The 63,491-nt window shown below is 42.5% G+C and overlaps 1 protein-coding gene, 1 non-coding gene and 1 pseudogene across 7 annotated transcripts; 2 read left to right on the forward strand and 1 right to left on the reverse strand.

Annotated features, from left to right (window-relative positions):
• Positions 1–1,267: 1,267 nt before the first annotated feature.
• On the forward strand, positions 1,268–1,340 carry TRNAK-CUU (transfer RNA lysine (anticodon CUU)). The gene has a single exon. It is a non-coding gene; the product is annotated as a tRNA-Lys (tRNA).
• Positions 1,341–12,533: 11,193 nt separating this feature from the next.
• Positions 12,534–40,406, forward strand: MORF4L1 (mortality factor 4 like 1). 6 transcript variants are annotated; one of them, XM_050799987.1, is made up of 13 exons: positions 12,546–12,661; positions 18,726–18,772; positions 21,007–21,074; positions 26,897–27,013; positions 28,376–28,462; positions 29,488–29,568; positions 33,600–33,625; positions 34,107–34,195; positions 34,841–34,942; positions 36,182–36,270; positions 36,698–36,870; positions 37,477–37,561; positions 39,628–40,406. In XM_050799987.1, exons 1-13 carry the CDS (start codon positions 12,622–12,624, stop codon positions 39,710–39,712), a joined length of 1,089 nt encoding a protein of 362 aa, XP_050655944.1. In that variant the 5' UTR covers positions 12,546–12,621; the 3' UTR covers positions 39,713–40,406. The 6 variants fall into 6 exon arrangements, with proteins under 6 accessions (XP_050655940.1, XP_050655944.1, XP_050655942.1 ...); XM_050799983.1 differs by lacking the exon at positions 26,897–27,013 and having other exon boundaries at positions 12,534–12,661; XM_050799982.1 differs by lacking the exons at positions 12,546–12,661; positions 26,897–27,013 and adding an exon at positions 13,196–13,298.
• A 1,107-nt stretch (positions 40,407–41,513) lies between these two features.
• LOC126960221 (uncharacterized) lies at positions 41,514–41,611 on the reverse strand (annotated as a pseudogene).
• Positions 41,612–63,491: the final 21,880 nt, after the last annotated feature.

Consider the following 63,491-nt stretch of genomic DNA (forward strand, 5'->3'; position numbering starts at 1 on the left):
CATGAGTGATCACTTGAACCTGGAGGTGGAGGTTGCAGTGAGCCGAGATTGCTCCACTGCACTCCAGCCTGGGCAACAGAGCAAAGACTCTATGTCAATAATAATAAGAAGAAGTGAATTTGCCAAAGTATGCTTTTCTAATCCTGCTTTTTTTTTTTTTTTTTTTTTTTTTTTTTTTGAGACAGAGTCTTGCTCTGTCACCGGACTGGAGTGCAGTGGCACGATCTCAGCTCACTACAACCTCCGCCTCCCGGGTTCAAGTGATTCTCCTGTTTCAGCCTCCCAAGTAGCTGGGATTACAGGTGCGTGCCACCATGCCCGGTTGTATTTTTAGAAGAGATGTGGTTTCACCATGTTGGCCAGGATGGTCTCGATCTGCCCGCCTTGGTCTCCCAAAGTGCTGGGATTACAGGCGTGAGCCACCGCGCTCGGCCTGTGTTTTTTTCTTACGAAGTAGGTTCCCTCATTAACTGGGACTGTTTGGCTACTGTGAAATCGTTTCTACTGGAAAACAGAATGAATCTTTATTTTTTTTGTTTTAGTAGGGAGAGGCTTGGAATAATGGTCCCTTCCCACACTGAGGTTCCATTAGTCTATGGAATAAATGTTTTCACTTTTTAGTTTTGAGCGTGAGCAAACTCTCTACGGTATTTTCAATTACTCGCTGAGACGGCTTTAGTTTTCCAATCTCTTGTGTGAACACCATGGTATGTCTTAGTTGAACCACTGTCATGCCAAAGAAAAGGATTCCGAAAATCTCTAAGTCACACGATCTCAAGAGGCCAGCCAGCTCTGCAGCTGGGTTTTCAGTTCCAATCGTTTCCAGAGAGTGTGCAGGAAGTTTCTCCCGAGCCTTCTTTTGCAGTGGGCCACGAGGGTGCTGAGAACATCTCCGGTCCCCGCGCTGCAGGGGGTGGGCGCTCTGCCGGCGGGAATCTTTCGGATGAACTGGAAGCACCCCCACACTCACTCCTATTCTCCAGGCTGGAGTCGGCATCGCCTTCCTTGGCCCGCCTTACCTTTAAGGAAACGGAAAGGTGCTGACCACTAGAGGGCTGTTTATACATTTTTATCAAACAACAGAAGTTCGTGCGCACAGAATCAGACATGAAACACAAGTTTTAAAAGTCGTGAAAAACTTTGCAAAAAATACATATATATGTATATAAAATGGAAAGATCGTTTAATACGAAATGCAATTTCTTGGAGCAAATCAAAACAATCATATTCCTTTGAAAAGATCTAGAAAGAATGCTTTCCTGCGACTGCCCGGCTAGCTCAGTCGGTAGAGCATGGGACTCTTAATCCCAGGGTCGTGGGTTCGAGCCCCACGTTGGGCGGTGTTCATTTTGCTTTCATTTGGCCAACTTCAGGTCCCATCAATGTCAGTAATTTCACCAGTTTCAGTTCTCATCAACGGTAATAACAGACTTCAGCCTGGATGGTCTTATTTTCAAATAATTCAATACATACAAAACTACTAAAACTAAACTAACTTAAAAAAGGAAAAATGGGCCGGGCGCGGTGACTCACGCCTGTAATCCCAACACTTTGGGAGGCCGAGGAGGGTGGATCACGAGGTCAGGAGTTCGAGACCAACCTGGCCAATATGGTGAGACCACCCCCCACACCGTCCCCCCGACCCCGCACCGTCCCCTCACCCCGCAACGTCTCTACTAAAAATACAAAAATCAGTTGGGCGTGGTGGCAAGTGCCTGCAGTCTCAGCTGCTCAGGAGGCTGTGGCAGGAGAATCGCTTGAACCCAGGAGGTGGAGGTTGCAGTGAGCCGAGATCGGGCCGTTGCACTCCAGCCTGTGCGACAGGGCAAGACTCCGTCTCCAAAAAAAAAAAAAAAAAAAAAAAAAAAGAAAAGTGAAACCAGAAAATTTCATCTTGTAAATTACACAGTTAAAGGCTATCTGCCGTAGAAAAGTATTTGTTGCTGAGTGGCCTGCTTGAAGGGCAGCCGAACGCCAAAGGTTAGGGCATAAGAAGACATTAAAATTCACGAAATTGTAGAGTTCATAATATTGCCGAAGTAATCTCTGTTAAAACGCTTGAAATATTTTTTACTTAATATTATGTGATATTGAAGATTAGTTTGGAGAACAATTCTGCATATTTTTAAACCACTGTTAAGATTGTTTTAGTGATGAACAAATATGGTGGTTATTGTGAGCAGAGCCTTAGAACTTTTTTATCCTTTTTTTTTTTCTGAGTGCTTCTATGTAGATACCCTTTTTCCCTTCTTTCTTTCTTTTTTTCTTTTCTTTTTTCTTTTTTTGAGACGAAGTCTGGCCTTGTGACCCACGCTGGAGTGGAGTGAGTCGATCTCGGCTCACTGCAACCTCCACCTCCCGGGTTCAAGTGATTCTCCTGCCTCAGCCTCTTGAGCAGCGGGGACTACAGGCACAGGCCACTACACCAGGCTAATTTTTGTATTTTAGTAGAGACGGGGTTTCACCATGTTTGCTAGGCTGGTCTTGAACTCCTAACTTTGTGATCCACCGGTCTTGGCCTCTCAAAGTGCTAGGATTACAGGCGTGAGCCACCGCGCCCGGCCAGAAGCTCACTTTCTTTGAGCAAAACTATTGTATGTTGACAGTTCCAAGTTTTTTCCTCTACCTAAATATTTTTAGTCATTCCTAGCAATTCTCAAATGTTCTCCACAATTACTATATGTTATCTCATCAATTCAAAATAGTTTCAGACCTTGGAAGAAAGATATTTAAAAATTTCAGCATCTGGCAGGGCGCCGTGGCTCACGCCTGTAATCCCAGCACTTTGGGAGGCCGAGGCCGTCGGATCACGAGGTCAGGAGATCGAGACTATCCTGGCTAACACGGTGAAACCCCGTCTCTACTAAAAACACCAAAAAAAATTAGCCGGGTGTGGTGGCGGGCGCCTGTAGTACCAGCTACTCTGGAGGCTGAGGCAGGAGAATGGCGTGAACCTGGGAGGCGGAGCTTGCAGTGAGCCGAAATTGCGCCACTGCACTCCAGCCTGGGAGACAGGGAGACTCTGCCTCAAAAAAAAAAAAATTTTTTTTCAGCAAATTTCAGCATCAGAAATGAAGATACCCAAACACCCCCATTATTACAGATGCATAATTAATCTCTAGGTGATGGGAGGTGAGGTGAATTTTTTTATTTTTGTTTTTTAACCTTTTTTCTGAGACAGTCTCGCTCTGTTGCCAGGCTGTAGTGCAGTGGCCTGATCCCACTCACTGCAACCTCTGCCTCCCGGGTTCAAGCGATCCCCCTGCCTCAGCCTCCTAAGTAGCTGGGACTACAGCTCGCACCACCACACCCGGTTAGCTTTTCGTATTTTAGTAGAGAGGGAGTTTCATCATGTTGGCCAGGATGGCCTCGAACTTCTGACCTCGTGATCCACCTGCTTCGGCCTTCCAAAGTGCTGAATTACAGGCATAAGCCACTGTGCCAGGCCCGGATTTTTTCCAGAGAAGTAAACCAGGTGGGAAAAAAACCAAATTGGTAAATTGATGAAAGGTCAATGAAAATGTTACATATTAATTTAAAATAGAAGAGTGGGGTTACTTGTGTCCCCCCCCAAAATTTATATTTAAAGCGCTAACCCTCAGAGCCTCAGAATAATATCTTATTTGGAAGAAGCTCTGTTGTAGATGTAATTAGTTAAGATGAGGTCCTACCAGAGTAAGGTGGCCTCCTAATCCATTATAACTGGTATTTTTATTAAAAAAAAAAAAAGGGGGGGGGAGGAAATTTGGAAAAAGACACACAAACCCAGACACCAACATCTGGAAACCTGGGAGAAAGCCATGTGCAGACAAAGGCAGAAACTGAGGTAATGCTTCTGCAAGCTAAGGAACACCAAATGCTCCTGCAAGCTAAGCAACGCCAAAGATTGCCAGCAAACCACCAGAAGCTAGGGGACAGGAATGGCACAGATTCCTCCTCACAGTCCTCAGAAGGAACCAAACCTACCAACACATTTATATGGGATTTCTAGCCTCTAGAACTGTGAAATAATACATTTATGTTTGGCAGTCCTGGGAAACGAATACAATCAGTATTCCAGTTGGGAGGTAACTTTGATTTTAAATTTTATTTTTTTTATTATACCTTATATTAAGTAATTGTCATCATCTTCATTCTCGAAAAGTCTTTATGAGAAGCAATAGGTTTTTTTTGATGCAGTCCTAAATTAAGGTCAAGGGAGGAAGTGAGGATCACTGAGCCTTCAGAAGTAGCATTTTAACAAGCTTAATCTTAATGGATATTTTTTCTTATTGTTAGCTGATGATTCATTATGTTGAGTAGTGACTTATTGCTATTTGTACTAAAAAATGCAAAGATATACCACGTCAAATACATTTGATTCTCCCATGGAACTCATATTTGAAGATTTTACGTTCAATTAATCTATAAATGAACACTTTAAGACAGTCTGCTAATTCAATGCAGTCCAGTTTCTTCAACAAGTAAATGGCAAAAAAAGAGAGACAGAGATATCTTAATGAAATGAAATGTGTGGATTTTGTTTCCATCTTGATTTGAACCAGTCATAAAGAAACATCTGAGCCGGGCGTGGTGGCTCAAGCCTGTAATCCCAGCACTTTGGGAGGCCGAGGCGGGTGGATCACGAGGTCAGGAGATCGAGACCATCCCTGGCTAACATGGTGAAACCCCCCATCTCTACTAAAAATACAAAAAAACTAGCCGGGCGTGGTGGCAGGCGCCTGTAGTCCCAGCTACTCGGAGGCTGAGGCGGGAGAATGGCGTGAACCCGGGAGGCGGAGCTTGCAGTGAGCCGAGATGGCGCCACTGCACCCCAGCCTGGGCGACACAGCGAGACTCCGTCTCAAAAAAAAAAAAAGAAACATCTATGAGACAATCAGGGAATCTGAACACAGACTGGGTACTTGAAGATAAGGAGTTGTTTGCAATTAAATGCAATAATGTCATTTAGAGATACATACTATTGTTTATGAATAAAATAGACACGATCTCTGGAATCTGGGTATATGCATTTTTGGGGGGAGAGGAATGAAGAGATATCAATGAAACAAGATTGGCCACATGTTAATAATTGTAGAAGCCGAGTGACCCACACAACAGAGTTCATTACACTATCACCTCTGCTACTGTATATGTTTACATGTTTCCATAAATTTAAATACCATTAGATTATGCAAAAACAAAACTGTCTTAACCTCTGTAGCCCACTTAGCATCACTAACAGTGGGACAACCAGATATCATGTGCCTACTGATGTAATTTTATGAGAACCGCACAGCGTCACCTTTAAAATATTCTTGTCGAAACACTCAACTTAGATCTAATCAAGCCTTTAGACCTAACTTGACATTTATAGGAAATGTAAGTAACAAGTAACTGTGAGTAAATAATCGGGTGAATTCAGAATGTCAGACATTCAGCAAAGGCTTGGGCTCTTCAGAAAGCAAATACTAATACTAAACAAAGACTAATACCACTACTAATAAAGGGTATGTGTAGGGGGGCAGACTGTATTTGAGCCAAAGGATTCCCCTCCAGCCCCACTGACCGTCTGGTGAAGCCAGTGAATTCTCTTCTCAGAACGTCTTAAATGCATTTTAAAAAAAAAAACAGGCCGGGCGCGGTGGCTCAAGCCTGTAATCCCAGCACTTTGGGAGGCCGAGACGGGTGGATCACAAGGTCAGGAGATCGAGACCATCCTGGCTAACACGGTGAAACCCCATCTCTACTAAAAAATACAAAAAACTAGCCGGGCGAGGTGGCGGGCGCCTGTAGTCCCAGCTACTCAGGAGGCTGAGGCAGGAGAATGGCGTAAACCCGGGAGGTGGAGCTTGCAGTGAGCTGAGATCCGGCCACTGCACCCCAGCCTGGGCGACAGAGCAAGACTCCGTCTCAAAAAAAAAAAAAAACAACAACAACAAAAAAAACCCCCACAAGATTATTAACAAAACTACATTGAAATACAGTTACCAAAATATTTAAAAGAACAATATGGTAATACACATGTTCCATTATTAATGCATTAAATAACAAGATCTAGCAGCAGGTCCAATAACTACAATAGTTTTATTTTATTTATTTATTTATTTTGAGATGGAGTCTCGCTTTGTCGCCCAGGCTGGAGTGCAGTGGCAGTGGCGCAATCTCAGCTCACTGCAACCTCCACCTCCCGGGTTCACAGCATTCTCCTGCCTCAGCCTCCAGAGTAGCTGGGACTACAGGCGCCCACCACCACACCCGGCTAATTTTTTGTATTTTTCGTAGAGACGGGGTTTCGCTGTGTTAGCCAAGATGGTCTCCATCTCCTGACCTCATGATCCGCCCTCCTCAACGTCCCAAAGTGCTGGGATTACAGGCGTGACCCACTGCACCCTGCCTAGGAAATGCTAAATTTTAATTAGAATTTGGTGAAAATTAAAATGTAATTTTTGCCTCATCCAACTTCATGGACCCTTTCAATTGTATCCACGGACTCCTAGTTTAAGACCTTCTGCTCTAGGTTTAAAAAGACAAGCTATTTGGCTAGGCGTGGTGGCTCAAGCCTGTAATTCCAGCACTTTGGGAGGCTGGGGAAGGTGGATCACTTGAGGTCAGGAGTTCAAGACCAGCGTGGCCAACATGGTGAAATCCTGTCTCTACTAAAAACACAAAAATTAGCTGGGCATGGTGGTGTGTGTCTGTAATCCCAGCTACTCTGAGGCAGGAGAATGGCTTGAACCCAGGAGGCAGAGTTTACAGTGAGCCGAGATTTGAGACTCTGTCTCAAACAAAACAAAACAAACAAAAAAAAAAACAAGAGATTGCTCAGTTCTGGGGCATAATTTAAAAAAAAGAGAGAGAGAGAGTTTAGCTGAGAGCAGTGGCTCACGCCTGTAATCCCAGCACTTTGGGAGGCTGAGGAAGGCAGATCACCTGAGGTCGGGAGTTCGAGACCAGCCTGACCAACAGGGAGAAACCTCATCTCTACAAAAAATACAAAAATTAGCCGGCCATGGTGGTGCATGCCTGTAATCTCAGCTACTCAGGAGGCTGAGGCAGGAGAATAGCTTGAACCTGGGAGGTAGAGGTTGCAGTGAGTTGAGATCGTGCCATTGCACTCCAGCATGTGCAACAAGAGCAAAGCTCCGTCTAAAAAAAAAAAAGAGAGAGAGAGATGTAACAATCAAATGCAATACATTGTCATTTAATGGGTCTTGTTTTGAAAAAAGCATGACACAAACAAGTGATGAAATTTGGAGTACTGCATAATTTTAGAAAACAATTGTTATTCCCCATTGACATAGGTTTCTAACAGCAACAAGTTGAAAGCAGACTGCATGTTATTGTGCTGGATGTGATATGGTATTGTGGCATGTAGAAAATGCTTATTTTGGAAGTACATACTAAAGAAACCAGGTGTGAACGGTCATTATGTGTTTACACACACACATACACACACCACATAAATATATGTTAATATAAGGTATATATGGGGAAATGTTCACAGCTGTTTAATGGAGGTGACATAAAATGTCTTTTTCTTCTTGTTTTTTTGTTTTTTTTCTTTTAATTTTTCTGAGATGGAGTCTTGCTCTGTCACCCAGGCTGGAGTGCAGTGGCACAATCTCGGCTCACTGCAACCTCCGCCTCCAGGGTTCAAACGATTCTCCTGCCTCAGTCTCCTGAGTAGCTGGGACTACAGGCATGTGCCACTGCGCCCGGCTAATTTTTATATTTTTAGTAGAGACGGGGTTTCACCATGTTGGCCAGGATGGTCTCAAACTCTTGACCTTGTGATTCACCCACCTTGGCCTCCCAAAGTGCTGGGATTACAGGCATGAGCCACCACAACCTGGCTAAAATGTATTATTCTTTTTGCTTTTCTGTATGTTTGAACTTTTCACAATAAAATCTTTAAAAAGTGACTTTAAAAATTTTTTTATTGAAGTATAATGTAGATTTCATAAAGTGCATTACTAGTAAGTGTACAGGTTGATGGATTTTTACATGTGTATAACATGTAACACCATCTAACCACACCAGATTAAGATACAGAACATTTCTGTCACTGTTCTGTAGTTTCCTAGTGCCCCTAATTTCTAACACTATTGATAAAGTATGTACTCTTTCATGTCTGGTTTCTTTTGTACAACATGAGTTCCTGTTATATTAAAGCCAGTTTTCATGCAGGGCGCAGTGGCTCACACCTGTAACCCGGCACTTTTGGAGGCCGAGGCGGGTGGATTGCCTGAGCTCAGGAGTTCGACACCAGCCTGGGCAACACGATGAAACCCCGTCTCTACTAAAATGCAAAATATTAGCCGGGCATGGCAGTGTGCACCTGTAATCCTACCTACTCGGGAGGCTGAGATACGAAAATCGCTTAAACCGGGGAGCAGGAGTTTGCAGTGAGCCGAGATCATGCCATTACGCTCCAGCCTGGGTGACAGAGTGAGGCTCCATGTCAAAACAAAAACAAATACCAGTTTTCAGAGACTCCATGATACCGTGTTTGTCAAGAATGTGGAAAAACAAGTCTTTTTTCTTAAATTGCTAGTTGAAATGTCAAACGATGAAACCTCTCATAAGGCCATTTAAAATGCCCACATTCTTTGACCTAGTAATTCTACTTCTAAGATCCTAAAAAAATAAAAGCAAAGTACAGAAGGCAGGCATGGTGGCATGCATCTGTAGTCCCAGCTACTCTGGAAGCTGAGGCATGAGAACTGCTTGAACCTAGTATTATAGCCTGGCTATACTGACACGCTACCCTGGACAACATAGTGAATAGTGAGACCCTGTCTCTTGAAAAAGAAAGAAAGAAAAAGTAATGTGCACAAAGATGAGATAAATCTTGAAATATTTATACTATGATATGTCAACAGCTATTGAAAACGTGAAGTATTCATGTTTGTAATCCCAGCACTTTGGGAGGCAGAAGTGGAAGGATTACTTGAGTCCAGGAGTTGGAAACCAGCCTGGTCAACATAGTGAGAGCATATCTCTGCAAAAATAAAAGTATTAGTTGGGTGTAGTGACGCCCATCTGTAGTCCCAGCTACTGGGGAGCCTGAGGCAGGAGGATCACTTGAACCTGGGAGCTGCAAGCTGCAGTAAGCCATGATCATGACACTGTGCTCCAGCCTGGGAGACAGAGCAAGACCCTGTTTCAAAAAAAAAAAAAACAAAAACGGGTGAGATAGACCTATATGTAATTTGAACAATCTCCAGGACATGTTATTATGTTAAAAAAGAAAGAAATTGAACAGGATGTACAGACCATTTATGTTGAAAATAAATACATACATACATACATGCATACATACATGCATACATACATACATAGGCCGGGCACGGTGGCTCACGCCTGTAATCCCAGCACTTTGGGAGGCTGAGGCAGGCGGATCACGAGGTCAGGAGATTGAGACCATCCTGGCTAACATGGTGAAACCCCGTCTCTACTAAAAATACAAAAAATTAGCCAGGCGTGGTGGCGGGCGCCTGTAGTCCCAACTACTTGGGAGGCTGAGGCAGGAGGATAGTGTGAACCCAGGAGGTGGAGCTTGCAATGAGCTGAGATCACGCCACTGCACTCCAGCCTGGGCGACAAGTGAGACATCACACACACACACACACACACAAAAGGTAGAGAAAAATGCACACACCAAATGGTGGGAAGGTTAATGGGGAGAAATAAACGTGTTCCTTAAGTTTTGCCCTGTATTTTAGATTTCTCAATTGTTGCATCATGAACCCAAATATTTGAATATTACCTATGTAATTAACACATAAAGGCAAATAAGTTAACTTCAACACAAAAGCAGAAATAACACAAAGAGGGTTCTAGGATAAAAATAACTCCTCATGGATTTCCAAACAACTCATAACAGTGGTTACTTTGTAGGGGGAACTGGGCAGATGAGGGGTGGAGGTGGGAAAGAGACTTTTCCCTATTTTCTTTCTTTTTTTTTTTGAGACGGAGTCACCCTCTGTCACCCAGGCTGGAGTGTGGTGGCGCGATCTTGGCTCACGCCATTCTCCTGCCTCAGCCTCCGGAGTAGCTGGGAATACAGGCGCCCGCCACCACGCCCAGCTAATTTTTTGTATTTTTAGTAGAGATGGGGTTTCACCATGTTAGCCAGGATGGTCTTGATCTCCTAACCTCGTGGTCTGCCCGCCTTGGCCTCCCAAAGTGCTGGGGTTACAGGTGTGAGCCACTGCACCTGGCCCACTATTTTCATTTTTATATTTTTAAACTTTTGGATTAAAAAAGTATGTGCAGGCCGGGCACAGTGGCTCACGTCTGTAATCCCAGCACTTTGAGAGGCTGAGGCGGGTGGATCACCTGAGGTCAGGGGTTCGAGAACAGCCTGGCCAAAATGGTGAAACCCTGTCCCTACTAAAAATACAAAAATTAGCCAGCCATACTGGTATGTGCCTGTAATCCCAGCTACTTGGGAGGCTGAGGCAGAAGAATCGCTTGAATCTAGGAGGTGGAGGCTGCAGTGAGCTGAGATTGTGCCAATACACTCCAGCCTGGGCGACGAGTGAGACGTAGTCTCAAAACAACAACAACAACAACAACAACAACAACAACAAAAATTGGCCAGGCGCAGTGGCTCATGCCTGTAATCCCAACACTTTGGGAGGCTGAGGAAGGAGAATCACAAGGTCAGGAGATCGAGACCATCCTGGCCAACATGGTGAAACCCTGTCTCCACTAAGATACAAAAAATTAGCCAGGCGTGGTGGCGTGCGCCTGTAATCCCAGCTACTCAGGAGGCTGAGGCAGGGGAATCGCTTGAACCCAGGAGGCAGAGGTTGCAGTGAGTTGAGATTGTGCCACTGCACTTCAGCCTGGCAACAGAGCGAGACTCTGTCTCAAATAATAATGATAATAATAAGAAACCATGTGTGTATTTTATATTCAATAAAAAATTTAAAAGTGTACAGGACAGTTTTGGTGGGATGGGTGTCCCTTTTTACAGCTTAGTAATGGTGTCCAAGGGAGGGAATACAGTCATGGGTTCTTAGTTTCTGTTTCTGGTTGGGCCAGTAAAGCCCCTTCCTCATCCCTCTTTTCTACTTATTACTAGAGACTGAAACTAAAAACCATGGCTTCAGGGTGCTAAAAGCCTAAACAAAACAAAACAAAACAACAGGAAAATAAGGCAGGTTGGACAAGCTTGCAAGTAGCAGCCGTGACAAGATGGGTGTATATTCAACTGGAATAACGAAGGTTTTTGTGGGTTTCTGTTGTCGAAGAAGGAGTTGTGTTAAAAAGACTGAAGGAGAAATGGAAGTCAGAAAAATGGAGAGGGGCCCGGAAATGGTAGGGTGTGGAACCCGGGCAGGGGAGGGCTTAGAAAAGCCATGGAGGCAGGCTGGGCACGGTGACTTGCTCCTGTAATCCCAGCACTTTCCGAGGCCAAGCCGGGCGGATCACGACGTCAGGAGTTCCAGATCAGCCTGACAACATGGTGAAACCCGGTATCTACTAAAAATACAAAAATTAGCTGGGCGTGGTGGCACGTGCCTGTAATCCCAGCTACTCCGGAGGCTGAGGCAGGAGAATCGCTTGAACCTGGGAGGCGAAGGCTGCAGTGAGCCGAGATCAGGCCACTGCACTCCAGCCTGGGCGACAGAGCGAGACTCCATCTCCAAAAAAAAAAAAAAAAAAACAAAAAAACAAAGAAAGAAAAGAAAAGAAAAATATATAATATTGAAGAAATCCGTTTGTTTAGTGTGTGTACATTCAATCATGGCTCAAAAAATTAGATGACAAAAAAGTACAAACAGGGCAGGTACGGAATGCAGAGGTTGGCATATTCACACTAGCCTTTTGCGGATAGCAGAGCTCCATTATCTCAAAAAGCCAAAGCCTGACTAGTGTTTCCCACGTCATCTTCCTCATTTCCGCAAGGCCGGGACTGGAGAAGAGGAGGTAGACCTGGGAGCCAACAAATGGCTATCAATCCCACCAAATAGACTAGGCAGTGGGCTTGCTAAACAACGAAGCTTCCAGAAGCGGACCCCACTTCCCATCCTCTTGTGGCCACATTGCTGATCCTAAAGCTTTTCTATGCAAAAACTAGCGGAATGCTATTGAATATAGGTTTCCGAGGCAGCCCTATTCTCTCCGGCTACTTCAACATCAATGGGGGCTTATTTGCCCAAAGGACGTCGCAACTGGGTTTTTCCCATTCTTTCATCGCTGGTGGTTCACCGCCCCGACTCTCCCCCATTGCCCGCTCTGCTTTAACCTCCCACGTAATCAATTCCCCGCTTTACCAACCCGCAGCAGCCCGGGGGATGGGGAGTGGCGGGGGGGTGGGGAGGAGTGGGGTAGGGTAGCCGGCCCCTCCCCCACCCAGCTGCGCCTCCACCAACTAGAAACTACCAGTCCCGGCGTGCCCCGGGGCGGCGCGGGCGCAGGGGCGCGGGCGCGGCGGGTTGTCGTTGGCTGGAGCAGCGGCTGCGCGGGTCGCGCTGCTGTGAGGTCTGCGGGCGCTGGCAAATCCGGCCCAGGATGTAGAGCTGGCAGTGCCTGACGGCGCGTCTGACGCGGAGTTGGGTGGGGTAGAGAGTAGGGGGCGGTAGTCGGGGGTGGTGGGAGAAGGAGGAGGCGGCGAATCACTTATAAATGGCGCCGAAGCAGGACCCGAAGCCTAAATTCCAGGAGGGTGAGTGTGCGCCTTTGGGAAAAAGGCACCTAACGGCGCAGGAGATGGAGGCGGGCTCGAGGTGGTTGAGATTTGAGGGCCGGGGGTGGCTCGGGGTGCACCCTGAGAAGGCGGCGGATAGTGCTTTGTGCGGGGAAAGCGCATTGCGGATGGCAATTCCGATGCGTCATTGTGAGCGCTTTGTGAAGCGAGAGTGCTACGCAGGCGTTAGAGTGGGAGACGGAGCGTTTGGCGCGTGGCACACCCTCGTCAAGTGTTTGTTATTGTTCTGAGGAAGAGGGCGCGGAGAGAGCAGCCTATTGTAGGGAGGCGACCAAGGCGCCATGGCGGCGGTTAGGGGAAGTGATGTGGCGGCGGGGGGAGGGGCGGCGGTGGTTTCTGGCTGTCCTGCAGCGCGCCTGGCCGCTTGGGCAGCCACGACGGGCGGTTAGGTGCTCCCTGGAGCCCCGGGGTGGTCGCGTTCGGTGGAGACTCGGAGCTGCAGATGGGGGTGGGTTTGGCGCCACGGGGCGGGAGAACTGCGTTGTAAAATGGCCGTTGCAACATGGCGGCTTCATCATGGCCGCTGGCGTCTCTGCCCCGTATGCAGGCGCAGCTTCAGGGCAGATGCAGCGCCCCCTTCCACGAAGACCGCAAGGTTGCCGGGACCCTTCGCTTACCTCAGAGTGGTGGGTGGGGACAGAAAAAAAAAAAAAGGATCAGTGGGATGAGCGTTTTCCTCCGCTTTGTGTTGCCTGGAGGCCTCACTCTGCTCTTAGGCGCAGTGCCAAGATCCTATGGTAATGTTAGTGCGCTCTCGCTTTGCAGTTGCTCGTAAAAAGTAAATAAAAATGATCTGAATGCAGTGTTAACGCCGTTTACATTTGTAAGTCCCATTGTCTCGACGTCATTTTTTTTTTTTTTTTTTTTTTTTTTTTTTTTGAGACGGAGTCTCGCTGTGTCGCCCAGGCTGGAGTGCAGTGGCCGGATCTCAGCTCACTGCAAGCTCTGCCTCCCGGGTTTTTACGCCATTCTCCTGCCTCAGCCTCCCGAGTAGCCGGGACTACAGGCGCCCGCCACCTCGCCCGGCTAGTTTTTTGTATTTTTAGTAGAGACGGGGTTTCACCGGGTTAGCCAGGATGGTCTCGAACTCCTGACCTCGTGATCCGCCCGTCTCGGCCTCCCAAAGTGCTGGGATTACAGGCTTGAGCCACCGCGCCCGGCCGACGACGTCATTTTTTAAATGCAGTAATTGTTTGATTAGTTGCAGTGTTTAACAGTGACTTGAAAGTTGAGTTTATTTTTATTAATTGGTTTTCGATTGGCATGAGGTTTGGCTAGGGTTAGACTGCCAGTGGAAGGCAGCTCTTTAAATTTTCACAACGCTTCAATTTATGTATAATAAGGTGGAGGTCTAATAGCTAAAAAGGAAGTAAAATCCTGTTGAAAAGGAGGAACACTCTAATATTCGTTTTCATTGCTATGGAAATTTATGCTAGTTACCGTAAATACGGTGTTTCCATGCGTACTATTTTTGTTCTAGGGATTTTTAGACTTGTATTAAAATTCCTTTTAGAGACATAAATCTTAAACCGTAGTACTGCGTATCTTATGGGATATTTAAGGGAGTTTTAGGGGTATTTTGTTAACGAGTGACTTTTTTGTTTATATATATATATATATATATATATTTTTTTTTTTTTTTTTTTTTTTTTTTTTTTGAGACGGAGTCTCGCTCTGTCGCCCAGGCTGGAGTGCAGTGGCCAGATCTCAGCTCACTGCAAGCTCCGCCTCCCGGGTTTACGCCATTCTCCTGCCTCAGCCTCCCAAGTAGCTGGGACTACAGGCGCCCGCCACCTCGCCCGGCTAGTTTTTTGTATTTTTAGTAGAGACGGGGGTTTCACCATGTTAGCCAGGATGGTCTCGATCTCCTGACCTCGTGATCCGCCCGTCTCGGCCTCCCAAAGTGCTGGGATTACAGGCTTGAGCCACCGCGGCCGGCCTGTTTATATTTTTGAGACGATGTCTCACTCTGTCACCTAGGCTGGAGGGCAGTTATGGTACTCGGCTCACCTCTGCCCCCCCGGGCTAAAGCGAGCCTCCCAAGTAGCTCGGATCACTGACGCGCGCCCTCATGCCCGGCTGAGTTTTGTTCTGTTTTGTTTTTAGGGGTTTTTTCTTTCTTTGTGGGGTTTTTTTTTTTTTTTGTATTTTTGGTAGGGACGGAGTTTCATGATGCCCAGGCTGGTCTTGAAGTCTTGGGCTCAAGCGATCCACCCGCCTTGGCCTCCCAAAGTGGGAGGATTACGGGCGTGAGCTATCGCGCTCAGCGGTGTGACTTTTAATACCCTTCTCCCACCTTGAGAATCTGTGACTCTACCTCCTATGGATTCATTATTTTACTAGACGTTTTAGAGCAGATATTCTTAGTCAGTGCATTCAGAGGGTCCGTGAAATTGAATGAGGAAGATGTGTTTTTTCTGTGTACCCAAGTTTAGTTTTCAGTTAACAGTGTAATTCCTCCCCCCAAACCCCGAAAAAAAACGCCGCATTAGTATTTTCAGTGTATTTTCATATCTCAGCATTACAGTTGCGGAAGATGTTTTCAGTTATCAATCATTCTCGTTTCTTCAAAATTAGGGTAGTTGCTGGATGACTAGCCAAGTCTTTGTCCTGTAATGTCATAGAACGTGACATTTAAAATGTTTTGGTGTTTCGATACAGTTGGTTGCCTTTGTACTACTGTGTGTTTTATGTATTTATGAAACCATTCGGCTCGTAGGCTGTATCAGACTGTCAAGGCACAAAAAGTTAATCGCTTCTGTAGGAACAGCCTAAGGTTGGCTGTTTAAGGAAGCGCTTTAGTTCTAGAGGGTTGCTAGTTAAGAGGGGAATAGCAGCAGAGAATTCCTTGTGCCTTTTCTTTTTTGTTTTTTTTGAGACGGAGTCTCGCTCTGTCGCCCAGGCTGGAGTGCAGTGGCCGGATCTCAGCTCACTGCAAGCTCCGCCTCCCGGGTTTACGCCATTCTCCTGCCTCAGCCTCCCGAGTAGCTGGGACTACAGGAGCCCGCCACCTCGCCCGGCTAGTCTTTTTGTATTTTTTTAGTAGAGACGGGGTTTCACCGTGTTAGCCAGGATGGTGTCGATCTCCTGACCTCGTGATCTGCCCGTCTCGGCCTCCCAAAGTGCTGAGATTACAGGCTTGAGCCACCGCGCCCGGCCCCCTTGTGCTGTTTTAAGTGGTGTAATTGGAGAAAGGTAGGAACCAAGGTATCCCCAAGTAAGGTTTTGAAAGCTATGTGAGAGATTCTGTACTTAACATTATTTTCCAGATGTGTTTTCTACTTGTGTTTAAAATGGAATTGTATAACCACCTTTTAAAAAGGATTTTAGTGGGCCGGGCGCGGTGATTCACGCCTCTAATCCCAGCACTTTGGGAGACTGAGGTCAGGAGTTCGGGACCAAGCCTGGCCAACCTGGTGAAACCCAGTCTCTACCAAAAATACAAAAATTAGCAAAGCGTGGTGACAGGCGCCTGTAATTCCAGCTACTCGGGAGGCTGAGGCAGGAGAATCGCTTGAACCCAGGAGGCGGGGGTGGCAGTAGGCCGATGTCGTGCCATCGCACTCCAGCCTGGGCCACAGAGCGAGACTCCATCTCAAAAAAAAAAATTTATTTATAAGATGATCAGAGAATATCTTGCAAGGGAAAAGGAATATTTTATGAATGCTAACAGAATCGTCTTGAAACACTCCAGAGTAATGTAATGGTAGAAAAAAGAGTGGTGAGAAATAGTGTTTTTTTGTGTGTGTTTTTGTTTTTGTTTTCTTTTTGAGGCAGTCTTGCTCTGTTGCCCAGGCTGGAATGCAGTGGCGCGGATCTTGGGTCACTGCAGCCTCCGCCTCCTGGGTTCAAGCGATTCTCCTATCTCAGCCTTCTGAATAGCTGGGATTACAGGCATGCGACACCGCACCCAGCTAATTTTTGTATTTTTAGTAGAGACAGTGTTTCACCATGTTGGCCAGGATGGTCTCAATCTCCTGACCTCGTCATCAGCCTACCTTCAAAGTTAATGGGATTACAGGTGCGAGCCGCTGCGCCCGGCCGAGAAATAGTGTTTTTAATGATTCTTGTAAACTTGTAAAAAAGTTTTTTTATTTGAACGTTCTATAAGCAATTCTTAAGGCATAGTGACTTCTTTGCAGTGGACTTGGTTTTCCATTGGAAATGCTTTTTTTTGTTTGTTTTGTTTTGTTCTGTTTTTGAGATGGAGCATTTGCTGTCCTGGGTCATACTCCTCAGCGATGTGTATTTTTTCAACAGAATACTAGGGCCTCTAGCTAGAATGGAGGTCAGAGGGCCTCCGTTTCAGTGCACTTTTTTCCGGCAGCAGCAGCGAAGGGGGAAAAAATGGTAGGCCATTTTCAGAGTGCCTTTAAAATGTACCTGGAGAGTGAAATTAGGAAACACAGATCTGATCTGATCTTTGGCGCTGTTACTAGCAGTATGGTTTAACCATTTTAGTTCTTGTTCCTGGGCTGTTGGAGAAGTCTTTGATCTCCCTGTTTTCCAATCTCCACTTAAATGCAGAAATGCTTTGCGTAGGTCCAGCAGCCTCTAGCAGTGATTCTTTATAGAGTGAACCACTTACAAGAATTAAATAAAGTTAATAGGTCGTGCTCTGGGAGATTCTTGTAATATGGGTCTCTGGTGAGGCTTGAAAATACATAGTTTAAAAATATATTTTAAATTTTAATTTTTTTTTGAGGCAGAGTCTTGCTCTGTCATCCGGGCTGGAGTGCAGTGGTGTGATCTCTGCTCACTGCAACCTCCAGCTCCTGGGTTCAAGCAATTCTCCTGTCTCAGCCTCTCGAGTAGCTGGGACTAGAGGTGTGCACCCCCATGTCCGGGTGGTATATGTGTGTGTGTGTGTGTGTATATGTGTATACGTACGTGTGTGTGTGTGTATATATGTGTTTGTATATATGTGTGTATGTGTGTGTGTGTATATATGTATATAAGAGATGGAGTCTCATTCTCACCCAGGCTGAAGTGCAGTGGCACGATCTTAGCTCACTGCAACCTCCACCTCCTGGGTTCAAGCGATTCTTGTGCCTCAGCCTCCTGAGTAGCTGGGATTATAGGCACACACCACCATGCCTGGCTAATTTTTTGTACTTTTAGAAGAGATAGGGTTTCTCCTCTTGGCCAGGCTGGTCTCAAACTCCTGACCTCAGGTGATCCACCCACCTCGGCTTCCCTAAGTACTGGGATTATAGGCGTGAGCCACCTCATCATGCCTGCTCTGTTAATTTTAGAGCTAAAAAAGAGCTGACATTGTTGGATATTTCAGTTGTCCGTGGGTCTGTTGAAACCAAGTGGACTGAAAATGTGTGCAAAATCTTTCAGCTGTAGTCAAATGTAATCTGAGGTACTGCGTAGAATTGCTTCCAAGACTTCCAGGTCCTGACATTTTGTTTAGTCTTGCGAGTAGGCTCAACATAGACTGTTAAGTTCCAAAGGTTAGGCTTTATTGTCTCATTTCTTTGTTCATTGAAGCAGCTTAGCACTTAGAACATCATTCCACATTTGCGGAATGAACATAGTGAGACCCCTTAATCCAGCCAATCTCTGATGTGTATTGATATTTTAATTTGTAGGATATTTTACTGAGTAAAAGGGTTGGAAGCAGATATACAAGTGGAGAATAAAGGTCCTCAACTTAGAAAACCAGATGAGGAAATCTTTAAATAACTGTATTTTCAGATGTACAGTTAAAACCAACCAACCTTGACAGTGTTGCAGGAGATTCTACCTATGTGCTTGACAGGTGATAGATGATTTAATTATTTAAGTAGATTGATCTGCTAATAAATTGTTTTTGTTTTTACCATCGGATACCAACGGTATTTTTGTTGTAGGGTGTGGTTGAAGTTTGAGCCAAAGTGGTACTCTATAGCTGTCCCGGCTTTTCCTAATTTGGCTAGGAATACCCTAATAATAGTGTGATGACTCTCTAAGATGTGAATCATCTTATAGATGAGAAGAAATTACAATTAATCCAGTACTTTTTCTCCCTTTACAGGTGAGCGAGTGCTGTGCTTTCATGGGCCTCTTCTTTATGAAGCAAAGGTATGAAACTTGTTTTCTGTTGAGAAGTTGGCCAAAACTACTGGTTAGATCTGACCATTTACTATACAAGTGCAGTGTTTTGTTGTTGCCTCAGTAAGAGAGTTGCCTGTTTTAGGTTCGTAGTTAATAAATTTCTTCATCTTTCTGGGATTTTTATTGTTTTGCCTAGTGGCTCAAATAAATAAAAACATTGCTACTCTCTTCCGCTTTTCTTACCGATCTGGAAGTAGCATTTGAGGGGAGTGTTAGAAGGGGAAGATGGGTTGTGGGAAAAAATAGCATTTTATGGTTAATGACTTGGTGAGAAAACATTGCTCAAGTTACTTTTAAAAGTAAATATATGCTGAGTAAGCATTGAGCTAATTATATTAGGTTAAAAGTAAAAGCTAATATTTAAAATAAATACATTTAACTTTTGATTGTTGGTTTGTCTGGCAAAATTTGAATCCTGGGAGGCTTCATTTGTATCAGAGTGTGCTCAAGTTTTAAAAACTGATTTTACATTTAGCTGAAGGTAAGCAGGAGAATGCATTCCAAAGTCAAAAAAAGTTACAGTATTTTGTTTCTGATAACTTTTTTAGTAAAAATATTTAAGACTTGACTATACATTAAACAGTTGTAGCTCTAAAAATGAACCCGTAAAGTACAAAACAGTATGTTTAATTTATGCAATTTCTGCATAAATTCTTGAATAGTTTTATGCTATATGTGTCTGAAAATAGCCTTAATTATAAAGTGTCAGACAATTCTGACTAAATATTAGCCATTTTCACTACTTTTTTTTTTCCTGTGCTCTAAATACACAGAAGTGTGTTTTTAAAGTTCTGAAGAGCCAAACGCGGTGGCACATGCATGTAGTTTCAACTACTCAGAAGGCTGAGGCTAGAGGATTGCTTGAGCCCAGGAGTTCAAGGCCAGTCTGGGCAACCAAGCGAGACTGTCTCTCCCGCTTGCCTGCCCCCCCTGCCCCCCCCCCCCCAGTATTGCTCTGTCGCCCAGGCTGGAGTGCAGTGGTGCGACCTCTGCCCCTCTGCCTCCCGGCTCCTGCCTCAGCCTCTTGAGTAGCTGGGATTACAGGGGCCAGTCACCACACCCAGCTAATTTTTGTAGTTTTAGTAGAGACGGGGTTTCATTATGTTGACCAGGGTGGTCTTGAACTCCTGACCTTGTGATCCACCCGCCTTGGCCTCCCAAAGTGTTGGGATTAGAGGCATGAGCCACCACCCCGCGGGAGACTCTCTTAAAAAAAATCCTAAAATGGCTGAATTTGGATGTATGGAGATGGTCAGGAATTTCTAAGTATATGTATATGTACATATATCTTAATGATATAACGTTTATACAGTTTATAAGTGCTAAATTACGGCTCATGGCCAGGTGCCGTGACTTACAAGCCTGTCATCCCAGGGCTTTGGGGAGCCAAGGCAGGAGGATCTCTTGAGGCCAGGAGTTTTGAGATCAGTCTGGGCAAGATAGCAAGACTCTCTCTACCAAAAAAAAAAAAAAAATTGTGTGTCCTGTTAATCATTTTTATCCCGAATGTTGTTTTTTGTGTATCAATGTTTGGCAAACTCTACTAAACTGGCTGAGTTTTCTCCTGGCAGCTGACACTCTGGTGAACAATTTTTGAATTGAAGCTATCAAAACAAATTAAACTGTTGTGGTTATTTTGGTTTTCTCTTAAAGACTTTTAAATCCAAATCCAGTTAGTCATCACTTGTCATAGTTAATGACTTGCTTCTAATAATTCCTTTTGTCTGGTTGCTTTTAAGAAAAATGTGAAATATTTTTAATTCATTGCTTTACAAGTTGTTTAATTTTTCTCAAACAGGTCCGTTTACTGCCTTTCATAAGCCAATGAAGTTCTTTTATAATATAGTTTAAAGACTTTGCTTTAGAGGAATTTGCTTTAGAAATAAATATAGCTCCTGGCTAATTAGACTGAGAAAACACAAGCATAGCTTTCTTTAGCTGTCCTTGGATGGCTTTTGTAATCCATTGATTAAAGATTTAGGGTGACCTTTTTTGCTTGTGGTTCTCAGCTTTGTTGGACCTTTTGTGACTAATCTGCAGTTTTGTAACTTGAGTATTCTGCAAGCTTAAATAGTGTTCTCTTAGTCCTTTTGTTTAGGCCACCATAAAGCTTGTGTAGAGTGTCTTTGAAGGATGATTTGAAAAGGTAGTGTCTCTTTAAAAAATTTCTAAGTGAATTATTATTTTTTTTTTAATTTCAGTGTGTAAAGGTTGCCATAAAGGACAAACAAGTGAAATACTTTATACATTACAGTGGTTGGAATAAAAAGTGAGTATTAGATCTTACAATTTTATTTATAATTAACAAGATAGCTTGTGTCACGGACTGGCTTAACAAGCATATGCTTTTCAATTCTTCTGCAGTTTTAATGTAATATACATATTGAAGCAAGGGTGAATCATTTGTAGTGTGACAAAACTATTGGAAATTAGGGTACTGAGCCATTTTAATTTAAATATACTTGGTTCTTGGGAGTATTTATTATGTGCTAGTGTAATACCTAATAGTCATATAGTCAACCAATTATTCTGGTTGAATGTGGCAATCACATTTTTCTGTTTTGTTTCTGTTTTTTTTTTTTTTTTTTTTTTTTCCCGGTTTTGGTACGTTTTTAGGATGGCCTGAATTTTTTGGCCTTACCACAAACATTGATTATATATGTTATTTCAAGCAGCTGTGTTGAAAACCAGTTGGGTTTTCTGTCTAGAAAAGGGGAAAGGATAAAGGTTGCTTCATTGAGAAATAAAGACAGAATTTACCAACTCATTTTCTGAACTTCGGAAACATGATTTAGTGTTGACAGAAAATGACCTAATGTGACCCAGTTTTTAGCATGATTTAACACAGAAATTCAATTATAGAGTCTTAATTTCTCACCCCTAGGAGTTAAGCCTTTTTTTTTATTTTGGAGATGGAATTTCACTTTTTTTGCCTGGGCTGGAGTGCAATGGCATGAGCTTGGCTCACTGCAACCTCTGCCTCCTGGGTTCCAAGCGATTCTCCTGCCTCAGCCTCCTGAGTAGCTGGGATTACAGGCAGCTGCCACCACGCCCAGCTAATTTTTTGTGTTTTTAGTAGAGACAGAGTTTCACCACATTGGCCAGGCTGGTCTTGAACTCCTGACCTCAGGTGATCCTCCCAAAGTGCTGGGATTACAGGTGTGAGTCACTGTGCCCGGCCTTTTTGTGTGTGTGTGTGTGTGTGTGTGTGTGTGCGCGCGCGCGCGTGTGTATGTAAAGCACCAATGTTACTGATCTATTTCCAGGAATGGACAGTGGGTATAAATTGAACACATTCTAGAATGTCCATCCAGTGGAGCTCTTTTTCAGTGATGAGACTTTTCTCCTTGGGCCTCACAAATAACCCTGTCTAAAAATTTACCCAAGTCTCCTATTTGGTGATTGTAATTAAAAGACTTGTAATTTTTACTGTGGGAGGTTTTACATTTTATTAATGATGCTTTGTCCTTCAAAGATAGCACTGCCATTGCTATTTAGTATTGTTCTTGCAAAATTGCCCTCTAGTAACTTAAGGCTTTGTGTCACCTGACTCAGGCTATGGTACCTGGTTTACCATGGGAGCAGTGCCATCTGATTTGATAAGTATTCTGTTACTATGGAAGGAGTTTTTTTTTTTTTTTTTTTTTTTTTCCCTGTGAAGTTCACTGGCCCTGTGACTTTGGTCTTGTTTCATATAGTACTCCATCTAGGTGACCAACCCAGTTAATTTTATTTCTTTGTTAGGAAGTTGTTTGCACGTGTCAGATGTTTTCAGCTGAGAATTTATTAGACATTTCACTTCCATTAATATAAATGTGGAAAGGTAGAAATCTGAAATGCATAGAAGTGCATCCTGACAACTTGTGGGTTTTTTTCCCAGTTAATGATAATTAAAGTATTTCTAATAATCAGTGAGATGTGGTGGTGCGCACCTGTAGCCTCAGCTACTTGGAAGGCTGAGGCAGGGGGATTATTTGAGCCCAGGAGTTTGAGGCTGCAGTGAACTATGATGTGCCACTGCACTCTAGCCTGAGTAACAGAGCAAGACCTGGACTCCTTTAAAAAGAAACAATAACATCTATTTCTAATAATGATAGGTAATATCTAATAATGATAGGTAACTCCAGCCTCATGGACTTGTATTATAAATATTGAGAAGTTGGGAAAATAATGGAGAAAACTGTCTTGGTGAAAGTAAACTGTGCTTTTAGTACTAAGTGGATTCTAATATCTAGGAAACAGGAAAATAGTGACTCGTAGTGTATCTCATAGCTTTTTATTACTAAACAGTGCCTTGCTAAAACTGCATTTCAGTCTCTATTAGACTTACATTTTATGTGTTAATATTCTGACAATATCCAGATAAAGTTGAGAGTGTTAGGAGAATCTCATTTCTCTACAGGAAAGATACTAATTTTATGCATACTATGAGTGGGAAAGACCATAAAGGATATAAGAGAAAAATACAAAGCAAATTTATGGGTTAGGCTTACTCTCCTCCACCTCCTGCATTTTAAAGAAATTGTTTTAGAGCCAGTATGCTGGTACCTATAGTTTTAGCTTCTTGGGAGGCTGAGGTCGAGCCCAGGAGTTTGAGGCCAGCCTGGGCAACATAGCTAGACACCCCTCTTATAATTAAGCAAATAAAAATTACAAAGAAGTGTTTGAGGCTGGGTGTGGTGGCTCACGCCTCTAATCTCAGCACTTTGGGAGGCCAAAGTGGTTGGATCACTTGAGGTCAGGAGTTCGACTCCAGCCTGGGCAACATGGTGAAACCCCATCTCTACTAAAAATAAAAAAAATGGCCGGGCGCGGTGGCTCAAACCTGTAATCCCAGCACTTTGGGAGGCCGAGGCGGGTGGATCACGAGGTCAGGAGATCGAGACTATCCTGGCTAACATGGTGAAACCCCGTCTCTACTAAAAATGCAAAAAACTAGCCGGGCGTGGTGGCGGGCGCCTGTAGTCTCAGCTACTTGGGAGGCTGAGGCGGGAGAATGGCGTGAACCCGGGAGGCGGAGCTTGCAGTGAGCCGAGATCAGGCCACTGCACTCCAGCCTGGGAGACACAGCGAGACTCCGTCTCAAAAAAAATAAAAAAAATAAAAAATAAAAAAATAAAAAAAATTAGCCAGGTGTGGTGGCACATGCCTGTAGTCCCAGCTGTTCAGGAGATTGAGGCAGGAGAATCACTTGAACCCCGGAGGTGGAGATTGCATTGAGCTGAGATCGCACCGCTGTATTCCAGCCTAGGCTGCAGAGCGAGACTCAGAAAAAAAAAAAAAAAAGATTGAACACATAAGAAACGAAGTAAAGGAAACTATGAAAAAGGAATAGAATAGGCCGGGCGCGGTGGCTCAAGCCTGTAATCCCAGCACTTTGGGAGGCCGAGACGGGCGGATCACGAGGCCAGGAGATCGAGACCATCCTGGCTAACATGGTGAAACCCCGTCTCTACTAAAAAATACAAAAAAAAAAAATAGCCGGGCGCGGTGGCAGGCGCCTGTAGTCCCAACTACTCGGGAGGCTGAGGCAGGAGAATGGCGTGAACCCGGGAGGCGGAGCTTGCAGTGAGCTGAGATCCGGCCACTGCACTCCAGCCTGGGCGGCAGAGCGAGACTCCGTCTCAAAAAAAAAAAAAAAAAAAAAAGAGGAATAGAATAAAGAAGATATTTTTAAAAACCTTAAAAAATTATTTTAGAATTTCACCTTAGTAACTATGAATACAGCTTTTGTGCTTAGTTCTTTTTCACATACAATAGATACCCTGTATAAAATTGCACACATAGATGTGTACAGCGCAAAGACTGGATTTTAAGCGGCATTTGTAGCTTGTCACAAATTGTGAAAATACCAAATGCTTTGTATTTTCTGATTTTACTGCTTCGAAAAATTTTCCTCTTTGGTGTATTGTAGTCCAGTAACTCAAAGAAATGATAGGTTTGTGTAGATTTTTTTGTTCTCAGCTAATTTGACACATATTAATTACTGTTGGGGAAAGTTAAGAAGAAATGGCATCAAATATTAGATTTGTTACTATCTTTGTAGATGTACTGAGGAATATATCAGAAATGTCTTTGGTTGACTTGGCGTGTAGATAAATATATGCAATATTGAAAGAATGATCTTAGCTTTAGGAAGTCTTCAAAGAAACCTTTAAATTCATTTTGAAAGGAGGAGGAGTTATTCAAATACCTAACGTGTTGTGTATTTAGTCTATGTAAGTACTGCCCATGGATCATTGTGACTCTGGGAAGTAGTCACGTTACCGTTAGAAAACTACGAAATTCTAGATGGGTGCGATGACTCACGCCTGTAATCCCAGCACTTGGGGAGGCCAAGGTGGGCAGATCACCTGAGGTCAGGAGTTCGAGATCAGCCTGGGCAACACAATCAGACTCTGTCTCAAAAAAAAAAAAAAAAAAAAAAGAAAAAGAAAAAATTACGAAATTCTTTTATGCTTCACCTATATATAAAATTTTCTGAGTGGCCTTCAGTTATTACCATGGATCATTGTAACTTTCGGAATTGCACTCACAAATGACCTTTAGAAAATTCTGAAATTTGGGCCGGGTGTGGTGGCTCACGCCTGTAATCCCAGCACTTTGGGAGGCCAAGGTGGGTGGATCACAAGGTCAGGAGTTCGAGACCAGCCTGGCCACCATGGTGAAACCCTGTCTCTACCAAAAGTACAAAAATTAGCCAGGTGTGGTGGCTCATGCCTGTAATCCCAGCTGCTCGGGAGGCTGAGGCAGGAGAACCACTTGAACCTGGGAGGCAGAGGTTGCAGTGAACCGAGATCGTGCCACTGCACTCCAGCCTGGGTGACAGAGCAAGACTTGTCTCAAAAAAAAAAAAAAAAAAAAAATTCTTGCCGGTCAGAATGGCTCAGGCCTGTAATCCCAGCACTTTGGGAGACCTAGGCAGGTGGATCACGAGGTCAGGAGTTCAAGACCAGCCTGGCCAGCATGGTGAAACTCCATCTCTACTAAGAATACAAAAATTAGCTAGGTGTGGTGGCGCGCACCTTTAGTCCCAGCTACTTGGGAGGCTGAGACAGGAGAATCGCTTGAATTCAGGAGGTGGAGGTTGCAGTGAGCCGAGATCATGCCACTGCACTCCAGCCTGGAGTAAGACTTTGTATTAACAAAAAAGAAAACATTCTGAAGTTCTTTTATGTTTGACTTATATGTAAAAATTTCTGAGTGTTTGGCTTTGTTATTATCCTAGTAGTGATGTTCCTTAGAGCAAAAGATGTCCACTTCATTTTTCTTTGATTCAGCAAGGATTGTCAGCTCTTTACCTATAAAGCAAACTCTAACAGTAACTTTGTGTTTAGAGCAAGTTGCTTATTTAAATACATTTTATATCAGTGGGAAAGGGTTTATAACATTCTAAAATGGAAACTTGTAAGTGAAAATTGGCTAACTCCCTTTGATTTAGAGAGAATTGGAATAGATATAAATACATGGCCAGGCACGGTGGCTCATGCCTGTAATCCTAGCACTTTGGAAGCTGAGGTGGGCGGATCACCTGAGGTTGGGAGTTTGAGACAAGCCTGACCAACATGGAGAAACCCCGTCTCTACTAAAAATACAAAATTAACCAGGTGTGGTGGTGCATGCCCATAATCCCAGCTACTCAGGAGGCTGAGGCAGGAGAATCGCTTAAACCCAGGAGGTGGAGGTTGTGGTGAGCCAAGATCGCACCGTTGCACTCCTGCCTGGGCAACAAGAGTGCAATTCCATCTCAAAAAAATATATATATATATACACACATACACCCCCCCCCCACACACACACATATATATACATAAATATCTCAAAAATCTCATTTTGAAAACGGCTTGTGTGGGGTACTTTTTAAAATTCATACAACAAAACCTTAATCCCCAAATTGGAATTTTCTTAAACTTCAGTTAATCTTTTTTCAAAAACATACTAGATGATTGAGATTTCTAAATTTTCAAACCTCATTGGAATTTGTTGACACAGACACTTAAATATTCCATTTGTAAATGAATCTTAATAAAGCTAAAGCCAAATTCTGCACCTGGTCACTGAGATTACTTTGTACTATGCTGTCTGTATCAGAAGTGCTGTGAGGCCCAGGCGCTCTGAAAAATCATTGAAGACACGTGAGGATATTGTAGCCCTTTTTCCTGTTCCTGAAGGAGCTCCCTCAGTACTCCACCCCCTCCTGACCTCTAGGTAAATGCATGTTTTGAACTTTTCTCTAGGAAATCATGTTCAGGATTGCTTTTTATTATTTTCCTTTTGGCTGTATTATATGAGGTCAGAGGTGGGAAATCATTAAACAAAAGAAAGTCTTAATTTTTTTTTTAATTGGGTACCTTGAGAGTACACCTAATTGTGTCACTAAAGGAGCTCCATCAGCAGGAGAAAAGATTAACTGCTCAAAAAAATTTAGCATTCCCTAAGAAATAACAGTTTTGTTTGCCATTTTTGGTGAAAAAACACATAATCAGAAATTGTGTTTTGAACAAGCTTTTTGAAGTGCCAGAATGCCTTAACATTTTTAAGAGAGTTGGTTCTAGCCGGGCGCGGTGGCTCAAGCCTGTAATCCCAGCACTTTGGGAGGCTGAGACAGGCGGATCACAAGGTCAGGAGATCGAGACCATCCTGGCTAACACGGTGAAACCCCGTCTCTACTAAAAAATACAAAAAAAAAAAAAAAATAGCCAGGCGAGGTGGCGGGCGCCTGTGGTCCCAGCTACTCCGGAGGCTGAGGCAGGAGAATGGCGGGAACCCGGGAGGCGGAGCTTGCAGTGAGCTGAGATCCGGCCACTGCACTCCAGCCTGGGCGACAGAGCCAGACTCAGTCTCAAAAAAAAAAAAAAAAGAGTTGGTTCTGCCTTCTAATATTTAGAAAGCCAGCTTTCTGATCAGCCTTGAAAGTTAGTGTGTGTGCATTTGTGACTGAATGAAGGTGAAGAATGGTGTCGAATCATTTTAATACTTTACAAACTTGACTAGGTTCCAGTCTAGTTGGTGTTTGAGTATTGTAGACTTCCTTACATGTTTCTGACGTATTTTTAGTGTTGTTTGTGTCAGGGATTCGCAGGTGTTTTACATGTATTCTCATAACAATTTTTTGAGATAAGTACTGTTATTCTCATTTCATAATGAAATGAAAACACAAAAAGCTATGTGGAACTTTGTCATTACACACAGCTGGTTTTAATTTTTAATAACTGAGTTTTTGACTCCTGTGCTTTATTTTTGACAATTAAAGTCTTTAAGATAACATAAGGCTAATCACTTAGTGAATGTTAATTAAGTGCCAAACTCTTAAGCCATTTCTAAAAATGATTTGAATAATCTGCTTTTGGACTCCGGCAGCTTAGATTTGGAATGCTGCTTTTTGAAAATAAAAAGTTTTCCTTTTTACAGAACAGACTTCCTTTAGATTTTCATTTTAGTTGAGACTACATTTGTAGTGCTAGTTCATCAAATTATTTCAGAGAAATCCAGTCTTGCCTCTTGGATCTCAGAAAATAAGTTGGAGAACAGAGTATTTTTGAGTTAAATTTTAACTTTCCTCTTTTTCAGTTGGGATGAGTGGGTTCCAGAGAGCAGAGTACTCAAATACGTGGACACCAATTTGCAGAAACAGCGAGAACTTCAAAAAGCCAATCAGTAAGTTTGTTTTGTGAACTGAATATTAAGGAGAAATGCCTGTAGATTAATTTTTGGGCATGGAATGAACAGTGGAGATCATGTTGGCTGCCCTGCCTATAAAATAATTTCTGGTACCTCTCAGCTGCTGTGTTACAGCTTTGACTTCAAGTAATCAGGCCATTTCTAGGTAAAGGAAGTAGTATACCTGCCATTACTTAAGCTTGTCCTTAGATCTAGGTAGAAAACAGCAGAATGTTTTTGGAAATTGCTATAGGTGTGAACTCATTGGTAAACATCTTTCTTATTTTTGGGGCTCTGGAAGACAAATTTGGTGGGGAAACAAGAAAGCAAACGAGGCATTTCCTATTCTGTTTTTCATCTCTGAAAGCACAGGAAAAGGGACCCTGTAAGACTGTATGATCTATAGGGTAATTTCAAAGTTGAAATGTATATTTAAAAAAACTAAAATGATGGCCGGGTGCGGTGGCTCATGCCTGTAATCCCAGCACTCTGGGAGGCCAAGGCGGGTGGATTATGAGGTCAGGAGATCAAGACCATTGTGGCTAACACGGTGAAACCCTGTCTCTACTAAAAATACAAAAAATTAGCTGGGCATGGTGGCAGCCCCTGTAGTTCCAGCTGTTTGGGAGGCTGAGGCAGGAGAATGGTGTGAACCCGGGAGGCGGGGCTTGCAGTGAGCGGAGATCACACCACTGCATTCTAGCCTGGGTGACAGCGAAACTCTGTCTCAAAAAAAAAAAAAAAGAACAAATAAAACATTGGGATTAGTGAATTCCAAAGCAAATGGAATTTTCAGTGCTATGAGAACTATTACAGTCACTTTTTACTACATTGATTTTAATTGAGCCTTTTTCTCTTTGTTGAGTATTTTGTTTGATTTTTTGGAAATATCCCTGTCCAACTTGTTAAAAACTTGGTGCCAGAATTTGAATATAAATTCCTAATGGAATCAGGCTGACATAATTTTTTTTTTTCATGTAAATGCTCATTTTATGTTGACATTACTGAAATTATTTTTGAAGGGAGCAGTATGCAGAGGGGAAGATGAGAGGGGCTGCCCCAGGAAAGAAGACATCTGGTCTGCAACAGAAAAATGTTGAAGTGTAAGAAGCTCTTTGTTTTGATTTTGCATACTATATGTGAAGATAATATTTTATACTCATTGTGTGTTAGACTGTGTTGAAAATTGAAACTTTTGGAACATTGTCGGAACCAGTAAGAATCCCATTCCTCAGGTATCAGGTCATTAAAGTAGTTTAAAATACATATTGCTTAATTTTCCTCAGCAGATTCCCCCTCCCTTTAACTTGTGTGTATAAATATATGCGTGTGTAATGTTTTCTCTTACAAAGATAGTATTAGTGGTTATAAGTTTTGAGATAATTTTTGGCAAGCCTTTTCAAACGTAAAAAGCAAGTGCTGGCAAGTGCTAAAAATACATACCAATTAACCCCCACTTTAGTGAAACCCATGGTAAGAATTTGTGAGAAGTTAAGGTTTCAAATAACTGCCCTTCCCGTCTTCACCCCCAAGAAAACCTTTGCTTTTTTTGAGACAGAGTTTCCCTCTTGTTGCCCAGGCTGGAGTGCAGTGGTGTGTGATCTGTGCTCACTGCAACCTCTGCCTCCGGGTTCAAGTGATTCTCCTGCCTCAGCCTCTCAAGTAGCTGGGATTATAGGCATGTGCGACCACGTCTGGCTGATTTTTGTATTTTTAGTAGAGATGGGGTTTCACCATGTTGGTCAGGCTGACCTCCTGACCTCAGGTGATCCACCTGCCTCGGCCTCCCAAAATGCTGGGATTACAGGTGTGAGCCACTGCTTCCGGCCCAAAACCATTACTTCTTGTTAACTCTAGATTTTAGAACATCTGATAAGAAGCCTAGAGTGAGAAAGTCATGTGCATGTATACATTTTGTATGTTTAAAGTTTGTGTAGGATGGTGTGGTAGCTCACACCTGTAATTCCCCTACTTTGGGAGGCTGAGGCAGGAGGATGGTTTGAGCCCAGGAGTTTGAGACCAACTTGGGCAGCATCGGGAGCCCCTGGTTCTACAGAAAAATAAAAAAATTAGCCTGGGGGTGGTGGCACATGCTTGTAGTCCCACCTATTCAGGAAGCCAATATGTGAGGATCACTTGAGCCCAGGAGGTCAAGGCTGCACTTTAGTCTTGGCAACTGAGTGAGACCCTGTCTTAAAAAAAAAAAAAGAAGAAAAGAAAAAAAAAAAAAAAGTTGATGTACCTGGAAGTGGATGACAAGAGTGGTAACTTAATAAGTATTCTTAAGTAGTTGTTAATAATAAAAACAAAGATTATAATTTTTATTAAGAGGCCATTTTATTTCTTACCAGACTTATTGATCTGCCTTTTCTACTTAAAAGTAAGGTGTTGCTATCCCCAGTGCTTTGGGAGGCTGAGGGAGGAAGGATTGCTTGAGGCCAGGAGTTCTGGGCTGCAGTGATCTGTGATTGCACCACTGCATTCTAGCCTCTTAAAAAAAGGTGTTACTAATGAAGGTATCTAGCATTTAATGCATTTGGAGATGTTTGAAACCGGTTTTTTTTTTTTTTTTTTTTTTTTAACTCTTTTGGTGAGAAGATAATTGGTTTGGCAAGGAGTAAGTGTGTTACTGTTTGAGGATTGCTCATAGTTTTATTAAGTGGTAACATGTTTTCATGATCTGGTTCTTTGTAAAACTGTAGTGTAGTATTTCATTAAGATTTAATAGTAATTATATCTTAAAAGGCAGCAATTTCTCTTTATTTAGAAAAGATATTTTTATCAAATAGTTTATAACTAATTCTTTATCACTGTGCTGAGTTACATAGAAATTCAAGTGGTAGTATGCCCATAAGTTATTTGCATTTGAATACAGTATTGTGCAGTTTCAACTACAAAAATAATGGCTGAGTAAATATATGAAGTAAAGCTTTAAAATTCAAATTTCCCATTCTTGAACAGTAGAAGCCTCTTCACATTGGCTTCTGAGTCTTTTGAAGGATCCTGAGTCTAGATGTTTGAAGCATGAATGTCAGTCTCTTACTACTGGGACTTATTGAAGTATATGGGTTGAATATCCCTTGTGTGAAGTGTTTCGGACCAGAAGTGTTTCATATTTCAGACTTTTTTTGGATTTTGAGATGGTTGCGTTATACTTACCTGTTGAACATCCCAAATACAAAATCCAAAATGCTCTAATGAGCATTTCCTTTGAATGTCATGTTGGCTCAGAAATTGGCATTTTTGGAGCATTTTGGCTTGGGGATGCTGAACCTGTATATTTTATAGATCTCTTACTTTAGAGTTGAGATCACTTGTCAGTGTTTTAGTTTTATATTATAGAGTGAGTGGGTAAAGGATTGAGTGTGAGGACTCTTGGTTTCCCTTAGTCTTCACATATTGACATGTGCGACTAAAGTTCATGGTTGACTTTGTCCGAGAAATACAGTCCAACAGATTTTTACAAAACTAACACAGAAAACCTATACTTCAGTTTGGCCAGATTTTTGTATTTATATCCAAACGTAAGTTAATTTTAATTGTCAAACCTTTAGACCTAAATTAAATGAATATATTTAATTAATAACATTTATAAGTATTATTTAAAGCTACAGAAAAGTAAAAAAATCCAGGTGTTATAGTATCTTTCCATTGAAAGTAATCCATAATCATGGGCTTTATAAACTGTTTCCCTTGTGGTCTAGAAATAATAATGTAAAAAAGCAAAATTAGGCCAGGCATGGTGGCACACGCCTGTAATAGCAGCATTTTGGAAGGCGGAGGTAGGCGAATCACTTGAGATCAGGAGTTTGAGACCAGCCTGACCAACATGGTGAAATCGCGTCTCTATTAAAATACAAAAAATTAGCTGGGAGTGGTGGTGGGTGCCTATAAACCCAGCTACTTGGGAGGCTGAGGCAGGAGAATTGCTTGAACCCGGGAGGAGGAGGTTGCAGTGAGCCGAGATCACCCAACAGACAGAGCAAAACTCCCGTCTCAAAAAAATAAATAAAATAAAAAAGCAAAACTAGCAATTTTCCATTTGGCAGTATGTAAGTAGACATGAGTTAAGTTGCTGTTGGAGATGATAATCAAGATGAGGAGACTTAAGTGTTGTCCTAAATGTGGGATTATGGAGTGTGTAGTATTGAACAGGAGGGAACATAATTTAGAGAAGAAATAAAGTGAAACAAAGTTTGGACCAGTGAGAATAGAATAACAGATTGGTACTTAAGAAGTATACAAGCCTGGGCAACATAGTGCTAGAAACCTCTATCTCTGCAAAATAAAAACAGAAAAATTCACCCAGCATGTTCGTGTGTGCCTGTGATTCTAGCTACCTGGGAGGCTGAGACGGAAGATTGCTGGTGCCCAGAAGGTCAAGGCTGCATTGAGTTGTGATTGCACCACTGTACCCCAGTCTGGTCAACAGACTGTCTCCAAAACAAAACAAAAAACCCAACAACAAAAGAAATACACAAATCTAAAAGTTAATATTTTGGGGAACAGAAATAATTGGAAAAAAATTTTAACGTTTGACACTTTTTTGGTGGGTCTAATAATGTAGTGTATACTATAACACATATTAATATAACCTTGGAAGAACGAAGTTGTTTACTAAAGTGTTCTTGGTTTGCTTTTCTGTTTTTTTGTCTTTGAAACTCTGTCACCAAGACTGGAGTGCAGTGGTGCAATCTCGGCTCACTGCAGCCTTGGCCTCCTGGGCTCAAGCGATCCTCTCACCTCAGCTTCCCAAGTAGCTGGGACTATAGGCGCTTGCCACTATGCCCAGTTAATTTTTGTATTTTTTATGGAGAAGAAGATTTGCTATGTTGCCCAGGCTGGTCTCAAATTTTGAGCTCAAGAGATCCACCCCCCTTCACTTCCCAAAATGCTGGGATTACAGGCATGTGCCACTGCGCCTGGCTTGGTTTACTTTTTTCTATTATGTGGAGAGAGATGGGAATTTAACCAATTGTTAATAAAAATCCTTGTGTCTGAGTAGGACACGATTTACCACCTGATCTTTTATCCAAGTTAGTATTTCTCTGTGAACTTAACCCTGATAAAGGGAGTTGAAACAAAGGCAGTTTTACTGGAAATAATTATTTTTCTTCTTTTTCTCTCCTTTTAGGAAAACAAAAAAGAACAAACAGAAAAGTAAGAATATTAACTTTCTTAACGTTAATTTATGTTACCTTTATAACATTGACAGTTTTAGTTAGACTATTTTGAAAGCTATGAAATTTTGGAGTAGGCTTATATTTATTGATTATTTCAAATAGGTGTTTCACAGCAGTGTTATAAAATAGGTACATGGTGGTAGAGACCTTTTTTTTACCAAAGAGAAACTCGTGAGCATTTATTTTCATCTGCTTTAGTCTTAATTACTCCCACTGAGAAGATAACATTTATAAATAAATGGAAGGTGGTGATACTAAATCCTATACTAAATGTTTGGTAGAGCTCTTCGTGAAAGTTGTATTTTTGGTGGGAATATGATTCTTTAACTTAGATTCAGGTAACAGCTGTGTAATGGAGAAATAATATAATGAAAAGGGAGAATGTGTCAAGAGACTATTTTCCTTATAGAATTTGTTAAATTAGCTAAAATGAGACTCCTCCCCCCCAACATTTACAGCACCTGGAAATGGAGATGGTGGCAGTACCAGTGAGACCCCTCAGCCTCCTCGGAAGAAAAGGGCCCGGGTAGATCCTACTGTTGAAAATGTGAGTTTTTCTTGAGTTTATGAGTAGCATGTTAGGATTTTTAGTCTCAGTTATATGACATAACCATGGGAGCTTTGATTCTCTACAAGATTTGCTTACATGGTTAATTCTTGAAATTAAACATTTTCTCTTTTGGGGTAAAGTATATGTTTCTGTACATCTTTATTTCACCTGTAGCTCTAGATTTACCTACCCAGTTAATCATCATTTGTTGTGTAACCTTCACCTACAAGACTATTTCTTTGGTGTTAGATATATATTTTTATGAGTTAAAGATGTACCTTTAAGATGGTTGTGTTTGGAATAGTTGTTTTGGTATCAATGGTAAATAAGAAAATATTAAGTTAAAATATATCAAGTCAGTGTGTTTCATTTCCTGAACAAGAGGAACCTTACTGAAGAATTTTTACCTTTACAAGAAAATGCTCTAAATAGACTATAGTTCGGGTCAGATTCTTTTCTCCCAACAGCAAACTATGTGTGGTCTTTTTCATTTACAATTTTTAAAAATGACAGTACAGCTGTATGTGTGGTTGGCTACTTTAAGAATTTATCCCTAGTGCTTCTAAAAGCTCCCTTCCATGTTTGGTATTTAGCTTTAGCAAGAAAGGTTAGGTTTTTAATACTCTTCCTATTTCTATTTAGGAGGAAACATTCATGAACAGAGTTGAAGTTAAAGTAAAGATTCCTGAAGAGCTAAAACCGTGGCTTGTTGATGACTGGGACTTAATTACCAGGCAAAAACAGGTAACTTGAAAAGCTACCCAGATTGTTAAGCTGTATGATACATTCCTGCTAGCAAAAAAAGTTTTTAAAGGAAAGTGTTATATTGACTTGAATTATTAAGGCATGACTGATAAAATAATACTGTAATTTAGAGGCTGAACATTTTAGAACTACTACCAGAAAGAATAACTTGGAGAAGAATAAAAGTTCACATATAAATTTTATGAATTTGTAATGATAAAGGTGGAAATAACTGGTTTTTGGAGATTGCTACGGCAGGAACTTGTTCTGAAAATTCGTAAAGGCAAAGAAGCATGTGTTTACTGTCTTATTGTCATTGCTGATGGTAGGACATAGAAAGCACACACCACCACCTGCAAGGTGTTCATGACCCTGAAAAGAACCTGAATCTTACTAAGCGCCTGAGTCTATTATTAGTTTGCAGGAAATAAGATGTTTAATGGAGCGACATGTTTATCAGTCATTGAACTCTATAATTGATAATTTTTTGGACAAACGAAGCTATTTAAACAAATGGCATAGGTAGGGTTAGGGATAGTGGGGGGAGATGATTAGGGACTGCTTGAGGATTATGAGACTTAAGAGACATATCAGTCTGTTTGTGGATACGGTTTTTCTGGATTTGAATCCTTTGGAGGATTATGCAATTATAGCTAAACTGCAAAGATTCAAGCCATGGCTGTATCACTTATTATTTGTGAGCTTGGACAAGTTTCTTAGTCTTTTTGTGCTTTTGTTTTTGCATTTAATGGAATAGTAGTTCCTATTTGACAATGCTAATGAGAGGATGAAAAGATAATTATTTTAATGCTTTAGACTAGGTCTAGCAAATAATATGCATAACGGTAAATGATGACTTGGTAATACTACAAAGGCACATTCATGTCTGTTGTGTGTGTAACAGATTGACGTTTTTAAAAGTTTTGCTGTTCTGTCCAGTAGAGTTTCATTAGCCACATTTGACTGTTTAAATATATAGATGCCCCATAACTTACAGTGGGGTTACATCCCAATAAACCCAGCAGAGAGCTGGAAAATTAAGTCAAACCATTTTAAGTTGAGAACTGTCTGTAATTAAATTTTTAGTTTCTCAGCTACATTATCCATGTTTTAAGTGCTGAATGCCTCCTAATTTGAAATACTGTTACTGTTACCTGATCTTTGTATAAAAACTTGCCTGGTATAATTTTTCTTTAAAAAAGAGAGTGCGTATATTTAAGCATGTTTTTGTCTTCATAGCTCTTTTATCTTCCTGCCAAGAAGAATGTGGATTCCATTCTTGAGGATTATGCAAATTACAAGAAATCTCGTGGAAACACAGATAATAAGTAAGAATATACATTTTTCAGATACACTCAAAGACATTTGAAAAAGTTTCTAAATAAGTCATCCGAAACTTGTACTGACTCCGAACCAGTACCACCAGAAACTAGCAAAATAGAATTTCACTGCTTTGACACAGGAATTGGCTGGCTGACTTTTTCTTAAAGGGCCAGATAGTAAATATTTTTAGGCAAAATTTAAGCTATCATGTAGGTATTTTGTATAACCATTTAAAATTTAACCATCTGAAAATGTAAGAATCATCTTAATTGCTTTAGTTTGTCAAACCCTGCTTTCACATGCCCTTTTAAAACATCTCAGCTATGGTTCATTGTTACTAGCTCAGTTTTTAATGCTTTAAATTGGTTGAATTATTCTATATCTCAGTTCTTTTCATTGACCAGTTTTGGAATATTTTTGTTCATTTATCAGGGAGTATGCGGTTAATGAAGTTGTGGCAGGGATAAAAGAATACTTCAACGTAATGTTGGGCACCCAGCTACTCTACAAATTTGAGAGACCACAGTATGCCGAAATTCTTGCAGATCATCCCGATGCACCCATGTCCCAGGTGTATGGAGCGCCACATCTCCTCAGATTATTTGGTAATATTCCATGTGGAAAATAATGGATTTTACTTTTTGGAGGGGTTTTCCCTAAATGAGTAAGAGGTAAAGTAATTCACTTTCCAAAACATGACTCCATTTTAATTTGAACTTTTGTCTAGAATGTTAAATAGCAAAATCTCTTTGGGAGCAAGGGTTTCAAAAATCGTGTATTTTACTTTATTTATTTTTATTTTATTATAATTTTTTTTTGAGACAGAGTCTCACTCTGTTGCCCAGGCTAGAGTGCAGTGGTGCGATCTGCTCACTGCAACCTCCGCCTCCTGGGTTCAAGCAATTCTCCTGCCTCAGACTCCCAAGTAGCTGGGATTACAGGCGTGAACCACCACACCTGTGGTAATTTTTGTATTTTCAGTAGCGATGGGGTTTCACCACGTTGGCCAGGGTGGTCTCGAATTCCTGACCTCAAGTGATCTGCCTACCTTGGCCTCCCAAAGTGCTGGGATTACAGGCGTGAGTCACCACGCTCGGCCTAAAATCATGTATTTTAAAGGAATTGGTGGTGGTTGCTCACATAATTAAAATACATGGTTGTAGTGCTCCTGCCTTGGATGTAATTTTGGATAAATTCTCTTGTTTAAACAGTACGAATTGGAGCAATGTTGGCCTATACACCTCTGGATGAGAAGAGCCTTGCTTTATTACTCAATTATCTTCATGATTTCCTAAAGTAAGTCTGTGCTTGAAATTATAAACATGAATTTGAAAATTAGTGTGTAATGGGAGGGATTGGCAGTATAGATGCTAAAACATTAAACATTGTATTGGTACAGGCATAGATAGACCGTAATGGAGCAGTATAAGTAAGTGCAAATATAGTGGAGTCTCAGAAATGACAGATGGTATATGGATGGCATATTGGTGCAGTAGGGGAAAGCAGTGGAATCTGGTAGATGGTGATAAGACAGCTGACAGTTTGGAAGAAAACAAAGCCACACTTTGTGTGATGTCATGTACCAAACATCACACGTGTACCAAAATTCTAGATGAATCGAAGTTTAAAATTGTTAAGATATGAGAGGACAAATGTAATATTTTCATAGTTCTGTAGTGTTCCATTTATGATAAATGGCTGGTACCTTTAATACACACAGAGTTCTTTGGTAAGAAATGAACAAACCAGTGAAAAGTAGGACAGGAAGTTTACAGCCATAGCAGCACAAAGGACCATTAAAAATATGTCAAAAATAATGATAGAAGTAAGTATAAACTGTCAGTAAAGTAGCACTTGTCAGATTGGCTAAGGTTTAAATGTTTGAAGAAATGGAGAAAAGGGCAATCCTGGTTTCTACTAGTTTTTGGAGGGCATTTTTATAATAGTGAAGAATTTGAAACAAGAACTTAATTAAAAGGATGAGGTCATTCTAAACATACTGATAAAGATGTCTGTGTTTTCATTTGTAAAACAGCCAAGTTGTGGTAGAGGAGTATGGTATAATTCTTACTTGTAGAGAAACATTATTTTAATCTTTGCATAAGATCTGGCTTTCCAATGTGGATCTTAGTTAATACTGGATTATTTCTTGGGAGTGGTGTTGGGAGGAAGGGTGGGAGTTTTCAGTTTCTACTTTGTATATTTCTGTATATGAATTTTCTCATTACAGTCGTTTTACAGTAAATTTAAAATTGCAACGTGGACTTGAGAATCTAGGCAAAATTTACTGTTTTTGCTTTACTAATGATAAATACCTTCTTTATGGAATGTGCTGTACTACTTGACATTTCACCTTCTCTTTTATATAATGATTTAAAAAAAAAAGTTTATTCATTTAGAGATAGAGTCGTGCTCTGTTGCCCAGGCTGGAGTGCAGTGATGGCAATCACGGCTCATTGCAACCTCCACCTCCTGGGTTCAAGCGATTCTCGTGCCTCAGCCTCCCAAGTAGCTGGGATTAGAGGTGTATACCACTATGCCTGACTAATGTTTGTATTTTTAGTAGAGACGGGGTTTTGCCATGTTGGCCAGTCTGGTCTTGAACTCCTGGCCTCAAATTTTTCTGCCTCGGCCCCCCAAAGTGCTGTGATTACAGGGGTAAGCACCCACTCTTGGCCTGATATGACTTTTTTTTCTTTTTTTTCTTTTTTTTTTTTGGGAGATGGAGATTTGCGCTTGTCCATGCTGGACTACAATGGCGTGATCTCAGCTCACCACAACCTCTGCCTCCAGGTTCAAGCAATTCTCCTGCCTCAGCCTCCCAAGTAGCTGGGATTACAGGCATGCGCCACCATGTGCTAATTTTGTGTCTTTAGTAGAGACGGGGATTCTCCACGTTGGTCAGGCTGGTCTTGAACTCGCAACCTCAGGTGATCGGCCTGCCTTGGCCTCGCAAAGTGCTGGGATTACGGGCATGAGCCACTACTCCCGGCTGATACGATTTTTTTCTAAAGAAAATATCTAGATGTTCTTTTAGGGTAATGCTGTCATGTAATAGGTTAATTGTTTCTTAAAGATAGTTCAAACTCCCAGGTTGGTATTCTGAAGACATAACTGTTCTTTGCTGTTTAGAAATAGGGGAGTAATTCCAGAGTTCATTCTTTTGTATATGCATAGTGTTGTTTATTATAGAACCTTATTTACCTGAATTGTCATTATGTGTGGTTTTATTGTGAGAGAATGTCTAGTTTAATGTATTTTAGGGAAGTGTTTTCTGTGGCTTATGTTTATAATATATAGGAAGAGATTTGGATTAAGATAATGACTTTAAAAATTTTTTGTAATGAATATTTTATTTTTAGGTACCTGGCAAAGAATTCTGCAACTTTGTTTAGTGCCAGCGATTACGAAGTGGCTCCTCCTGAGTACCATCGGAAAGCTGTGTGAGAGGCCCTCTCACTCACTTATGTTTGGATCTCCGTAAACACATTTTTGTTCTTAGTCTATCTCTTGTACAAACGATGTGCTTTGAAGATGTTAGTGTATAACAATTGATGTTTGTTTTCTGTTTGATTTTTAAACAGAGAAAATAAAAGGGGTAATAGCTCCTTTTTTCTTTTCTTTTCTTTTTTTTTTCATTTCAAATTTGCTGCCAGTGTTTTCAATGATGGACAACAGAGGGATATGCTGTAGAGTGTTTTATTGCCTAGTTGACAAAGCTGCTTTTGAATGCTGGTGGTTCTATTCCTTTGACACTACGCACTTTTATAATACGTGTTAATGCTATATGACAAAATGCTCTGATTCCTAGTGCCAAAGGTTCAATTCAGTGTATATAACTGAACACACTCATCCATTTGTGCTCCTTTTTTTTTTTTTTTTTTTTTTTTTTTTTTTTTTAATGGTGCTTAAAGTAAAGAGCCCATCCTTTGCAAGTCATCCATGTTGTTACTTAGGCATTTTATCTTTGCTCAAATTGTTGAAGAATGGTGGCTTGTTTCATGGTTTTTGTATTTGTGTCTAATGCACGTTTTAACATGATAGACGCAATGCATTGTGTAGCTAGTTTTCTGGAAAAGTCAATCTTTTAGGAATTGTTTTTCAGATCTTCAATAAATTTTTTCTTTAAATTTCAAAAAAACAGTGTGCTTGTGTTGATGCCTTACAAAAACCATTGTATATTTGTGTATTCCTTGTATTTAGACAGTGGTTTTTCAGGTGCGTGCTTTGTTTCTGGTATGGCCTTGATGGAATGATAATGCTTTAGCTTTAGTACGTAGCGCTAATCCATAGCAGCTTTGGCAGTTTGCTGTCTTGAGTCCTAGCTAAAAAGTTAGAAGTTTACATGACTGTTTTTTTACTTTCCCCAAATTGTTACTCTGAGCATTAATTAAGGGCATTTTTACTTGTATAAAATTATGGTCAGCTTTTTTTCTGTCTGTAATTGTTTATTTTACGGGTTTACCCTAGAAACAACCAAAAATGTCAGTAGACAACATATTAAAATAACACAAAGGTTGTAAAGGGCAACATTTCTCCCCTTTGATAGAGACACTAAAGTGGTCTGTACTTGGGTAGAGGGTGGCAGATGCTTAGAATTAAAATGCAGCCGAGTGCAGTGGCTCACGCTTGTAATCCCAGCACTTTGGGAGACTGAGGCAGGTGGATCATCTGAGGTCAGGAATTAGACACCAGCCTGACCAACATGGAGAAACCCCATCTCTACTAAAAATACAAATATTAGCCGGGCGTTGTGGTGCATGCCTGTAATCCCAGCTACTCAGGAGGCTGTGGCAGGAGAATTGCTTGAACCCAGGAGGCGGAGGTTGCAGTGAGCCGAGATCGTGCCATTGCATTCCATCCTGGGCAACAAGAGTGAAACTCTGTCTCAAAACAAAACAAAACAAAACAAAAAAGACTCCAAAAACAGAATTAAAATGCAAAGCAGCAGATAAGTTCAGTTGGCAAGAGTTAAAGCAGCAATACAAGAGGGAAAATGAGTGCAAGAGGGAAATAGGAATAAGTTCCAAAGAAGCAGAATTTGCTTGGGTTGTTTAAAGGGAACTGCTTCTACCCATAGTTGCCTTCCTGCTGCCTCCTTCATTCGGCTTCCTTGTTCTCTTTTTCGTTACCCTTTCCTTTTTGTCACAACTGTACTGATTTATTTAGTTGGACTTCTAACAAATAGGGATTGTTGTTGCCTGGTGTCTTTGAGCTGTTGAATGTTCTCGTTTATGTAGATGTGACTTAAAAAATGAAACACTTCAAGAATTTACGTGTCGTTCTTGGGCGCAGAGGCCATGCTAATCTTTATTGTTTGAATGTTTAATACTTTTGCTAACAAAATGAGCCCTAGATGTGATTTTTTAATGTGTACTCATGGTCTCTTGAACATTAGTGTTACTGGTTAGGTATTTAAAGATTTGCCTGCCGAGCGTGGTGGCTCACACCTATAATCTCAGCACTTTGGGAGGCTGAGGTGGGAGGATTACTTGAGCCCAGGAGTTTGAAACTAGCGTGGGCAACATAGGGGAGGAGACCTTGTCTCTATAAATAATATAATAATAATAATTATAATTTGTTTTGAGACGGAGTCTCGCTCTGTCGCCCATGCTGGAGTGCAGTGGCACAATCTCGGCTCACTGCAAGCTCCGCCTCCCGGGTTCACGCCATTCTCCTTGCCTCAGCCTCCCGAGTAGCTGGGACTACAGGTGCCCGCCACCACGCCTGGCTAATTTTTTGTAGTTTTATTAGAGACAGGGTTTTACCGTGTTAGCCATGATGGTCTCGATCTTCTGACCTTGTGATCCACCCACCTTGGCCTCCCAAAGTGCTGGGATTACAGGCGTGAGCCACTGTGCCTGGCCTCTACAAATAATTTTAAAAGTAGCCTGGCATGGTGGCATGTGCCCGTGGTCCTAGCTACCTGAGAGGCTGAGGCAGGTGAATCACCTGACCCCAAGATATCAAGGTTGCAGTGAGCTGTGATTGTACCATTGTGTTCCTTCCAGCCTGGGTGACAAGAGACCCTGTCTCTTAAAAAAAAAAGTTGAGGACTCAAAGGATCTTTTCGTTTATGTTATCAGTATTTACTATGGTAGAAATTAAAACTTTAAAACTTAGAAATATGTGTGTTTGTTAGTCATCAGAATGATACTGTCACACACGTAACCTCAAGAAAATTTCATGTACACTTGACAAAAAAACCAATGATTTAAAATAGCTTTAACCTCCTAGGCTGCATGAAAATATCTCAGGTACTGCAGAGATCTCTGCACCACTCGTTGAGAACTGCTGCTATAGATATTTGTGTCCTGAGGATTATAACAGTCTTAGGGTTCTGTATTTAGAAATTTAAACGTTCCTTCACAAAACCTGAAAGTCAGGATTTTCTTCATTTTTCATTAAGCCTCCTGCCTCCATTTAAACATGGCATTAGAATAAAGCATTGATGGGTTTACTTGATGACACTAAAAGAGGCAGTGGTCTTTGGATATTAAATCTACAGAGTATTTTGAATGTTTTCATTTTCTAGTAATTCTCACTGTGGCTCCAGAATATCTTACATATTAGTAGTAAGTAGCTGGAATGATGTAATCAAAATCATACTAATTAATCATTGCTTACCAAAAAATGAAATTAGATGAATATTAATATTAGTACCATTAAGTTTTTTTATTTTTTTATTTTTTGAGACAGAGTCTCGCACTGTTGCCCGAGCTGGAGTGCAGTGGCGTGATCTTGGCTCACTGCAACCTCCGCCTCCCAAGTTGAAGCACTTCTCCTGCCTCAGCCTCTCAGGTAGCTGAGATTACAGGCATCAGGCATACGCCACCACGCCCAGCTAATTTTTGTATTTTTAGTAGAGACCGGGTTTCACTGTGTTGGCCACGCTGGTCTTGAATGCCTGACCTCGTGATCCATCCGCCTCGGCCTCCCAAAGTGCTGGGATTACAGGCGTGAGCCACTGCGGCCGGCCTCAATACGTTCTTTTAAACCTAGGTCTTTATTTCCAGGCGTGTTTTTTTTTTTAGAATCTTGCTCTGTTGCCCAGGCTGCTGAAGTGCAGTGGTGCGATTGTGGCTCACTTGCAACCTCTGCCTCCCAGGTTCAAGCGATTCTCCTGCCTCAGCCTCCCAAAGTGCTGGGATTACAAGCGTGAGCCACCATGCCCAGCATGTTTCCAGATGTTTTTACCCTCCAGTGTTTATTAAACAAGGCAGTTTGAGTCTCAGCCATGTTAGAGATTTTCCTGGATTAGTTGCCTTATAGTACAATCTAGAGAATTTTTAGTCTTCAATTTATTTCTTGAACTAATCATTCAAGTAGATTGAAGGAAGAGTTACTGGAATGGTAGGAAGAAGCATGGCTTGTGATAAAGGGTGCATTTTGACAAGTATTCTGGCTTTTTGCCATCCTCTCCTTTTCCTGTTACTGCTTCTAATTAAAGGTTCTGGTCTATAAGTAATACATAGGGGTTTTTTTGTTTTTTTGTTTTTTGAGACTGAGTCTCGCTCTAGAGTGCAGTGGCTCGATCTCAGGTCATTGTAACCTCCACCTCCCTGGTTTAAGTGCTTCTCCTGCCTCAGCCTCCTGAGTAGCTGGGATTACAGGCACCCGTTGCCACGACCTGCTAATTTTTTGTATTTTTAGTAGAGAGAGGGTTTTCACCATGTTGGCCAGGCTGGTCTTGAACTCCTGACCTCAAGTGATCTGCTGCCTTGGCCTCTCAAAGTGCTGGGATTATGGGCGTGAGCTGCTGCGTCTGGCCAATACATAGTTTTGTTTGTTTGTTTGTTTTGAGACAGAGTTTCGCACTTTTTGCCCAGGCCTGAGTGCAGTGGTGCAATCTTGGCTCACTGCAACCTCTGCCTCCCGGGTTTAAGCTAGTCTCCTGCCTCAGCCTCCCGAGTAGCTGGGATTACAAGCATGCGCCACCACGCCCGGCTAATTTTGTATTTTTAGTAGAGACAGGGTTTCTCCATCTTGGTCAGGCTGGTCTCCAACTTCCGACCTCAGATGATCTGCCCACCTTGGCCTCTGAAAGTGCTGGGATTACAGGCTTGAGCCACCATAGCTGGCCTCAATACATAGTTTTTAAAAGTTCACTCTTTTTTTTTTTTTGAGATGAAGTCTTGCTCTGTTGCCCAGGATGGAGTACAGTGGCGTGATCTCCGCTCGCTGCAACCTCCCCCTCCTGGGTTCAAGCGATTCTCCTGCCTCAGCCTCCTGAGTAGCTGGGCTTACAGGTGCGTGCCACCACACCGGCTAATTTTTGTATTTTTAGTAGAGACGAGTTTCACCATGTTGGCCAGGCTGGTCACGAACTCCTGACCTTAAGTGATCTGCCCATCTTGGCCTCCCAAAGTGCTAGGATTACAGGTGTGAGCCACCGCACCCGGAAGGAAGTGATTGAAGGTCACTTCCTTCAATCGTAGTCTTTGTTTCTAAAGCGTTATATTAACTATTTTCAAATCACTTGTAAAATGGCAAATGATATGTAATAGGTACAATGTTAGAAATTGATATACATGTTCATGGAGAAATAGATTTGTAAAATTGTAGGCTGTGGTTGTGTCATTAGGAGTAGGATATACTTGTGAAAGACATCAGTTTTTTTGCCATATTTTATGTCATCTGACAGCATTGACGTAGTGGTACCTTGTTTGCGTATTAGGCACTTTGGTTTTTTATTTATTTATTTTCTTTCTTTCTTTTTTTTTTTTTTTTGAGACAGAGTCTCGCTCTGTCACCCAGGCTGTAGTGCGGTGGCGTGATCTCGACTCACTGCAAGCTCTGTCTCCCGAGTTCACGCCATTCTCCTGCCTCAGCCTCCCGAGTAGCTGGTACTACAGGTGCCCGCCACCACACCCGGCTAATTTTTTGTATTTTTAGTAGAGACAGGGTTTCACCGTGTTAGCCAGGATGGTCTGGATCTCCTGACCTTGTGGTCTGCCCACCTCGGCCTTCCAAAGTGCTGGGATTACAGGCATGAGCCACCATGCCTGGCTGGTTTCTTTCTTTTTTAAAAATTTTGTTAATTTCCAATGAGCACAAGCCAGGCACTCCCATTGATCAGTTGTGATATTTTCTAAGTTTTGAAATTATTTCCTCAAAATCGAGATAATTGGCCCTTGATTCTCCTTTCTTGGGCATCCTTCTAACTGCCATGTCTTATGGGCATTTGTTGTAGTAGTATCTGCTGTCATTTTTGTAGTGTATATTTAAAACAAAGTTAGTTACAGAGGTTTGGTAACCCTTGCCTATGGTCTGGTCATTTAGCTAAGGAGTGATAGAGCTGAGTTAAACACCACCCTGTTTCCCAGTCACACCCTTAAACATTTAATGCCTGAGTCTTATGAATTACCAAATACTTTTGTCTGTCCTATCTGCCTCTTAAATGTCTACAGTGGAGAGTGTATTTTAATAGTTTTCTGGATTAAAATAATCATGCTCCTTTCTCCTTTAAAACAAACGGTTTCCTGTATGATAGTGTTTTGAGTCATGGGAGTAAAGGCCAAGTTAGGTTAAGGTACTAAACACAGCTTCTGTAGGGTCCAGCCCTGTGGGGCTTAGCGGGTGTTCTCCCCGTGTGCGGACACGAGAGATTGTAAGAAATAAAAACACAAGACAAAGAGGTAAAACAGCTGGGCCCGGGGGACCACTACAACCAAGATGCGGAGACCGGTAGTGGCCCCGAATGGCTGGACGTGCTGACATTTATTGCATACAAGACAAGGGGGCAGGGTAAGGAAGGTGAGTCATCCAAGTGATTGATAAGGTCAAGCAAGTCATGTGATCATGGGACAGGGGGCTCTTACCTTTTAGGTAGCCTGAGAGAGGGAAGGCAGCATACGTCAGCGTTTTCGTTTTTTTGTTTTTTTTTTTTTGAGACGGAGTCTCGCTCTGTCGCCCAGGCTGGAGTGCAGTGGCCGGATCTCAGCTCACTGCAAACTCCGCCTCCTGGGTTCACGCCATTCTCCTGCCTCAGCCTCCCGAGTAGCTGGGACTACAGGCGCCCGCCACCTCGCCCGGCTAGTTTTTTGTATTTTTTTTAGTAGAGATGGGGTTTCACCGTGTTAGCCAGGATGGTCTCGATCTCCTGACCTCGTGATCCGCCCGTCTCGGCCTCCCAAAGTGCTGGGATTACAGGCTTGAGCCACCGCGCCCGGCCCGTCAGCGTTTTCTCTGTTCACTTATAAGAAAGATCAAAGACTTTAAGACTTTTGCTATTTCTTCTACGGCTATCTTCTAAGAACTTCAAAGAGGAACCAGGAGTATGGGAGGAACATGAAAGTGGACAAGGAGTGTGACCATTGAAGCACAGCACCACAGGGAGGGGTTTAGGCCTCCAGATGACTGCGGGCAGGCCTGGATAATATCCGGCCTCCCACAAGAAACTGGTGGAGCAGAGTGTTTCCTGACTCCGCCAAGGAAAGGAGACTCCCTTTCGTGGTCTGCTAAGTAATGGGTGCCTTCCCAGACACTGGCATTACCGCTTGACCAAGGAGTCCTCAAGCGGCCCTTATGCGGGTGTGACAGAGGGCTCATCTCTTGCCTTCTTGGTCACTTCTCACAATGTCCCTTCAGCACCTGACCCTATACCCTATGGTTATTCCTAGGTTATATTAGTAATGCAACAAAGAGTACTATTAAAAGCCAATGATAATGTTTATCATTAAAGCATCTGACCCTATACCCTATGGTTATTCCTTGGTTATATCAGTAATACAACAAAGAGTAATATTAAAAGCCAATGATAATGTTTATCCTAATGACTGATAATGTCCATGATCATCTCTATATCCAATTTGTATTATAACTATTCTAAGTATTTTCTTTATTATACTGAAACAGTTTGTGCCTTGAGTCTCTTGCCTCGGCGCCTGAGTAATCCTTCGCCCACAAGCTTCCCCAGTCTTCACATCACCATGCGGTGTTTCAGTCAGTTCTCTTTTGTTTTTTGCTTCTAAGCTTGCTTTCACATGCTGTTGAATGGAAAAAGCAAGTTGGAGAACAGTAATACAGTATATGAAAAAATACCGTATTTCCTAGGGTATATACATATGTGGGTGTGTTTTTTGTTTTGTTTGTTTTTTTGAGATGGAGTCTCTGTCACCCAGGCTGTGCAGTGGCATGATCTCGGCTCACTGCAACCTCCGCCTCCTGGGTTGAAGGGATTCTCCTGCCTCAGCCTCCCGAGTAGCTGGGACTAAAGGCGCTCGCCACCATGCCTGGGTAATTTTTGTATTTTTTGTAGAGATGGAGTTTCACCATATTGGCTAGGCTGGTCTCCAACTTCTGACCTTGTAATCTGCCTGCCTCGGCTTCGCAAAGTGCTGGGATTACAGACCTGAGCCACTGTGCCCAGCTGGGTTGGTTTGTTTTTTTAAGGTCTGGAGATTTGTCATGGGGAGCTAGACTACAGAATACCTAGAAATGTAAGATAAAATACAACTTTTTTTTTTTTTTTTGAGACGACGTCGCATTCTCACCCAGGCTGAAGTGCAGTGCCATCATCTCAGCTGTCTCAGTTCACTGCAGCCTTCACCTCCCAGGATCAAGTGATTCTCATGCCTCAGCCTCTCAGGCGTGTGCCACCACTCATGGGTAATTTATTTTTTTTTTTTCTGAGACGGAGTTTTGCTCTTGTCTCCTAGGCTGGAGTGCAGTGGCGCATTCTCGGCTCACTGCAACCTCCGTCTCCCAGGTTCAAGCAATTCTCCTGCCTCAGCCTCCCGAGAAGCTGGTATTACAGGCACCCACCATCATGCCTGGCTAATTTTTTGTATTTTTGGTAGAGATGGGGTTTGCCATATTGGGCAGGCTGGTCTCGAACTCCTGACCTCAGGTAATCCGCCCACCTCGGCCTCCCAAAGTGCTGGGATTACAGGTGTGAGCCACTGCACCTGGCCAAATACAATTTCCTCTTAAATGCATAAATGAGCAAAAAAAGGGAAGAGACTAAAACTGAAAACCCCCAAATTTTATCTGCCTTCAGTCTCGGTAATAGATACTGCATACAAAGTATTTAAAATACATAAAAAGAATTGAAAATGTGAGAAAAGCAAACAAAATAGACTTAACCAAGACCAGTATAAAGTAATGGCATACTTTGTAAATAATTCAGAGCCATCTTCCACTGAAGACTAGAAAATAAGCAGAGAGAGAAAACATCTGCTCGAGGGCATTGGAGACCTAAGAAAATGGTGATGGACCAGCATTTGGTGGAGAATTGAGTTTCAGGGCTGGAAGTCCATGTTCAGTGTGGCTTTTATTTTGCAGTTGTTTGCCAAGGTCAGAGAGGCTTATAGTCTGGTTCTTTTGATAGTCTCACTTGGACATGATTTGGAGTCTGATACCTGCCAAGAAATTAGGACCCCAAAAGGATACCCCAGGAATAAAGATGAACCAGATTTAACTATTTCTTCAAATGTATTTTACAATTTTACAAATATATGCAGCAAATAGCTAGTTTTGCATGAGACAAAACTACACGAAGTCAGGTGTGGTGGTGTGTGTGTGTAGTCCTAGCTACTTGGGAGGCTGATGTGGGAAGATTGCTTGAGCCCAGGAAGGCTGCAGTGAGCAGATTGCCTCACTGCACTCCGGCCTGAGCAACAGAGAAACCCTGTCTCAAAAATAGAAACCCTTTTTCTTGATGTTAGGAGAAAACATCAAGAAACTCATTTGAGAAACAGAGACAGGATATAGGCTGTCTGATCCAATTTACTTTAGAAATAACAAGTGCTGGCTGAGTATGATGGCTCCTGTCTGTGATCTTAGCACTTTGGGAGGCTGAGGCAGGAAGATCACTTGAGCCTAGGAGTTGGTGATCAGCCTGGGCTACATGGCAAAACCTCATCTACAAAAAACGCAAAAATGAACTGGGCATGGTGGCACACACCTGTGGCCCCAGCTACTCTGGAGGCAGAGTTGGGAGATTCACTCGAGCTCAGGAGGTTGGGGTTGCAGTGAGCTGAAATTGCACCGCTGCACTCCAACCTGGACAACAGAGTAAGATACTGTCTCAAAAACAAAACAAAGTGCCCTACATCATTCCTTAAGTAAGCAAAGTCAGACACTGACAATGTAAGACATTTAAAAAACTATGCTTACTATATTTAGATGAGATAAAAGAACTTAAACAGCAAACTTTAAAAAGCGTATCAGAATTCCAGATGTAAAACGCAGTAGCTAAAATAGGAACTCAATGAATAGGTTTAACAGATTAAAGAGTGGGAAGATAGGTCAGGAAACAAATAGGCATATTGAGGGACAGAGACATTAAGGATAGATAATGCAATGGTAAACCTAATTGAAAATACAATTATTGCAGGAGCGAATGGGGCAATAATTGAGATTGATGACTTTGCAGAACTGTTAATAAAGTGTTAACTTTAAGCATGACAAAAATAAAAGCCAGTTAAAGATACTATAGGCATTGCAGCTTAATTAGTGTAATCCTAGCACTTTGGGAGGCAGAGGTGGGAGGATTGCTTGAGCCCAGGACTTCAAGGCTGTACTCCAGCATGGGTAACAGAACCAAGACGTCTTTAATAAAAAAAAAAAAAAAAAAAAAAGCATATATAATTAAAACCTAAAGACAATTTTAAAGGCATCCTGATTAAAAAGACTTGACAATGCAAATAATGGAAGCCAGAAGACAATGGAGTATGTTTAGAAAACGGAAAGAAAACTGCAATTTAAAAATTCTAAACTCAGTAAAAACCCTTCAAGAAAACATTTTCATACAAAACTGGAAAAATGTTAGAAAATTTACCAGCAAACCCAAACTGGAGAAAAAAATACTTTGTTTTTTGTTTTTTGAGATGGAGTCTCGCTCTCACCCAGGCTGGAGTGCAGTGGTGCAATCTCACCTGCAACCTCCGCCTCCTGGGTGCAAGCAATTCTTCTGCCTCAGCCTCCCAATTAGCGAGACTACAGGCACACGCCATCACACCCGGCTAAGTTTTTAATATTTTTAGTAGAGATGGGGTTTCACCGTGTTAGCTAGGATGGTCTCGATCTCCTGACCTCGTGAGCCGCCCGCCTCAGCCTCCCAAAGTGCTGGGATTACAGGCGTGAACCACCGTGCCCGGCCGAGAAAAAATATTTTGTAATAGAAGGTCAGAGATGCGTGAAGAAGCAAAGAAAGCTCAGTGCAAATGACAGATTTGTGGGTACGTTAATGTTGACTGTATAAACCCATGGTGCTGTCTTTATAATCCCATGATGATCATGACATAAAAGATCTTTCATTGTCCAAGAAGGTGGTAATAATCAAGAAAACATGTTTTGCAGTCTAGGGTAACCATTGGAAGACTGCTAAGAGTAGCTTCCAAGCAAATGCTTATTAGTTTGCTTGGATTAATGCACATTAATTTTTTTTGTTTGTTTGTTTTAAACAGAGAAGAGGAACATAGGAGAGGTAGAACAAATAGTGAGATGACAGGTTCTAACCTAACCTAAATATATTAGTAATTAAATGTAAATGGTTAAATGCTTCATTATAAAAGATTGTCAAACTGGTTAAAAGAACAAAACCCAACTGTATGCTATTTACAAGGGACACGTTTAAAATACAAAATTGAAAGAAGGATGGGAGATAAATACAAAGTTTGTCTCGATTATCTGTTGCTGGTGTAACTACCCTGAAACTTAGTTTGCTTAAAATAATGATTTATTATTTCTCATGATTCTACAGGTTTGCTGGGCTCAGCCAGGCAGTTCCGCTGGACTTGCCAGGGATCACTTATGAGCCAGATAGGGGAGATAAATCACGAAAATTCAGGTACTTGCCACTGGGTGGTGGTTTCTAGGAGGGTGGGGTATCCATTCATCTGGAGCCTGTTGGTACGTTCCCATCTAGGTGACTGCCATCTTGCTTCTAATCTTGCATAAGCAACCACTAAGAAAGGAGGCACGTCATGTAGTAGACTTCTTTGAATTTTGATACCTTGTAGAGCACATTTGAGTTTACTGCTCTCGTATGTTTACTGAGTAACCTAAAAGACCCAATTTTGAGTAAGGCCTAAGCAGTGATTCTCATTTTGTTTTCAGAACATTTTGAGTCATGAACTTTTGTCTGTGTGGATTATGCATATTGATACTTTTCATATTAGAGGTTAAATGGAAAAAAAAACTCCATAAACTGCTCTGTGCTTCCTGGAATTGATACTTACATATTTTTTTCTTTTTTTTTTTTTTTGGGATAATGTCTTGCTCTGTTGCCCAGGCTGGAGTGCAGTGGCATGATCATAGCTCACTGCAGCCTTGACCTTCTGAGCTCAAGTGATCTCACCTCAGCAGGGACCACAAGCGTGTGCCACCATGCCTGGCTAATTTTTGTATTTTTTGTAGAGATGGGGTTTCACCGTGTTGTCCAGGCTGGTCTTGGACTCCTGAGATCAAGTAGTCCACCCGTCTCAGTCTCCCGAAGTGCTGAGGTACAGGCGTGAGCCACGGTGCCCGGCCCTGATACTTGTATTTTTCTAGTACCAGCTTAAATGCTTTGACTTTGCCATATTTTCTCATGGAGACTCCCAGGGCTTTTAATGTCTCCAGAATATGTTTTTCCATTTTCCTAACACTAAGTAAGCTCCAAAAAATCCACTAAAACAATTCTGCAAGAAACAGATGAAGAGGACTTTGATGAAGGTGGTCAGAATGAGATGAGTGAGCAGGAAGAGGAGTGTGAGAATAACTCCAGTGTGGCCAAAGACTAAAGACCTTGAAAAAGTAGTGCAGTCTTGTGTGCCACGTTCACCTGAAGACGGGCCTAGATTTTGGAACAAACAGTCGAAGAAACAGTTCACAAAGGGTGAACTAAGGCTAAATGGGGAACAATTGTGGCAGAAAAGCAGAATGAAGCCCCCAAAACCCATTGTATTTTATCACCATGAATAGCATATTTTTTAATTAAAATGGTTACCCTCAAAAGAAAATTTAGTGAGAAAAGTGGCATTGTGTTATGTTTTCGCAAATTGACAACTCATTCTATTTCGGCATTCAGTCTCTTGCAGTACATTTTTTTCAGTGGAGGTATGTGGAGAAAATCGAGCCTCACACAGAAAAGGGAGCATTTTAAAATAGCCATTTCAGGTAATTGTGGATATTCTTTGAGACCACCAGAACAAAATAGGTGTATATTGTTAGTTTCTTTTTTTTTTTTTTTTTTTTTTGAGATGGAAAATTGCTCTTCACCCAGGCTGGAGTGCAGTGGCACGATCTCGGCTCACTGCAAACTCCGTCACACCATTCTCCTGCCTCAGCCTCCCCAGTAGCTGAGACTACAGGCGCCCGCCACCACACCCGGCTAATTTTTTGTATTTTTTAGTAGAGATGGGGTTTCACCGTGTTAGCTAGGATGGTCTCAATCTCCTGACCTCGTGATCTGCCCTTCTCGGCCTCTCAAAGTGCCGGGATTACAGTCAGTTTCTTAAATGTTCATTGCAAGGTGGACTGTGAAAGCGTATCACAATTTTTAAAATTCTTGTTACATTAGAATCATTTAGTCTTTGCATGGATATTTTGCTCATGCATGGTTTTGTAAGACTTTGCATTGGTCATTTGGAAAATACTGAGTTACGCAAATTTTTCAAATATTGACATGCCTTATACAATATGGAAGGTTGATGCAAGGATTTCTGAGGAGGAGTTATATAGATGGGCCTCTTTAGATCCAGAGTGAAGATATTAGTGTCTTGTATGAAAGTTCACCGAAGGGCATTCATGATAGACAAGGCTCCCATATGTCATCTCGCATAAGAAGACTTATTGGTGTTTTAACCATGTCCCCAGCTAGGGTCTCATCATTGCCAGACGTGAGTAAGCCTTCTGATGATTATAGCTCCCAGTCTTTGAGCCCTCCCAGTTGATGCAGAATGGGACAGAGATAAGCTGTCCCCTTCAGCTCCTACCCAAATGGCAGACTTGTGAGTCAGATAAATAATGTTCCAAGCTACTAAGTTTTGGAGTGGTTTGTTATGTAGCAGAGGGTGACCTGAACACTTGGCTACTTGCCATTGCGATTGCCAAATCTGCCATCCCCTGATATGGCACCATTTCCTGAGGTTACAAGCCAGCCACCTGGTGACAGGTTAATTACTTTGGACCCCATCCATCGTTAAAGGGATGCCAATTTTTCCTCACTGGAATAGACATGCATTCTGGATATATGGATTTATTAATATTACAAATATGAATACCTTCCCTGTCTAATGCTTTCGCTAACACCATCATCCGTGGACCCAGAAACCTTTATTCATGGTAGTCAGTGTAACATTGCTTCTAATGTACCCTATCAGCCTGAGAAAATGGTAGAATGAGCTGTTGAGGAGTCAGTTGTGGTGCCAGTTGGGAGACCTGAAAAGTTGAGGTTCTTAATTAAAGGATGCAGTATGTGCTCTGAATGAATGGCCCATATATGGTGATCTCTCATGGAATGCATAGGTTTGGAAATTAATAGGACTGGCTTCTCACTATGACAAACCAATTACAGAATGTGCGCTTCCCATTCCTGTAACTTTGGGTTCAGTTGGTATAGAGGTTTTGGTTCCCAAGGAGAAATTCTGTCATCCAGGCAACATGATAGTTCCATTGGATTGGAAGTTAGACAGCTATTTTGGTTTCCTCATACCACCGAGCCAACAGGCAAAGAAGAGAAGTACTGCACTGGCTGAGATGATCGACTCTGATTACCAAGAAGAAATTTGGGTGCTGCTATACAATGAGGGGAGAAAGGACCTTGTCTGGAACCCAGAGGATTCTCTGGGATATGTCTTAGTACTTCTATGTTCCTAGGTAAAGTTTAATAGAAAAGTACATAAATTTAAAAACACAAGACCACTGAGGTTTCAGATTCTTTAGGAATGAGTTTTGAAGTCACCCTATCTGGTGACAAAATCAGACCAAAACCAAAAACAGCTGAGGTGCTGGCCGAGAGCAAAGGAAACATGGAACAGGCAGGCAGAAGAAATATCAACTAGATAGGGTCTTACGACCAATTATGAAGATAAGATGAAGACAAGGACTATAACAACTTTGTGCCTTTTTTCATGTGGTAGAATATCCACATGGGATTACATTTGAATTAGAAGAGTAATTAACATTGCACAGTGAGGGATACAGACTTGACACTGGTGGAGAGGATGAGAGTGTCTTCCTTTGTATGAAGGATATTGTATCTTACTAGGCTACAGCATGAAGTAGTGGTGGTATATGGTGATGAAAATATGTGTGGAAGGGTATAGATGGATGCTTAGTATCCTAAGGAGAGGACTGAGTTGGTTATGAAGTTACTGGATCTCAGCTCTAAATCCTGCTCTGTGATCCTGTGGCTCGGACCCTAAATTATTTGTCAGCTGGCTTCTTGTTAGGTTCTGCCAGTAGAGGGCGTTAGAGGGAAACTGGAAGGCAAGGGTCGGGGCGAGGCGGGTGGCGGGTGCGGGGGAAGGTTCTTCCTCCTTCCTGGTAGCTTGCTGTTCTGTCAGTCGCCTGACAAAAGCTGTTGGGTCCAGTCTCTATTTTGGGGGTAGAGCGGGGATGCTCAGAAGTGGCTTCAGAGGTTCCAGCACCCAGAACAGTTTTGCCTTCTCCTCCTTTGCTCCTTGTAACACATATAAATCACCTCTTGGGGGTGGAATTGCCCAAGCTGAGAGGTAGCAGTATCTCCTTGTTACAGTTACCACATCTCTGTATTTCTTCCAGATGGAGAAAGGATTACAAAAAGGCAAATGGCCAAGCCTTGTTTTACTGGGACAGGGTTTTCCAAAGGACCAGGCAAAAGCACCATTTTACTTATTTGTTTTTATTAAAAAACATTTTTTTTTTTTGAGACAGACTCGCTTTTTTGCCCAGGCTGGAGTGCAGTGCAATCTTGGCTCACCACAACCTCCACCTCTCGGGTTCAAGCAATTCTCTTGTCTCAGCCTCCCAAGTAGCTGGGATTACAGGTGTGTGCCACCATACCCAGCTAATTTTTTGTATTTTTAGTAGAGACGGAGTTTCACCATGTTGACCAGGCTGGTCTTGAACTCCTGACCTCAAGTGATCCACTCGCCTTTGCCTCCCAAAGTGTTGGGATTACCATTTGATTTTAAAACACAATTGTGGTTATATCATTCTGATATTTTTTAAAAGCTTTATATGAGGTTTGTATTCTGGCTATCTTTTGCTGCACTAACAAACTATCCCAGAACTTTATAGCTTAAAACAACCATTTTGTTTTGCTCATACCTTTCTGAATCATGAATTCAGGATAGGCTTGGTTGGGCAGTTCATCTTTGATCCATTTGGCGTCAGCTGCCGTGGCTGAAATTGGAGGATCTGCTTCCAACATGGTTTCTTCACTTACATATCTCATACCTCTGTGTTCCTTGGCCCCTCTTTCCTCCACACGGCATCTCAACCACTGAGGTCTTCTCTGCATGGTTTGTACATCTCATACTGTGACTTGCCAGCCTCAGGCTGGCTGGACTAATTACATGGTATCTCAGAACTCCAAGAGCGAGGGTTCAAAGAGATAAGAAATGGAAGCTGCCAGGATAGTTAAGGGCTGTGCTTGAAAGTGCTATTTTTATTGGTGAGAGGAGTCATAGAGCTTTTTCAGATTCAGGTGCAGGGAACAGAGACTCTACCTGTCAGTGGGAGAAATGTTACAGAATTAGAGGTCCGCTCGAAACACTGGGATTACAGCTGTAACCAATGAAACATTCTAGGGTGGAGTGGACTATTTTCTCACTGAAATGATCTGTTCTTTCCTGGGAGGAACAGTAGGGTACTTCAGGAAAATATTGATTAGATATACTAAAATATTTTTTAAAGCATCTTAAAGGAGAACTCATAGAAATGGAAAAGAAAATCTGGAGTAATTTTTAAACACCATATGAGGGAACATCTTTGAATATTCCAGGTTTCAAATTCAGTCCTTTGCAAGTACAGGGTCATTTTGGTCTTTAGTTTCTTGGTTGACTTTTTTTAAGAGTCCGTGCTCTGCTGAAATTTATTTTTATTGTATAGTTTTCCAGAATAGTTTTAACCTATGGTTGGTATGATTTCAGCTTACCTAGTAACAGAGCCAGATTTCATAAATCATGATATTGCCTGGTGTAAAGTCCAAGGAAAGAATCTATCATTTCTATGTGCTAGGCATGATGTTATTATTTTTTGGTCATTGCTTACATTTAAAATTTACTCTTTTTTCTTATGGTGAAAACTGCATTATTCAACAGAGAAAATTTGGATAGAGACTTACCAGGTTGCTAAAAGTTAAAAAGTAATGCTACCATTTCTTGTAGGGATGTAGAGAAAGGGTACTCATTATGGCTGGTAGAAATGTGGATTATTAGAGCCTTTTGTGGAATGCAATCTGGTAATATCTTTAAAAAAAAAATCCAAGTATCCACTGACTCTCTATACTAGTTAGGATTTGGTCAGGTTGTGAAGAGTGTAAAGCCTCAAATGAACAGCCGCTTAAACAAGGTAAAAGTTTACTTCTTTCTCTTGCATTCTGAAGTCTGGAGACAGGAAGTTCAGTGGGATACTGTGGGGCCAAGGACCCAGGCACCTCTTCTTGCTCCGTCCATGGTTTCTGTTCCCTAGGCCACCTTTTGGTTCGAGGTGGCCGCTGAACCTTCTGTCTGTCATAGGGTCTGCATCACAAACATCGAAGTGGGAATGAAAGAAGGAAGACATGGCCCTTCTCTCCAAAGGCTTTTCTTTTTCCATTCCAACTGGCTGTATCTCAATTCAATTCTGGCACTGACCACTTGGATTTAGTGCAGACCTCACAAGTTAAGGGCACAGTCCCCACCAAGGGAGCCCTTATTTTAAATTACAGCTGCAACTTCAGAGTCCTGAGGCCACCTGCACTTTGGACCAACTGGCTATAAATTTAGAGGTTCCCGTGACTCCCCCAGATTCAATAAATTGCTAGAATAACTCACAGAACTCAGGAAAATGCCCCCTCCACTGAAAATATGAAATCACAGCTGTGTGAAGTTCTGTGATAGCCTAGAGAGGGGACTTGTGTTCCTCAGGGAAGGCTTCCCTCAGGAGGTGATGCTGAAGTTGAGATGTGATACATGGAGAAGAGTTCACCAGGCAGAGGGCACAGCCTGCACAGACTTCATGGCAGGAAGGGGCGCGGAACATAAGAAGGACTGGAGTCCGGTGTGTTTGGAGCAACTTCTCAGATCCAGCAATAAAGCAGATAGTATATTTTAGTTCCCAGTGGCTCCATGCTTGCTTCTTAATTGGCTTAGCACTTATAAGGGAAAGGGGTATGATTAACAGCTCCAGACCTCTTTTTTTGATTTTGTTTTTTAGAGACAGAATTTTTGCCCTGTTGCCCAGGCTGGAGTGCAGTGGTGCGATCTCAGCTTACTGCAACCTCTGCCTCCTGGGTTCAAGCAATTCTCCTGCCTCAGCCTCCCAAGTAGCTAGGATTATAGGCGCCCGCCACTGCACCTGGCTAATTTTTTTATTTTTGGTAGAGATGGGATTTCACCATGTTGGCCAGGCTGGTCTGGAACTCCTGACCTCAGGTGATCTGCTTCAGCCTCCCAAAGTGCTGGGATTATAGGCATGAGCACCGCGCCCGGCCTAGACCTCTTAATTACAAACGATATATGTGCTTTGTTGAAAGAAAGTAAAATTATCCAGAAGTCTATTGATTCTTCTTCCTCACTTATTCTTAGTTAAATACTGTTTAAAAATGTGGTGTAGATCCTTCCAGACTTTCCCCTGTGACCAACAGCTGAATTTTAGTAGGGCCAGGGCAGAGGTGAGAAACCCAGCCCTGGGGGACTCAGAGGAGGGAGGACAACAATCGCTAGGAATGATGGAAACATTCAGCTGTCCTCGCAATTGATAAAACCAATAGTCACACAGTGGGGTGGAACTCTCTGCCCTTGGGTTTGCTGGGCTGGGTGGTCCCCATGCCCTCTGGGGAGAATCTGGTTAGGGGAAGCTGTGAAAATGAAATCAAAGGGAAAGTAGTCTTTTTTTTTTTTTTGAGAAGGAGTCATGCTTTTGTTTCCCAGGCTGGAGTGCAATGGCACAATCTTGGCTCACCGCAACCTCTGCCTCCCTGGTTCAAGTGATTCTTGTGCCTCAGCCTCCCGAGTAGCTGGGATTACAGGCACCCACCACCACGCCTGGCTAATTTTTGGAATTTTAGTAGAGACAGGGTTTCACCATGTTGGCCAGGCTGGTCTCTCAAACTCCTGACCTCAGGTGATCCCCCCACCCTGGCCTCCCACAGTGCTGGGTTTACAGGTATGAGCCACCATGCCTGGCCAGTAGTCTTTATTTTCTAAATTTTAAAAAATATATTTTTTTGAAGACAGGTCTTGCAGGGTCTATTCAACCAGGCTGGAGTGCAGTGGCATGGCCATAGCTCACTGCAGCCTCAAATTCCTGGGCTTACATGATCCTCCCGAGCAGCTGGCACTACAGGTGCAAGTCACCATGCCCGTCAGGAAAGTAGTCTTTACACTTATTTATTTCTTGGCATTTAGAATATTGGAAACAATTAGGAAATGACGAAGAAGAAATGTGAGATGAATGGTTGGTTTCAGAAGAACAGAAGCATGTGTGTTTGTGATACACACTTAGGGGAGAGAGAGAAGGGCAGCTGAGCCTAGGATATACTTCCAGTCCTGGGGAGGGGTTTGGGTGGTTGCTGGTGGTGTGTCTAGAGGTGATTAAGTTTAGACAAACCTTTTGAGTGTGTGCGTGCGTGTGTGTGTGAAGAGGGAAGTTTGGTATGTCCTTGACCTGGTGCTCTCTGGCATAAAGTTACCATGGGCAGAACTAATGGCAGATTGTCCTGGGCCTAGAAATGGTCTCAGCATTGCAAAGCCCCCTGGTGAACCTGAGCAATAAAGGTAGCACGTTTCCTCTATGCTTGTGACATATGTGAGGGCTACATGGTTTCCTTCAGGAACTAAGTCAGCCTGCCCTTTCTGATCCCAGAGCCGGAGACACAAGGATACTCACTGTAGGTGGACCGATCTGGGACCCTGGAGGTTCCTGGTACAATCTGTGTCAACTTGGGACACATTCTTGCACTTTTACTCTTCCAGAGGATTGTGCAAGCCTTTACTTCCATAGGCAGAGAATCTCATTCTTCCCCCTTGATCACCCTTCCCTTCATTATCCAAGAATTCCAGTCTTTCCAAAGCCATACTGGGAGACCAGAAAATTAGATGTGTGCACTGTTACCATAGTGGCCATAAGGTGTCGCTGTTGTAAGGGTTTCCCCACAATCCATGGGCTCAGCCATTCTGCCCACCTGCACTGCCCACCTGCACAGGGCCGAGGTAGCATCCTACTCGTGCCCTAGAGCTGCTCCTTTCCCGGCCACCTCATGTTCCGCCATCATCCCTCAGAGTAGGGCACCCACCAGAGTTTCCAAGCCCGCAGTATCTTCACTCAGCCCTACCTACTGTGGGAACCTGGCCTCTGTGAAATTTTAGATCCTGAACTGGGGCCAGCCCCCTCTCTTCCCCTCCCTTCTGAGGGAGTCCCCTTAAGATCTTTTCCTGCCATGAGCCTGCTTCAGCGCATCCCAGACCACCCAAATGGCTGTCCCCAACTTCATCTCTGGGTTCCTGTGCAAATTGGTCCACCTTGCACCCTGGAATTCCAGGAGAGATCGTCTTTGCTGAACTACACACAGCAAACCAGAGATCTTGTGTATAGCCTTCCCCTAGAACAACACACACTGACTTTACATTCACATAACCACAGGAAGTTGGTCAAATGATTTTTCCCATAATAATGAAAATCTGTTCTCTGTCTCTAGCCTAGACTTACTCTATCGCTCTATATTTGCATAATTCCTTTAAAATGTTTTAAAAAATGCCAAGCACTATTTTTTTAAAAGCATCCCATAATATTACCTTTCAGCTACTCCCTTGTATCAGCTAGGCTCCCTGAGAAAGAGCACAGTCTACTGGGTACTGTGAGGAGAGCTTGATAAAGGACTTGTTTATCAAGGTGGACAGGAGGAGGGAACCCACCAGGCCTTAGATGGGGCAGTGCCGTAGATGGAGTTATGCAGATGGACCTCAGCTATCACCCCGGACCTGGCGGGCAGGGCCAGGTCTCCTCGAAGCATAGTCATTTTGAATCACTTTCAGACTTTTTAAGAATCCTAAGGACTCTGCATCCTCTTTGGAGAGGAAGCAGAGAGGGAGGCTGAGAACAGAGACTGAGGTTGGAGGGCTCGGGTATAAACCCTGATTCTGCCACTAACCGATTTTGTGGTTTGGGGCAAGTTGCTTAACCAATCTGTGCCTTGGCTTCCTCATGTGAAAGTGGGAATCATGATAGTATCTACCTCACAGTGTTGCTGTGGGGAGTGAGTGTGCTGTGTATTTCTTAGTGCAGTGCCTGGCAAATAAAGTGTCTGTTAAATGAAACCAAGAAAACGCCAGTGTTTGAGCTGAGCTGATTAACCTGCTTCACTTGCAAGAAGGAAGGGCTTCTCTCTTGCCCTTTGATAGAGGTCAAAAGACCAGCATGTCTGTAGGTTCTCAGAGCCCCTCAGGAGCATAGGGGAAATTACTCTGTCAGTTTTCTTTTTTGAGATGGAATCTCACTCTGTCACCCAGGCTGGAGTGCAATGGCGCAATTTCGGCTCACTGCAACCTCCACCTCCCAGGTTCAAGCGATTCTCTCGTCTCAGCCTCCTGAGTAGCTGGGATTACAGGTACCCGTCATCATGCCTGGCTAATTTTTGTATTTCTGTAGAGATAGGGTTTCACCATGTTGGCCAGGCTGGTCTTGAACTCCTGACCTCATGATCCGCCCACCTCGGCCTCCCACAGTGTTGGGATTACAGGTGTGAGTCACCGCACCCAGCCTACTCTGTCAGTTTTACCATCTTCTCCTTAGGTTTCTGGTGCAGGGGCTTTGACTTGACAGGCCAGGAGTGCCCTTGGGCAAGGTCACCACAAGGGCTGCAGCCCTGATTCAGTATTCTTAACCAGCTGGTGGGATGCTTCCTCCTCTGTCCCCCATGGTGGCTGTTTCCCAGGAGGCCCTGTGGTCCTTCATGCAAGTTGCCTCTGGCCCCGCTCTCCAAGTCAGTCCAGGCTAACACAGCTTCATGCTGAAATTCTTGTGTTTACTTAAACTCTGAGTGCTGTTTGGATGCTAAGAACAATTACTAAAGAAAATGTATATATACACAGTGGAATACTATACAATCTTTAAAAAGGAAATCCTGCCATCATGATAACATGGATGAACCTGAAGGATTTTATGCTAAGTGAAATAAGCCAGACACAGAAAAGCAAGTACCGCACGATCTTCACTTATATGTGGAATCTTAAAAAGTTGAACTCATAGAAGCAGAGAGTAGAATGCTGATTAGCAGAGGCCCGGAGGGGGAGACATAGGGAAAGGGAGATGTTGGTCAAAGATGTTGGTTTCAGTTAGACGTTTTAGAGATCTGTTGCATAGCATGGTGACCATATATTTCAAAATAGCCAGAAGACTAGATTTTAAACATTTTCACTGCAAAAAAGGGTACATAGGTGAGGTGTTGGATATGTAAGTTTGATTAATCTTTCTGCAATGCATACATGTATCAAAACATCACATTGTACCCTATGAACATATATAATGATTCTTTGTCAGTTTAAAAAAGTTTATATTTCATCCTGAGTTCAAAACCCGTAAATGAAGTGACTGCTGGCGGGAACCAGGTAAACCTTCCATTCAGCTTAACTTTTGAGATGACCTTGGCATTTCTTGATGTTGCTAGGGGAAAAACCTCAGGAGTTTTGTTGTAATGGGAAATTAAGAGTAAGATTGCTGATTTCATTCATTAATTCAGTGAGTTTCTGTAATGAAGAATATATGTGTACCCATAAGAGTCAATATGCATATTTACTTTATTATCTGTAAAGAAAAAAGCATCTGATAAGGAATGAACGGAATTTGGCCTCTTGGTTTTTTGTGTAATTACATGCAACGGGGACTGGGTTTATCGCTGACTGTGGGGTCTTCCTGGTTCATTGTAGTGGTGCCGGTGGGCTGGGGTTTTATCCTAATGTCACTCTACCATGGGAAACGTAATGATCTGTTTATTTGGAGCCTTAGAACGATGCTACATCTCTAAAAAATACTTTGACCATAAGTTTTCAGGTCATATGTCCATTATGTCAAGTAGATGCTGTAGTCCTGTGAGGAAGGTGTTAGTCTCGCTTCCATTTTTTTTTTTTTTTTTTTTTTTTGAGACGGAGTCTCTGCCGCCCGGGCTGGAGTGCAGTGGCCGGATCTCAGCTCACTGCAAGCTCCGCCTCACGGGTTCACGCCATTCTCCTGCCTCAGCCTCCCAAGTAGTTGGGACTACAGGCGCCCGCCACCTCGCCCGGCTAGTTTTTTGTATTTTTTTAGTAGAGACGGGGTTTCACCGTGTTAGCCAGGATGGTCTCGATCTCCTGACCTCGTGATCCGCCCGTCTCGGCCTCCCAAAGTGCTGGGATTACAGGCTTGAGCCATCGCGCCCGGCCCTCGCTTCCATTTTTGAGGCTCAGAGCAGGGGTTGGGAAGTAGGAAAGAAGAGCAGTAAAGATTTTAGGAGTTAGACAGACCTGGGTTTGAATTCCAGCTCTTGCATTAGCTGTAGGGCCTTGGGAAAGTGACTCATTCTCCCACCTGTAAAATGACGATATTAATAAATCCTACCTTACAAGTCATTGTAAGGACTGGAAGTAATAAATGTGAAATAGCATAGTCCAGCATAATACAGCAAGGACACGGGAGTAGGTTTTTACTGACTTTTGCTCAAGGTGATAAAGTGAATGGCTGAGCTGGAATTTGAGCCCAGGCAACCAGAGGCCACCACCATGTTATACCTTCTTTGTGTTCGGGTGATGATTAATTCCCACGAATGATGGCATGGCTCCTGCTGGAACTGTGAATGCTTCCTGCTCCTGGAAGCCAGTGAGGATTCCTGCATGGGTTTCTGGGCCTCCACCTGGCACATGTTCTGGATGAGAGGTCTGGCACAGGTGGCCACCAAGAGCAGGGCCAGTAACCCCAAGAGCAGATGAAGGCTTTATGTACACCAGAGCACTTACAAGGCAGGTGGACCCAAATAGGGTGACCACTTTCTCTTGGTACAGCTGGCTGCATCAAAGTGAAAATGCAGGGCCCTTTGTTCAAAAAGCAGGAAACCAGGCCGGGCACAGTGGCTCATGCCTGT

This window comes from Macaca thibetana, chromosome 7, assembly GCF_024542745.1.
Source record: "Macaca thibetana thibetana isolate TM-01 chromosome 7, ASM2454274v1, whole genome shotgun sequence".
Taxonomy (NCBI): Eukaryota; Metazoa; Chordata; class Mammalia; order Primates; family Cercopithecidae; genus Macaca; species Macaca thibetana.

Bases quoted from the DNA above. Each gene is read 5' to 3' on its own strand.
- MORF4L1 (XM_050799987.1), top strand. From the start codon at position 12,622: ATGGCGCCGAAGCAGGACCCGAAGCCTAAATTCCAGGAGG. The intron at 34,196-34,840 runs GTGAGTTTTTCT...ATTTCTATTTAG, and splicing joins TAGATCCTACTGTTGAAAAT to GAGGAAACATTCATGAACAG. The intron at 36,271-36,697 runs GTAAGAATATAC...TTCATTTATCAG, and splicing joins CGTGGAAACACAGATAATAA to GGAGTATGCGGTTAATGAAG.